At 46.5% G+C, this 65,427-nt stretch overlaps 1 protein-coding gene across 1 annotated transcript; it reads left to right on the forward strand.

Annotated features, from left to right (window-relative positions):
• The first annotated feature begins 25,687 nt into the window (after positions 1-25,687).
• On the forward strand, positions 25,688-55,542 carry LOC147747977 (verrucotoxin subunit beta-like). The gene is made up of 3 exons (XM_086957447.1): positions 25,688-25,787; positions 53,526-55,466; positions 55,499-55,542. The coding sequence occupies exons 1-3, from the start codon at positions 25,688-25,690 to the stop codon at positions 55,540-55,542; spliced, it is 2,085 nt and encodes a 694-aa protein (XP_086813573.1).
• Positions 55,543-65,427: the final 9,885 nt, after the last annotated feature.

Consider the following 65,427-nt stretch of genomic DNA (forward strand, 5'->3'; position numbering starts at 1 on the left):
CGTCTGGGATCAACCAATCTGCATAACGGAATTATCCACTTTTCCCTCAAAAATATGTAATTTGGACAAAAAAATAATGAATGCACAATGGATTCTGGGCTGGCTTTGCATGAAGGTCAGAGATCATCGATAAAAGCATTATAGCGCCACTTAGTACAAAACAATTTAGTACTTAAAGTCTTGTATTGAAACTGTAAACAAGTTTGCGTGCCAGTGGGGGGAACTATTTCATCGATATCGTCCTCATAGTGGGAAACAAATTTAAAATTAAGGAACTCATGGGTCAAACTACCCTCTGGTTTTAACGACTCCTGCTCAGCAATGTTTCCCAGAACATCACTTTAACCCTGGCCCTCAAAATAAAAGCCAGACTTTCTGGATTAGACCAGAAGCTTCCATCCCAAGCCTCCGCAGTAAATCGCTCAATTAACTAAACCATGGAATCGAGGTTACCTCCGAGAATTTCAAAAGACCAGATAGAGCCTCACGGTAGAAGGTAAGATGTTCAACAGACCACAGCTGATACCAGAACATTTTTAGTCTAGCTTATGGGCCAGTTGTCTATGGGCAAAATTCAAATAGCGAGGAGTCAGAGGGGTACTGAGAGGTAAGTCTAACAGAGATCTAAGAAAACGAATTTCTATACTAGACAAACAATTTGTATTACCAGTGCCCCAAAGTTCTTCTCCTTAAAGGGCTCCCCATAGGACCTTCATGTTATAAATTTCCAGATCTGTGGCCACTTGCCTAGACAGTGTATTTCTATGAATTTTACTAATGTGAGTGGTCTGCTGAGGGGGGCGTGGCTTGGGCGCCGATGGCGATGGTCGCCTGAGAGCTCGGCTCCGGGACTGAGCCTGGGATTATCCTGTAAATCGGAGGCCGTGGGGCACCCTAACCCCCGCAAACTGTTGATCGGCCCGACGGGGACCTGCCGGGGCACTTGGCGCAGTCCGAACGTGTGATGACCCGGCGGAAAATCGAAGTTTGTGGAACCGCGGAGTGCGACCCAACATGGCGCCCGGACTTCATTGTCCCCTTGGCCGGGACCATTAGACTGGAGGAGCATCGATAACAGCGGCGCACCCTCCACCCTTCCGTCTCCCTGTGATATGAGGGTCTGGATATCGGTCTGATTGGACTCTGGCAACGGGGATCGCACCTAGATGGTCAGATGCCCTCGCTATAGCGGATCCCGGCACGCGGACGCCTGGAGGCCCTGACCGTAGTGCCCATTCCCTCCACCGCACTTGGGTGCATCTCCTTGACCGACCCACTCCCATGGGAGGCACAACCCCTTGGCGCCACAAAGTATCCGGTGGAGTTGGTGACCCTCATTCCGGGACCTCATCAGCCAAACGGGCTTGCCCGAACTGGCGCCGATTGTCTCCGCCTCCTCCTCGGTGCCCTCAGACGACGTGGTGGTGGCGCGAGCCGAAGCTGAAGAGGTCCAACGGGCCCTGGAGACGGGGATCACCGGCACTCGACCCGAAGACCAGCAATCGGGAGAGACAGAGCCGACGCCCGCACTCGGTGGCGCCTGTCCCTGGATCAACACTGTGTGCCTCCGGCGACATGGGGAAACCTAGGGGAGCCAAGGGGACTACCCCAGCCGCCTCAGACTCGGAGGCCCCGGACAATGAGGAACGTGGAGACCCGGAGAGCTCTGGTGGTGTACCAATGCAGCAGCAATTTGACCGCGTCTTGGAGGCGATTGCGACCACACGCTCGGCACTCCAGCAGGACATTGCCCAGGTGGCGACGAGCCTAGGCCTCCTTAGAGCGGATCACGGCAAGCTTTCGGATAGGGTCAAGGAAGTGGAGAGCTCGGTGAAAACCTTGGAGCCGGCGCAGCGAACCTTGGCCGCAACTATGAAGGATGCCCTGTCCCGGATTACTGCCCTGGAGCAGCGAGCGGAAGATGCGGAAGGCCGTAACAGGCGAAACAACATTCGTGTGGTGGGCCTGCCGGAGAAGATTGAGGATGGCGATATGGTGGCATACTTGGAAGCCTGGCTCCGAGACACGGTGGCCCCGGAGGGTCTATCCTCCTTCTACACCCTGGAGCAAGCTCATAGAGTCCCAGCGAGGCCACCACAACAGGGACGTGCCCCGCGACCGGTGGTGGCACGGTTATTGCACTTTCGGGACAGAGACCTCATCCTCAATGCCGCCAGACATAATGGCCCATTCAAAGTGGCGAACAGCCAGGTGAACATCTTCCCGGATTACACCTATGAAACCCAACGCAGGCGGTTTTCATTTTTGGCGTTCAAGCGCGAGCTCCGGAGCGAGGGCATCCAGTACTCGCTCCTATTTCCTGCAAGGCTCCGCATCATTGTCGATGACAAGACTCAATTCTTTGATACCCCGGAGGATGTCTGTAACTGGCTTGAACTCTATAGAGCCGGGAAAGATGGCTTTAGCTCCTCATCTCAGCTGGCGGCGGAGCCGGAGCAGAGACGGCAGTCCAAGAGGATTCGGAGTCGCCGTGGCCGATCAGGCGGACCCTCAACTGCGGAGACATCGACGGAGCGGAAGGGAGTGCTGGAGGTGTTATCTGCGCTGTCTGGCTCACGAGACGGTACCATTGAAGAGGAAGTGGACCCTGGTGACGAGGGGGTACCGACGGACTCCGAGGAATCGGTGACTGACAGCGTCCACACGCCGGTGATCACACCGAAATCGGTGGAGGACCTTCTGGATGGACAGGGTTAACGGGGTGAGCTACATCCATTTGGGTGGGGGCCCGACACGGGGGTGGCGGGTGCCGACGATTGATGCTGACTCCCGGGGAAGGGGGGGTGGGGTGCCTTGCTTTTGCCCCGAGGGTTTCTGGTACAGTTTTGGGCTTACTTTGGTCCTGGTAGCCAGGGAATCGAGGGTCCACTGCCAACGCCCGGCCCGCACCTGGCCCTTAAGGCCTTCCTACGGTGGCGACCGCAGGATTAGTCGGGGACAGGGGGGTTTTTGGAGGGTATGGTTTGGATGGGAACTAGATGGTGCTATTTGGGTCCTGTTCTGGGGAGGGTGGATGGGGGTTTGGTTCGAACTGGGGTTGTTAAGTTTTGGTTGGGGAAAATGGCCGCCATCAGTGCTGGGTTGATTGATGCTCTTTCTTTGTTGGGACCCGGATGGGGAGACTTTGCACGAACGATATGGGACAATGGCTGATGTTGCTAATGTGAAATGCATCACTTGGAACGTGCGGGGGCTCCACACCATGTCTAGGCGTCACAAAGTCCACGCTTATTTAGTGCGTAGAGGGGTACAAATGGCGCTGCTGCAGGAGACCCATCTGAACAAGGCGGAAGGGGCGGCGCTACAGCGTAGGTGGAGGGGGCAGGTCTTTTGCACTTCGTACTCCGCGTATGCCAGAGGGGCGCTGATTTGGGTTAGAGCTGGGGTTCCCTTCCAGGTCACGAAAACAGTGATAGATCCAGAGGGGCGTTATGTGGCCATTTCGGGCACTTTGGGAGGGAGGGACCTAAACGTTTGCTGTGTGTACGCTCCCAATATAGACCAGATTGCCTTCCTTTCCAGGTTATCGGGCTCGTTGGCCCACTTCTTCTCCGGGCCCCTCCTGCTCGGCGGAGATTTCAATTCAGTAGTGGATGTGGAAACTGACCGCTCGCACCCGCCCCTCCCTGACTCTCCGGTTTGCCGTGTGGCTAAAGGTCGTAGGGACTGGCAGACACACTGGGGTCTAACGGATATTTGGAGGGCACAACACCCCGCAACTAGGGACTATTCCTACTTCTCGGGCCTACATGAGTTACACGTTAGACTGGACGGATTTCTTGGCTCGGCGGAACTGGTTTCAGCGGCGGTTCGATCTGAATATTTGGCCAGGACCATCTCAGATCATAACCCCCTCCTGCTGGACCTTCGTTGGTTTCCTGGGGTGCCTGCGGTGCCCACCTGGAAGTTACGTCCCGAGATCCTTGAGGACAGCGTTTTCAAAGCGGACCTAGGAGATAAGATCTCGGAGTACTTCGCGTCCAACGGGGGCACCGCGAGCTCGAGAGCGCTGGAATGGGACGCTTTTAAGGTGGTGGTGAGGGGATACTGTATTTCCAAGAAGGTCGGCATGAGGCGAATTATCCTTGCCGACTTAGACACAGCTGATCGGAAACTCCGCGAGTTGGAACTCCGCCGTCCCGGGCGCCCTGAACTACAGGAACGCACGGCGGAGGCGAAGGAGGCGGTAGCGGCGGAGGTCGAACGGCTGCTCTGTTTCGACTACAAGGCCTACACGGTTAGGTCCCTCGCAGAGGGGGATAGGTCGAGCGCGTTGCTGGCATGGCTTGCCAACCCTACGCGCCAGTCCTCATTGACGACGTCCATGCGCATGGCGGATGGGACTGTGGTACACACCCAGCCTGAGATTCTGAGCTGCTACCTACACTACTACGAACGTTTGTACCGCAGTCGCTCTGTCAGAGACCCTGACCTGCTTGATAATTATCTACGGCCCCTGGAGCTCCAAACAGTGGAGCAGGACGTGGCGAAGGCCCTGGGGTCCGACATAGAACTGGGAGAGATCCGCAGCGCCATTAAAAAGATGGCGAGGAATAAGACCCCGGGCCTAGACGGCCTTCCTGTGGAATTTTATGCAGCTTATGCTGATCTCCTAGCCCCAAGGTTATTAATAGTATATAGAGAGGCGAAGAGGCTTGGTCGGCTCCCAGGCTCGATGTGCGAGGCCTTAGTGGTTCCCCTCCTCAAGCCGGGAAGGGACTCGTCCGATCCGGGGTCTTACCGTCCCTTATCAATGTTGACGGTTGACTATAAAATATTGAGCAGCATCTTGGCTTCGAGGCTGCTGGGTCACATGAGCTCTCTGGTACATGAAGACCAGGCTGGATTCATCCCCAGGCGAAACACGACCATGAACATCCGCAGGTTGTTCCACTTGCTGGGAGAACCGCTCGTGGATGCCCCGTGCCCGGTAGTCCTATCGGTAGACTTAGAGAAGGCTTTTGACAGCCTGGAATGGGACTACCTGAGCACTGTGTTACGGAGGTTCGGCCTTGGCGAGGGCTTCATCAGGAGGACCACGGTCCTGTATGCCTCTGCATCGGCCAGGGTTCGGGCGGGCCCGCTGATTTCCTCACAATACCCGGTGGAGAGAGGCACGAGACAGGGTTGTTCGTTATCCCCGCTTCTCTTTGCGCTGGCGGTGGAGCCACTCGCGCTGCACCTCCGATCGGGAGCCCATTATAATGGCTTGTGGACACCTTCGGGCCCACACTACATTTCGCTGTATGCCGACGACCTGCTGCTCTTTCTTGAGGACCCGATTGTTGCCCTGCATGGAGCTGCGACGGCGCTCACGACGTTTGGGGAGGTTTTGGGCCTCCAGGTGAATTGGGCTAAGACCTGTCTTTTCCCGGTTCGCAAAGGCACCCCTAGCCCTGCTCTCAGTAGAGAGATTAGATGGGAACCTGACTGCTTTAAGTACCTGGGGGTGTACGTTTACCATGAACCATCTGACCTCCTGGATGGGAACATTGCCCGCGGCACTCGAGCACTACGGGGCAGTATGGACTTCTGGGCTACACTACCGCTCTCGGTGGCAGGGCGGATCGCTTTGCTCAAAATGGTGGCGCTTCCCCGGTTGCTGTATTATTTCCGGGCGCTACCGATCTGGGTCCCACCGGCCACGTTTAGACTATTACGATCAATGATGGTCGGATTCCTCTGGGGCTCGGGTCGCCGAAGGGTGGCCCTCAGGACCCTGATGAGGCCGAAAGCCGAGGGTGGGCTTGCGGTGCCGGACTTTGAAAAGTACTACTTAGCGGCGCAGCTCCAGACCTTCACCCAGGAGATCGCCCGGGAATTCCGGGGCCCAGAAGACAGGAGAGGTACGGGTATGGCCAGGCATGTTCTCTCCTTCATAGCGCTGCGACAACGTTTGGCCTTACAGGACTTGTCGCTAGAGGAGAAGACCATTCGCCTATGTTGGAACCGAGCTCACGCTCGGGGCCACCTGAGAATACCGTATGCGCCCGAAATACCTTTAGGGATGCTGACGGCCTTGCCCCATGGCGGTGATTGGTCACGGTTGGCAAACTGGGAGGACGCAGGCTTACAATTGGTAGGTGACCTCTACGAGGACGGGGCGCTCTTGCCCTTTCAGGAGCTCATTGATCGCTTCGAGGTTCCTCGCGGCGACTTTCTATTGCACTCGGCCTTGGTCCGAGCGATCCAGGCGCACTGGAAATACGGGCAAGAGGAACCCCCTATATCTCCGGTGTGCCAATACGTCATGATGTCTGCGGGTACGGTGAAGGCGGTCACTTGCCTCTACGGTAGACTGATCAATGAGGGGCTGGCTCCCCTCACTACTTTGAGAACCAGTTGGGAGGAGGACATAGGCAAGGAGATCCCGGAGACGACCTGGTCCCAACTGGTGCGGCGAGCCTGGAAGGGCACACGCCACGCCCGCTTTCAATTGGTCCACTACTACGTACTCCATAGGGCATATCTGACCCCGGCGAAAATCCAACGATATTTTGCTACGAGCTCAGCGGACTGCCCCAGATGCCCGGCGCCGGAGGCAGACCTCCTCCACATGTTGTGGTCTTGCCCGGGATTGTCCTCCTATTGGATGGAAGTGGGGAAGACCCTGGAGGAGGTGACAGGGAGATCCTTATCGGTTGATGCGGCAGTGGGACTCCTACACTGGTTCCCACATACCCCCAAAAACAAAATTGCCAGCAAATTCATCGATTTGGGGCTTCTCCTTGCTAAACGAGAGGTGACCAGGAACTGGAAGGTACGGGCTGGTCCGACAGGGAGCCGGTGGCACAGCGAACTCTTGAAGTGGGCAGCGGGGGAAAGCACGCTGAGATACCAGCTAGCTAGGAGACAGCATAACGAGAAGGCACAGGAGGCAGCGCTAGAATGGGAGACGTTAGTGCAGGCCCTCAGGGATTATTGCGCCCCCAGCGACTCCGAAAGTGAGGAAGCAGCTCGCCCCGAGTCCCGATAGACGATTGCACTTTACAGCTCTGTTGCTTTCCTCATGGGTCCTCTCACAGATCCTAATGCGGTTGTTACCGTGCACTGATGGCGGGGTTGGGTAGGGATTACTTTGGTTCATAGTGTTTTGAGGGTGGGGTTTTCTTTCTGGGTTTTGCAGGCTTGTTTGGAAAAGCAGATGACGGACAGTGGATCATCCGGACCAGCTTCGCCTTCCTGCTGAGCCCCCATTGAATTTTGCCGCCCGACCGTAGGGTTGTGGGCTGAATGGCTGTGTAAGGGTACATACTGCTGGGGGACGGAGGGTTGCATTTCATTGATTTTGTTTGATCTATAATGCTGGTCGAAAATGTAACGATTTACTGATTCCTGCAATAAAAATATATTTAAAAAAAAAAAGTGAGTGGTCTGCTGAGTTAGCAACAGTTTCACTTTCTCGATGTGGGGATCCCAGTGCATGTTAGGGGTCAGGTGGATATCCAGATAATAAAAAACATCTACTTGCTCCAGATAGCTGCTTCCTACAAGCACACGTCTTTTGGATGGTTTGGAAGTAACTCTTTTGAAAATCATATATTTTGTTTTGGCCTCATTTAATACCAGGCCCGCTCATCGCAAAACCGAGTGAAGACATTCAGGAGTTGTTGGAGGCCTTGCGGGGATTTGGAGATAAGAATGGTGTAGTCGGCAAAAAGAAGAGCAGGTGCTCTCCTTACGCCGATTTTGGGGACATCACACCCATCTCGATCTATGAAATCGACCACCCCATCGATAAAAAGAGTAAAAAGTGTGGGAGCTAACAAACAACCCTGTCTCACTCCATGTTGAATTGGGAATTTCTCCGTTACTTGATTGTTCTTCCCCCCACTTAACTTGAGCTGTGTTTGGTGAGTGCAATTGGATTAAAATATCTAAAAGATTTCCCATCTCTTTTAAAACTCTCCATAAACTTGCTCGGGGAACTAGATCAAACACAGACCGCAGATCAACAAAAGCCACATAAAGCTTCCCGCCCTTAATCGCAACTTCCTTCCAGTAAATACAGAGAAGGTGGAAGGCCTGATCCAAGTTGCTAGTTTTCATGTGAAAGCCCACTTGGTAGTCGCTCAAAGTTTGGGTCTCTAGGATCCAATCCTAGGATCTAGCCAAAGTCTGTTTACAGAAGATTTTCTGTAGGGAGTCAATGAGGCTTATGGGCCTATAGCTAGCCAGCTTAGCTCTATTCCCCTTCTTATAGATGGGTATTGATTCTGACAATTTCCACGAAAGGGGGACAGTCGCACCAGATGCGATGGTATTGGTAAGCAGATTTATATAAGAGCCCCAAAGGATTATGCCCTCTCTATACAAGTCATAAGGGATTCTATCGTGGCCAGGGGCATGGGCTGGAACACATGCTGCTTGGGTTTTTTTGATGGAAAAAAACAGAACTTTACCCACTCCAGTTGAGACCTCCCCCTGCTATTGCATGCTTCCTCAATTGCTGTGGTGCCTGATTCATAAAGTGACCTATAGTGAAATACCCACTCTTCTGGCTGAACAGTGAACTCCAGAGCAGACTTCCTCCCCTTCAGCCCGTGTGCTGCTTTACTCCAAAAAGTCTTAGGGTCTTTAGCTGTCAATGCCCTCTGTAGGGAGGACCACAGGGAACCTTCCCAGTTCTTCTTTGCTATCTCCATTACCTGCCTGTACTTGGCTCTACATGCCGCCACAGCTGGACGTACTTTCGATTTTACTGCACGTACAAGCGCCCCGTTCGCTTTCCTACAATCCTGATTGTACCAAGCAACCTGGGGATTAAACCTCATATTTTTTTTTGCACCTTGCGCGGTTTACATGTCCCTGATCTGATTCTAGAGTAACTCATGGCGGGTGCCCAAAATAGTCCCTACATCTTCTCCTTGCATGGACTTGTTAGTGCCCCCACAATACAACATACTGAGATTGGATAGACCGAAAAAGACAGGAGGCGGGATAGCATGCATCCACCGAACTGACATAGAAATTAAACAAATTCAATCAGATCCTATGGAATCCTGTGAATACCTAGGTATATAAGCGACAGACAATCAAAGATGCACCCTACATGCCCTGTACCATCCCCCAGGAAATAATGCGGCTTTCATAGACCAGTTAATGGAGATTATCACGGATAACTCTAACAATCAAGCTAACAACATATACCTGGGCGATTTCAACCTGCACTGGGAAGACAGGAAAGACAAACAGGTTAACGCGATTAAAGACTTTATGACAGAGCTAAATCTCACTCAAGCGTGTACACAAATAAACACACTCAAAGGGTGCAACACTAGACTGGATAATAGCAAGAAAAAAGAACATAGTGATCCACTCAATTGCACCATGCAACTGGTCGGATCACCATGTAATAATCTTCAAAATTCCAAAATTGGAAAGGAACAATCAGCCTGATTCATCATAGTGCCGTTTTGCGAGTTTGAAATAGCGAATCATAAGGAATCGCTATTTCAGACTCGCAAAACGGCATTCATGTAGGAATCGCGAAAACAAAAGCGATTCCTACATATTCCTTATTTGCGATTAGCAAATTGCTAATCGCAAATAAGGAATAACTCCCCATTCATTCCTATGGGCCAAAAGGCCCATAGGAATGAATGGGGAGTATTCCTTATTTGCGATTAGCAATTTGCTAATCGCATGTGTGTGTGCAACATGCAACTTAGAAAAATGCTTTTAAAAGCATTTTTCTAAGTTTTCGCTATTTACCACGAGGTTTGACCTCGCGGTAAATAGCGGGACGAAATTGCGAATTTGCAATTTTAAAATGGATAATGAATTGCATTTAAGGAATCTCAAATAGAGATTCCTTAAATGTATTTCATCGTAAAATAGCGAAATCGCTATTACCGATTTTTGCATTTGGGATGATGAATCCCAAATGCAAAAATAGAGCTCGCAAAGGGCCAGATTCTCAGACTCTGGCCCTTTGCGAGCCCATTTCGGCTTGATGAATCAGGCTGAATATCTCACAGCCCATCAAAAGCAAAAAGTGGACTCGCGACACAAAAGACTTGAACATCGAACGGTTAGTGGAAAATTGTGAGAAGGAGCTGAAGCCACCTAACAAATTGCGGAATGTGAATGAACTAACGGAGCACTACACGACGACAGTAATAAACATAGTTAACAACACCATGCCACTCAAACTGAAAAGAATCTCAGAAAAGGATAAAAACCCATGGTTTAATGGTACATTGAATGAGGGGGTGCAGTTGAAGCCGCCCGCTACTAACACGGGAACATTATCCGAGAGTTCGGACGGGGCATGGTCTAGGATGTGGATCGTGTTAGTTTCCTCAGAACCCCGCCCCACTCTATTATATACATTAAAAATCCTAATTTTCCAGCCACTGTAAGATATCGGCTCTAATGCTTATATATCTTGTGATTTGACGTGGACCAACTTAATTCTGGACACTAGTGCAGTTTGGACCCAGACTGCTAGACCTCCTGAGGGTCTACCCATCTCTTTCCTAGTGGCATTTCGGTCTGGACTTTTCCCATGAGGCACAGGGTCAAGACTGGTTTGCATATAGCTGTGTCTGAACTGGGGTGGCGAAGTGAGCTAAAGAACGATGATGGATTCAACCCAGATCTGTGATTGGGGGTGTCTGAAAAGTTTCAGCGCTCTGTCCATCATCTCCTTGTGTTTGCTTTGTTCGCCCTAAGTTGGCAGGGTATGCCCAGACGTGGGTCCCTTGCTCACTTTGCCAATGGATTCAAAGTAGCCAGGCTGATGAGGGCTGTTAGCCCTGAACCGGTCCCAGGATGCTTGTTTCTGGTCCAGGGAAGACATGGCTTGGCAGTTCGGTCTGGACTGTTCCCATGAGGCACAGGGTCAAGACTGATTTGCATATAGCTGGTTCTGTACTGGGGTGGCGAAGTGAGCTAAAGAACGATGATGGATTCATCCCAGATCTGAGACTGGGGTGTGAGTGTCTGAAAAGTTTCAGCGCTATGTCCATCATCTCCTAGTGTTTGCTTTATTCTCCCTAAGTTGGCTGGGTATGCCCAGACATGCGCCCCTTGCTCACTTTGCCACTGGATTCAAGCTAGCCTGGCTGATGAAGGCTGTTAGTCCGAAACCGGGTCCCAGGAGGCTTGTTTCCGGTCCAGGGAAGACATGGCTTGGCAGTTCAGCCTGGACTGTTCCCATGAGGCACAGGGTCAAGACTGATTTGCATATAGCTGTGTCTGAACTGGGCTGGCGAAGTGAGCTAAAGAACTATGATGGATTCAACCCAGATCTGTGACTGGGTGTGAGTGTCTGAAAAGTTTCAGCGCTCCGTCTATCATCTCTATGTGTTTGCTTTGTTCACCCTAAGTTGGCAGGGTATGCCCAGACGTGGGCCCCTTGCTCACTTTGCCACTGGATTCAAGCTAGCCTGGCTGATGAAACCGGTCCCAGGATGCTTGTTTTCGGTCCAGGGAAGACATGGCTTGGCAGTTCGGTCTGGACTGTTCCCATGAGGCACAGGGTCAAGACTGATTTGAATATAGCTGTGTCTAAACTGGGGTGGCAAAGTGAGCTAAAGAACGATGATGGATTCAACCCGGATCTGTGACTGTGGGTGAGTGTCTGAAAAGTTTCTGTGCTCCGTCCATCATCTCCTTGTGTTTGCTTTGTTCGCACTAAGTTAGCAGCGTATGCCCAGACGTGGGTCCCTTGCTCACTTTGTCACTGGATTCAAGCTTGCCTGGCTGATGAGTGCTGTTAGCCCGAAACCAGTGCCAGGATGCTTATTTCCGGTCCAGGGAAGACATGGCTTGGCAATTCAGTCTGCATGTAGCTGTGTCTGAACTGGTGTGGTGAAGTGAGCTAAAGAACAATAATGGATTCAACCCAGATCTGTGACTGGGGGTGAGTGTCTGAAAAGTTTCAGTGCTCCGTCCATCATCTCCTTGTGTTTGCTTTGTTCGCCCTAAGTTGGCAGCGTATGCCCAGACGTGGGTCCGTTGCTCCCTTTGCCACTGCATTCAAGCTAGCCTGGCTGATAAGTGCTGTTAGCCCGAAACCGGTCCAAGGATGCTTGTTTCCGGTCCAGGGAAGGCATGGCTTGGCAGTTCGGTCTGGACTGTTCCCATGAGGCACATGGTCAAGACTGATATGCATATAGCTGTGTCTGAACTGGGGTGGCGAAGTGAGCTAAAGAACGATGATGGATTCAACCTAGATCTGTGACTGGGGCGAGAGTCTGAAAAGTTTCAGCGCTCCGTCCATCATCATCTATCGTCGCCTGACTTGGAATATCCCAAACACCTGTCTTCACTTCCCTTTGTGACAGTGAAAGGAAATGCTGTGGGGGCCTCTGTTGAAACAACCTTCTCGCAATTTACCCTATCTGTTAAACTAGCAACCTCAGGGACACCACCACATCACTCTAAAACACCACCACATCACTCTAATACATCACCACACCACCACATCACTCAGCCCAACCACATCATCACTCAGCAGCACAACAGCACTGTCCTTGCTTGCTACCAACAAGCATTGCCATAGCCAATAGGACTCGCATTAGGAAAGTGTAAGCTATTGGCTTTGTGAATAACAATGCTTTTAATTTATATATTTTCAAAGCCAACACATATTAAAAAAAATTGTCATTTACAATACCAATAGCTCACACTTTCCTAATGCGAGACCTATTGCATTGCAAATGCTTGTTTTGCTAGTGGCGGTACAGAGGAAGTGGCCATTGAGACCCCACAATTCTTATTAGTACTTGATGGACTACCTGGCAGGGAGGGTGGGAGAGGTATCCCAGAGTGGACTATTTTGTGGCATTTGGTCAATATCGTCTCCATCCTATCCATTGTCTCATGGCAAACAGCACCAGAGGCCGCCTTTTTGGGATGGTCCATACCCTGAGCCCTATCCTGGCTCTTTCTCTTACCCATTTCTCGGTGTGCCCTCTGTATAGCCCTAGAAAATTATGACCTTAAAGAACACACAACCACCCACTCTGGGCCGGCACACAAAATAAGTAAGTCCCAATGTCCTCAACTTGGTAAGTTTTGTAGCTGGGAAGTGCAAAGGAAGTCTGAAAACGAGAACAGTCTCAAAGAAGCCAGCGCCAACAGCTATTTCAGTACCTTTCTTCAGCAGGGGACAGTCCAGAGAACTCTATAGCTGCTTGCAGGGGGAGAAAGAGACCAGATCCAACAACTTACTGGCGCTTACGGGCGCAGGACCGGCCCGCCGTTGGCCCGGGTGGGCTGCCGCAGGTGTTTGACGGCGCTTAAAAGCACTATGCTGGCCCATCCCTCCTGGGAGCAAAGGCTACTGGGGCTTGAAGTCCACCAGAGCAGCAGGCAAAACAGCTCTGATTTTGGCGTCCCCATCTTAAGCTTTACTTTCAAAGAATTTCTTTACATCTTGTTCTCATAGGATCTAGCCAACACATGTTTCTTCCAGACTCTTACAAGGCTGAAATCCTACACGTGATTGCTTTGGCTGTGTCAATGACAACTCATTTTACATATACCATCTATCACCTAGGTTGTTTATTTTATCACATAACACAAACGTGTGCGGTATTTATACCAACACAGTTTTAAAGAAATTGAGCATTGTAAATGCCAGAACAACATTTCAGGATCGTAGCAGAGATAACTGGTAAGGCAGAGTGGTAAAATCGGAGCCAATCAGAACATATTGACAGCTCCATCCTCACCACCACTATGTTGAAGTGGAGTTAAAAAAACAGTGCCTCTTCTACACTGTGTCTGCTCACATATTTTCGTTTGAGTGGCAGAACACACTTTCATTTGACCACCTACACCATCATGCATCAGTGCTGTAGACACTAATATTCATCTGTGGCTGCAGGCAGTAACGATTATTAATGGCTGTAGGGTGTAATGAACATCAGTGTCAAGCCATAGCTAAACATATACACAACAGCATTATTGAGCTTTAGTTGGAGCCAGCATTAGTTGTAAACACCCTCTTGGCTTTGAACAAGAGTACTGTGCACACGTCTGAGTGTAGTGGGGTTTAGTGTAAAAACCACATTTCTAACTCAATGATCTTGTAAAAATAATGAAGGTTGACATCTCAAGTTTTTTTCCGTAGATGGATTTATAAGTCAATCCAGATCAGTACAGAGTAAAATAAACCAGCAGACATGTGTTTCGTCACAACGTGTTACAATTGTGACTCTTCAGGGCTGTTGGTTATAATTTAGGGGCAAATAAATCAACACACCAGTGATAATGCAAACCCGGTTGTGGTCAAAGGAGTGAGCGATCCAGGTTAAAGATCAGGAGTTATAAACTCAACATCTCTGCACGTCTCCAGGTCAAGAGACACGATTGTAATGGACGAGTGCGTCCGTTATGGTGGTGGATTTGTGCTGTAGTTGCAGCGTGTCTCGCAATCCGTTCTGTTGTTCCGGGTATGGACTTTTTTTTCCGTAGATGGATTTATAAGTCAATCCAGATCAGTACAGAGTGAAATAAACCAGCCAACACGTGTTTCGTCACAACATGTTACAATTGCGACTCTTCAGGGCTGGCAAGGACACAAAATAAACAAGTAAAATAAAATAAAAGAAACAGACGCTAAATTAACTTCGTTGTGTAAAATAAAAATAAAAGGAGAGAAAAAACGCGCAACAGGAGTGATCGCAAAGGAAACACCCTGCTGAAAGTGGAAACCCTATTGTGCAAAGGTGCACCGTAGTAGTGACTTCCTAATGCATAGAAACCCAAAATTGTGCAAAGGGTGTTGTAATCATTGAAGGTAAGTAAACTTTGGTGGAAGCGCAACGGTATTCAGCCATCTAAGAGAAGATAAAAAATCATAGTTCCGCACTAGAACAGCACGCTCGAAACAATCGGTGCTCCGTTTGATGAAGGTTTAAAGTATCTGCGCCTAAGAGAAGACCAAACTATACACAATATGTCATGCTAGCAGACCAAATTTGTTTGAGTCGTAACACATGTATGTTAAAGTTCAAGATTGAAGGTAAATCTAGATTAAGCCATCTGAAGTTGCGGTGCATGGCCACGTTTATGTCTAGATAACATGCTCTCAAGTTCTTGCACAAAAATTGACTAAAATTCAATAGGAAACCTCCAAGTGAAAAAACATTCTAAATGAGCTTAAGGTCTCATTTTAAGTCCTCCAAATAGAGCTATCCCAACGCTTTTACAAGAGAGAGAATTTACATGCAATGCCTCCTATAGAGACCAAAAAACAACAAAATAGAGCGTAAAGTCATATATAGCCAGGGTGTTTGCTGTCGATGAAAATGAATCTATTTGGAAAACCTGCATCATATGACTTAGTGTGAAATCAAAAAAAGGTTAATATGAGAGAACGATAGAAAAGATAAAGAGAGAAAGAGACCGCCATGAACTTGTTAGATAAGTGTTATCCCCCAGGCACAATTCTCATGAATCCGAAGTTCGGAAAACCATGGTGGGTATGTCGCGGCCAAAGCCATAGTATGTACGAAGAGAAAAGGGTACTCCGGGACTCGTATGAAATGAGTCTAAAACACGCCAACTAAGTGTTAATTAAAAAAAATCATTGAGGTTAAGGATTTACCTGTTGGTTATAATATGGCAGCAAATACATTTGGGGGAATGCAAGAAAAATTGGGTCCCTTTCAGAATGGCTCTACGAGTTGCTAAAATTGACTGACACGATAAATGTAAATTAGAAGAAAGGCTGTGAGCGCTTACCAACACACCGGTGTTAATTCCAACCCAGTTTTGGTCAAAGGAGTGAGCGATCCAGGTTAAAGATCGGGAGATATAAACTCAACATCTCCGCACGTCTCCAGGTCAAGAGACACGATTGTAATGGACGGGTGCGTCCGTTATGGTGGTGGATTTGTGCTGTAGTTGCAGCGCGTCTCGCTATCTGTTCTGTTGTTCGGGGTATGGAGCACTGGAGCACCTTACTAGCAGACAAGACACTAAGTGAATGCGTAACTACCCGACCACAGATCACATTACGTAAAGGCAGGACACTGAGGAACAGACTTAGCCTAACGGTTCCACGCTCCAGCTCTATACTATCGTGGCTCACCGCACATAACAATTGGCTTTCACAAAGTGGTGGCTGTGGGGTCCTTAAATGGGCTCTCAATGGCACCAAAGAATTTAAGGACTGGAAAGGACACAAGTACAACATTTCCGGCAACATCAATTGCAACACCAAATATGTTGTGTACATACTGCAATGCACTTGCAAGAAATATTATGTGGGCAGCACTATCAGGGCTCTGAAGGAACGCATCATGGAACATGTCAGGGCCGTGCGCAATGGTGATGCCAGATACCCTATGTCTTCTCACATAGCCTCATGTGCAACACAAGGACCCAACAAGACTCTGGCCTTCTTTGGAATGGATGTCTCCAACCCTAGCGTTAGAGGTGGCAATCGAGAATTGAGTCTCCCCTGACCTGTTTGCACCGTGTACTGATAAGCCTCAGTTAAGACTCTTATACGTACGAGCTAGAGCGTCATCACTTCCTGTGAATAATCTAAACCCCTCACCGATACAGTACCCTCTTGGCTTGGTCCTAGGATTTTAAGACATTTTGTGACACCCTGCATTCCCTAAGGGCAGAGAAGGGGTATTTACTAGCTGCCCAGTTTTCTCAAGGGTAGGGAGATGGGTCATCTTGCCAATTAAATGTAAGTACGTGTTTGCAGAGGTGCTTAATGCCTCAGAGGTGCTATAGTCATCATTTCAAACAGGGCAATGAGGATGAAAGAACACCGGAATAGTGAGGGGGCAGGTGCACTGGTGTCCCATTCCCATTTGCAATCATATCACCAGGCCTGCCGTCATCTGTCGACAACCTCCTTTACCCCCACAGAAATGGTCTTCAAGGAGGCCGGGGACAGATGACAGCCTTATTTGTGCCTTGTTCTCAGTCAACTGCCTCTTTAACCTTTTTTTTTTTACTTCGTGGCAGAAATCCTTTTGTGGGGTTTCTCAATACCATGACAACTCTGAACATGTGTGGTTTACTTGCTTTTATGAGTTGTAACACAAACTGGGACACAATAAGTGTTGTTTCGTAGTCTATTATTTGTGTAGATGTTCTTGTAGTCGTACTCCATATGGATCTTTCCAATTAACAAGTAGCTCTTATGCTACCAGGGCTCTTTTATCCAGTGTGTGATCTTTACGCAGAGGAGGTCAAGAGGAAGATTTCTAATATCTCTTTCCTCTTTGGAATCTTACAAAGTTACAATGGATTGTGATTGTATATAAAAGGAGAATGGTAACCATTAACTGTAGATCACGGTTTATGGGTACTTGTTCTTCCCTATATACTCACTAGAGTTTCTGTTTGCCGGAAATGAGAACGATCCAACATACATCCTATGGTTACCACTTGCATGAAATTAGATGATTAGATGGAGTGGCAGTTAACTGTCTGTCCTGCTGCGTTCCACTGAGGATCATGCCAGATTGTCTTATATAAAGAAGTAGCAAGTCAACCCCATTCCAGTAGTCTTTGTTTAAGCCTCTGACTAGCGTGAGGAAGTGTTGTCCAACCCTGTAAAATCCTATAGTCCTCACCTGCATTGCAACTGTCATGGTAAACAGTCTAAAGCTGACTTCTGTTGAGGTCAGTTTCTTTGTCCTCCCACTTCCTAAAGGAAAGCGGGTCCAGTTCCCTTCCATAAAGTCCACTGCTGCGCTTGCGTCTGGGGGAACCATCTCACTTCATTCAGGTGTACCAGCAAATGTACAGACAAAAGCATCCCATGGTTTGGCAGCGGAGTCCAAGTAAGAGATTGTCTAGCATATGACCGGTCTCTTGTGTGATGTATGTCATCTTTTATGTAGAGAAGGGACACATCAACCCCCCTACCCACCAAGTAGAGCCACCCTACGTCCACAAGGGCCGACATTTACAGGGGGAGAGAATAGGGAACTGGAGCAGTGGGGAGTTCCGTCACAGGCCTACAAGGAAGTGAGAGGAATACAACACAGCATGTTCACCACTTCACACCCATCCACACCGCTGGCCAAGCCATTGAGGGTAAAGAACATCAATGCTGGGATGGATGCACACCATTTGTCTATGGGGATATGGTATCTTCCTTTAGGCCAGGATAGTTCATTCTATTACAGTACCCCTTTTCCGAATTTTCATAAGAAAAAAATACCAGGGCAGCTCATAGACACAGTGCCATGTTAACCAAGCAGTGGGGCTGCTGTCACCTTTCCCATTTCACCCTCATTTTTGGATTTGACTGAGGGTAGCTTCATCTGCATGTTGCTGTGAACATTGCATGCAATACTACACAGATTAAGCTTTGGATCAGCCACTTGCTCCTGAATGGATTGCTTTCTTGTGTCTTAGATTCCTTCTCTTTATAGGAAGGCTTCCTCCCTTATTCTTGTGTTTGTCCCATTCGTGTAGTATTTCTTTTTTGTCCCTATCCGCTGTTGTCTTGGAACTATTATTCTTTTTTTTGTTGTTTGTTTATTACTTTAGTCCTCCGTGAAAGTGCATGTCCTCTGTTTTTCTGTACATAGAGAAGGATCACATTCTTTCCCTTGCTCCTCCAACCTCCTCCAACCTGCCACTCTCCCCTAACCTCACTCCAAGTGTCCCTCACCAAGCACCCTCTGTGACTCAATGTGACTCTCACTCTATGTGCTACTGTGCCTGGCTCTCCTCTTCCCTGGCTCTCTCGCACCGTCCCTGGCTTTTTCTCTTGCCCAGCCCTTCTCCTGCCACCCTTTCCTCAATTCCACTCTCACCACCTTTCTCCTGCCACCCTTCTCACACTTTACACAGGCCTCTGCTACTGGCTTTGACAAATCCAGATGCTTTTAAAAATCACTGGCATTCAAGTCAAAAACTTGATTGTGTTTTTTTCATACCATAAAAGTACAGTGAATTACTTCGGTTACATGACAAGGGTAGGTTTTAGGAAGGGTATGTGTCACAGTCAGAAGCAAATCAGGCAAAATCCATACAAGATAACAAACATCATTAAAAAGTTAAAATACATAGATATAAAAAACTTTTTTCTTAAAAATTTGATATAATTACAATTCTAAAATCCTAAGTACAAAAAAGATTTAATCACCTGGTCACATACGGCAGTAGGAAGGGAAAATACTATACTTGCTCTAGTCATGGAATCAATTAGGGGTTGGGCACTATAGTCCTAAAAGGTAGCAGCACCATCCCAACTGAAGACATACACCATTATACAAGATTTCTACGAATAAGCCACATGGCAAATAGGAACGTTGTTATTGCAACCACGTATAAGGGATTGGAATCAGTTCTTAGAATCCTGAGGAAGTCTAAGTGATTCCTAATTCCTAGGTTCCTGCACAGTTGTATTAACCATTTCCACCTTGGCAGATTGTAAGCCCCGCAGAAAAGGACTATGTGCGCGACTGTTTCCTCCATTTCAGAACATCCAGGGCAAAGTCGTTTTGGTACTCCAGCCCACTTGTTGGTAAATGAAAAAAAAGGTAGAGTACCATATCTGAATTGGAGGAAGAGTTTTGGGGCTAATAATGGCTGAATAGGATCCAAAACATTTTCAAATTCATAGTGGCACTTGAAGTCAAGGAATTCAGATGTGAGACTTGATGTTGGGGATAACCTTAGGGCTTCTGTCATTCTGTACTCCCTAACCACAGCTTCCAATGAGGATTTTGATGTCGTTAAGCATGCATCCTCCGGATTGGACCAGAGGTTTTCCATGCCTATCGCACAAAAGGAGTTCTTAACAAAGGATAACCATGGAATGCTGCCAGCCCCCAACAATTTCATTACCCCTTTCATTTCCTCCCTATAGCACCCCAACTCAGGAGTGCTCCACAACCTCCGCCAGTATAACAACAGTCTAATTGCTGCCACATCGGATATAGGGAGAATATTAAGGTCCATCCTGAGGGAAACTAAGGGTGTTGATTTTGGGAGTGTCAAAATTTGCCGGATGAAATTATTGTCCGTTAGAGCTAAGGAATTACAGGACCTGTGACCCCATAGTTCTGCCCCGTATAGCGATGCAGCCCTTGCCTGGACCTTGTAGATTTCCAGAGGAGGGGCTATCGCTGGCATTAGCAAAGCCAAACCTGGCAACCAGTCTGTTTGAAAGTCTATTTATTATGCTTTCAAGGTGGCTGCCACGCTCCATGATGCTCTTTGGTGACCATCTTTAACTGATTCAAAATAATGTTTCCATACATTCAAATGGCTGACACATTGTGTGACATGATGTAACACAGTGACCATCTTAACTCAACATAACAGCCATCATGAAAGCATTAATTATATTTTGTACTTTCAAGATGGCCGTCATGTTGGATCACACAGCGTGGCAGCCATCTTGAAAATATAACAAATACATTTTTTTAGATAGCCGGCAAAGCCAATAGCAGCGAGCAAAAAATCTAGATCATTTTGCTTTGCCAGAGCTTATTGGAGGGTGGCAGGTCTGGGTCAGGTGGTAGCAGCCTCGGCACCCAGTTTGCAATTGTGAACCTTGGCACCATGGAACAGGGACACATGGGCCATAAAGCTGCCAATTTTATCAATCTGCAAAGAGTTCTATAAGGCTTCTTTCAAACCATATAACCACATTTTATGCTTCTTCAAATTTCAATACTGCCACTTGGATATTATGTTTCTAACTTGGTGTTGGACTTTTGTACTCCCAAGGAAAGCTCTACATTCACTTCCTTCAGGTACTTACTCTCCAGAATAACATACGCATGGGCTTATGACATTCCTTCTGATCAAAAACCATCACTTTTCACTTGACAATGTTTCTTTTTAGATCCTTTGATTTGCAGTGGACCTTCAATTGAGTTTGTAATGTCACTGGAGTGAGTTCAAGGAGCATAGAATCAACTGCTTAAAATAGAAAAGGCACATCAGTATCTTGGAAACAATCAATAGAGGTAGCCATATACTTCTTTTGGAGATCATTTTTATCAACGGTAAAATGGGCCAGCAGCCAGCCTACATCTTTGTTTGACCATATTTTTCGTAATGTTTTAACATAGCTTCCATGTATTACTAAAATAAAAGCATATAAAAAGTCATGCTAAAGTTCCTGAAAATTCATTTTATTTACTGTACATATTTGTGTACCTTACTGTGTTAAAAGAAATATTTGGTCAGTTGTGTGCATGGATTTCCAATATCCCACTATAGGCAGAGACATATTTTATTTCTTGATCTGCATCATCAGTTCGTTTAAGATTAGTAAACGCTAGACTTGAAATCTACACAGTTCAAAGTGACTGGCATGTATTATCTGGCATCTTGAGTTGGCCCTTCTTGTAGATAAGTAGTACTATTTTCCATGATTTGAGAGAAACCATGCAAGCTGTAACATGGGCAATGAAGCACATCTAAAAAATTGTGAACCGTCAAATTCGCAGTTAGAAAACGTTGGACCAGATGTACTAATATACTGGTTGCAAAACCTGGTTATAGTTGTGACCAGTGTGGAATTTTACAAGCCTAGCTATGTACTAATAGGTCGGTTTGCAAAATTTGTTTTATAAAACGTTTGCACGAGAATAAGCAGTGTTTGCCTGGATGCATATGAATAGGAATCACTATTTGAAAGAAATTCCTACAACACGCTTTATCAAAACAGCAGTTTGGTTATCCATTTGTAAAACCCATTTTAGGAATCAATAAAACTTTACTGATTCTTAAAATGGGCTTTGTACATGGCCTGAAAAGTGTAACTCCAAATAAGATTGTTTGCAAATGCTACAAACATTTAGTAATCTGAACCTGTTTCTAGACTGTCCTTATTTGAACCTGGGGCTGACTATACCAGAAAATTAGATTGATCTTCTGGCCCACATTGTCCCGGATCTAGCTAGTTCAGGACAAACATTCAGGGAGGCTAGCTGTTTTCACGACTAGGCAGTGCAATGGGCATTCTTTCTCTATACAGAGGCAAAGGCTTTCTAAAGAAGGGGATTCATATAAACACAAGAATACCTTCAAGCTTGGGGGGAAACAGGACAGGAGCAGGTTTGAACAGGAAGTCTTCAGGATAAACTATCAAGGTAACACAAGTACAAACAGGAAGGTAAAAGTAGGGAAACACAAGCCGAACTATCATAGCTGATAGTTTGTCTTCTCCTTGGTAGTGATCTCTCTGTGAAATTGAACAAGATCTTAGAAGAAGACAAAGAGTAGATTAATATCACAGAGTACATGGAGACATCCAGCAGCTCCAATGGAGAAGGAATGCAGGGTGGTTGTCTGTGCCAAAAGCACAAGCCTTAGAATCTAACTGGTTCCCTTAGAAGCAATGACAATCAGGATTTAATATAAACACACAAGAAGACAAAGGAGAAGAGTAGAAGGAACACAGGAACTCAGTTCTGAGAAACTGAGCTGGAATAAGGATACAGTGACTGTAATACACAATATTGAGTGTATATAGGAATTCTGCACACTAACTAGGACAGGACATTACATTGAAATCAGAACAGGAACACCGAAATACAAGAGAAGGAATCTTTATAGACAAGACAGGTCTGGATGTATGCAGACAGGATCTAGGGTCAAGGCAAACAGGGAAACAAAGAGACAGGTTAACAAGAGCCTGGCAAAAGAGACAAATTACCAGTCAGCACAGAAACCTAGAATGAAACAACAATGAATACTAAAAGCAAAGGCAAGAATGGAATATAGCTGGAGGATCACACAGAGAGCAAGGAGACACAGCAGTGAGGTCAGTTGTGAGCCGCTGCGCTCAGCGCTCACTAGGCTGAAATGGCTGGTGGCTCAGGGGAGGAGCAAAGGTGCAGGGAGAGGACAAGGTGCTAGGAATCAAGGAACTACCAATGAAGGGAAGGCAAAACTGGGACTTGGAAAGGGGAAGACCAGATAAACCAGCAGACACAAGACAGGACACAGGCAAGCCAGGTACAGAGTACAGGTCGGAGCCAAGGGATTGAAAAGTCCAGAATGCAGATGTAAAGAGGCCAGAAAGGTCATGGATTCAGGAATTAAGGTCGAGAATAGAATACTACCACCAGGACATGATTGGGGCAGAGTTTGGAGACAGAGAGGATTACAGGGACCTTGATGCAGCAGGACGGTAATGTTGAAGACAGGACTACAATAAGAATTGAATCTGACAAGGCAAGATGTACAAGTGTATAGCATCATAGTCAGGGATAAAGGCAGGACTCAAGAAGGGCTTCGTGAGCACCACCTAGTAGCCAGATGGTAAAATCCTTACGCACATACATAAGTGGAGTACTGATTTGCAGTCAGTGCATATTATTATGTGAATCTAGAAAAGTTCAAGCTGCTTGAGGAAAAAGTTACTTAACAGTTCTTTAGAATTCTTGGGGCCAGATGTATGAAGTATTTTTGCATGCGCAAACGTGTTTGCGACCGTTTCTGCATGCAAAAATACCTTAGGGCCATGTACAAACCCTAATTAGCAAGCCGCAATTTATTTGTAACTCGCTAATTAGGTTTTGTGGCTCGCTATTAGGAAGGGGCTTTTCAAGTGCGTTCCTTCGTAATAGCGATTCTGATCCCTATGTATGACTGTTTTGCGATCGCAATTTACCACCTACTTCAAGTAGGTGGTAAAGCATTCCTAAACCGGAATGGGTCCCCAGTGAACCCTTTCCACTTTCGGAATGAATGGGAAGATATTTTTTTAAGGGAAGGGAGTGGTCCCAGGGACCACTGCCTGCCCTTAAAAAATTTTACAAAAACTTTTTTTTTTGTTAACTGCATCCCATTTTTCTCTATAGGAAACCGGCTGCATTAAAAAAAATTGCTTTATTTAAATGCAGTCCCAGACATGGAGGTCTCCTGAGCCCGGCAGGCCACCATCCCTGGGAGGGCGAGCCATTCCTAATGGAGTCGCAAATTGCGAGTGGCTCATTATTATTCATGAGCCTTGCAGTTTGCGACCCCAATGGGAATCGCTAACAGTGTCTCTGACACTGTTGTACATTGCTTTTGCGACTCGCAATTTTTCGCAATTTGCGAGTTGCAAAAGCAAATGTTCGTACATCTGGCTCTAGATGTGCAGCTCATACCACTAGCTACTTGGTTAAGAGAAACATTAGAACATTTTTCAATCACAGCTTTACCCCAGACTACTTTATTATGTCACTAGGGAAAATAGATTGTGGATTTATTGTGTATTTTTGTTTCAGTCAAGTGCCCCATTACGCTGCCGATGGGACGTGCCTCCATCCGGCATCATGTCGGAAACGGTACCGCCGTAAAAGAGGTCAGCGGTTCAACGTCCTAAATTAGGATGCGACCACCTTCACGACAGTTGTAAGGTGTATCTTTCCTATTGCGGCTTGTGCTGCGGGCAGCAGCACAAGCTGCAATAGGAAATATACACTTTTTAAACATCCTTGCAGTGTGTGGCAGGCACATTGTGGTGCCTGCCACATGATGTATGGAGGATTAGGGTGGCACCACAGGTGCCCCTCAGGCCTCACAGCAGAGGCCGTGGGGAATGGGGGCCCTTCTAGGGGCCCCCACAGTCCGTTTCCGACAGCTTTTCAATGGCGGTCGGACAGCCATAGAAAGGCTGTCAGAAACCTGTATCGTAATCCCTGCATGGGTGCCTGAGCAAGCATCGTCTCCATTTTGGGGATTACTGTCCGCCCTCCCCCCGACAGGCTCCTTGAGCCTGTTGGAGGCAGAGCGGATTCCCCCCGCAGGCATCAGTTGGACCGCCTGTCTCATAATGCAGCAGTCGGATAAGCTGTCAGATGGCCTTCCGCCCGACATCGTAATGGGGCCCAATGTAATTAGAAGTTATACTGACGGTACTGGTGATACCAAAAAAAAAAAACAAGATGCTCTTTTGAGCTCCTCCACTAGTTAGCAGTCTGAATCACAGAATAATGTCCAGCATGTGAATGTAGAAAACCCTAAAGCTTTAAAACTACTGTTACAGGTAAGGTATTTGTAGGTCTGGTGTTAGCCTAGACTTTTTGATTTTATTAAAGTGATTTGTATCATTTAATTGCTTGTAGGTGCTTCAGCCACCACTCTTCATCCGCTAGCCTGTTATTGTGTCACTCATGCTTTTATTCCACCCACTACAGCTTAAAAAATGGGGCAGTGGGTCAATCCGCTTCAGCCATTGGCTAACTTCACTGTGGCTGGTGCATTCTGTCCTTTCACCAGGAGCATCTCAACACATATATTATTCCCCAGAATGCCAGAGACTGCTATGGCAGTGTACATTTTGAGCCGAACGGTTTTTGCTTTTAGCCACTGTTTCATCTTAGATTGACAAGGGCCTGCAGCTTCCCCAACCCTAAAGTTTTGCAACAACCATGATAAAACAACAAAACCAAATGTCTGGCAAAGCATGGCAGATCTATTGGCTTTGTTAATGCTTGTCTTTTTGTGGTTCTGCAGAGTCTCTAATGACTGACAAGGTTCAGTTCAGGTTCAGCAGAGCCCTTATTGACAGCCACACTGTCTATATTGTGTGATTCTGAATCTGCAGGCCTTATGTGTCTGCCACACTCACAGAAACGGATGAATCTTGTTTCCAGGTACTCCACAGGCTTGGTGGTAATCGGTCATTCTTAATGCATGATTTATTTCCCTCACACTATCATTAATATATGTTCATGTCATTTTCAGGATTTTAGCGAGATCTGTTGAAATAATGGCAGCTGAAAACTCTTCAATTATTAAATTAGCAACTCTGGGTCGACCTCTTCAACTTGGGATGCTGTATGACTGCCGCAATGATTCCTTGATTCCAGGTAGAAATTAACACTATGTTCTGTGAATTGAAATTCTGTAAATAGCCCTAACTCTTCTTCCTACACGCAGTGCTCCCCAATGTCCTTTAATTTTGTCAGAAATCTAAACTATTTATTTCTCTTAATTAGTCACATTTCTAGCTGTCCTCTATGAATTATTCAGAAGGTGTTTAAACTAGGCCTAGGCAAAATTTTGCTATGCCAACATACTCTTGCGTAATTTTGGCAATTGCACATTACACTTGTTACTCGAAATTCCTAAAATTGTACTATCACGCCACATCGTGTATTTACGTGCCGTTCTCAGCAAAAATTTAGTGCAGAGGAACAACACGAACAACCAGAATGCAAGCAGCTGCTGTTTGCAGTACTTTTGTTTTTTTCCCTATTTTATAGCGTGAAGTGAGTGAGTCCAAACTGGACTTAGGGCCGTATTCTGCAATAAAATATAGCGCCAAATGGTAGTTTTGCTTTTTGAGTAATTGTTCCAAAACTTTACGTAATTACGTTAAAGCAAATTTCACACAGCCCTAGTTAACACATTGACTAATGAATGAGGCACTTGTGAAGTGTATGGGCCCGATTCACAAAGGCAATCTGAGACAAAAGTTTAACTTTACGACTTTTGGTATTCACAGAGATCATTTATGAGTTGTATCTTTACGTTCGCAGTCAGGCCGGAGTCTCCGCACCCTGGCCCTACTCTCCTGGTAGTGCTGGCAAGCGCTCCCACCCCAGGCCAATACATTAAGTCTTGTCTGGGTAGTGGTCACACCACACTGTGGCAGAAAACCTATTGTTTAGTTGTCTGTGCTCAAGCTCAGCACAGCAGCAGCAGGGCAGAATCGTGTCTTTGGTCGGAAGCAGCACTGACTTGCTGTTAGGCCCTAAAAGGCGGATACCGGAAACACAGGGGGGCACCCTAGAGGAACCCCCACCAGTACATGGGATTCTACATTCAACACTGGAATCGGTGTTGGGGTAGGATTCCAACATGTTTCATACCAAACATGACCGGTTTCAGTGCAACCAATATATAGTTAGACACCTCATACTTGACTTGATGTGCACTATATGTATTAAATAGCTCACCACACTCACAAAGCCTGGAGAATCAACTCTGTGGGTTGTAGAGGGGCCCTGATCATGCAGGGGCATACACCCCACTTGTAACCAAGTACCCTGCCCTCAGGACTGCCATAGGGGTGACTTATAGGTTTTAAGTGCAGTGATCTCAGACATAAGGTAACTTATATCGGTTTAGGTGGTGCTAGCACCAACTTACACCGGCTGCAATGGCAGGCCTGTAGTCACAGTTGGAGCGGTCTCTCATGGGTGCCATAATACATGCTGCAGCTCGTGGGAGATCCCCGGTGTACCTATGCCCTGGGTATCTTAGTACCATATACTTGGGACTTATATGGGTTCACCAGTAGCCAATTGGGAAGGTGCCAAAGTATTTACAATTTTCAAATTTAGGGAGGAAGCACAGTGACTGGGTCATGATTAGCAGGATCCCAGTCAGACTAGTCAGAAAACAGAATAACAACAGCAAAAAGTGGGGCTAACCATGAAAGCAGATCCTACTTTCCTACAGTATGGAACTCAAACAAAGATTGCACAATCTGTTCTCCGGGGTTAACCCACTCCAAGCTTTTGTAACATATTTTAATGGCAGAATGTTGAGGTGCCGGGTTTTTAGAGACCCGGTGGTGCCAGGGGATCACACCCGAAGACCTCTAGGTTCTCCCTGTTCTGGACTTACAGAAACACAGAGTCTTCTAGGTGAAGTCAATGATCGAGTTTTATTGGCTGCAACCAAGTAACATGCGTCCTAGAAGTACTACAACACGGGCCGTAAGTTCTCAGGAGACTGTTCGTTTTTACAGAACCAGACTTCTCCTTATATACACAAATAACAGCTGCAGGCAAGAATTCTTAAGTTTACGATATGGCAATACAAATATTTCCACAATAATACAAAGAGCGAAGTCATGCTGGTCAGCACATATTTCAGATGTCCAGTTAGTGATGGATTACTCCGCCAGATCCAGAACTCCCATCAGATATCGATGAAATGCCAATAAGGTTGAGCACCCTCCCATCATAAACGGGTCATAAACAAGAATCATGGACAGGTGTGTGTGTATGGGAAAACAGGGTCTGTATGCAGTGAAGGGTTTATGACATGTTGTGCCTTGATGATATCTGGCTCGGCTACTGGGTGAGGAGTTGCCCAAACAGGCTTGGCTGGAGGCAGTGGAGTCAGCTCGGCCAGGTCATGGGGAAGTCAGCTACGGTGGACGTGTCCTTTCAGATCAAAACTCGGCCTTAATCAATTGATTATATGAGGGCAAGTCATAAGATGGATGCCGTTCACAAAATGGCGTCTGAGGGTTCGAGACGGAAACCACGATTTAAGGGTGTCAGCATCACTCGATCGTGACGCAAATGCATAGGGACGATGTCCTAATTATTACCGGTCCGTCGATACCAAATTCGTCATGTTACGACGACATTTGTGACACGAGTGTGCGGACCCCGAGGCTGGTGAAACGAAAGGGTCCAAAATTGCAGTACCACAGACCCTCCTTTTGCCCTCATATAAGGCAATAACTCTAATCTGAATCCAGATCTGTATTGACGAATTCGTGGAGATGCTGTTGGAGCATCATTTTGTTGCTCAGTTCGTCCCTCGATACAGGCTTCCTTACACTTGAAGTGGCGCAGAGGCCACATATTGCAGGAGCGCACTGCACAAACAGGCAGAACATAAACAGAACGGCTAAAATCATACCAATGAAGATCAGAGTTTTCCAACCCCAGGCAGAGATCAGTTCCCAGAACCACCCTAGCAGAGACCAATCCCCTTTCTCCATGTTAAGGGAATCAGAGATTTTGTGTAGTTTGGAGATGGCCTGGTACACTATCGGAGCATTTTCGGGGATGAAAATGCAGCAACTAGATTGGATCACTCTACATACACCACCACGGTCTGCAAGGATGACATCTAGGGCAACCCTGTTCTGAAGGGTCATAAGTCGATCCGACTGAAGCTCTGCTGTCAGGTTGCTAAGGGCACCGGCCGTTTCAGTCACAGCGGACTCAACTATCCTCGTTAATTGTCGAATGTTCCTGCTGTTCACCATAGGCCCCCAAAATGGCAGAAAACCCTTTGGAAGTCTCCAAATTCTTGACCCGCAGTGTCGTCTTGACTCACGACACCCCTAACTGTCCTTGTCCGATGGTAATCTGCCCCGGCCGTGTAGGTGGGTGGCAGCAGAAATGAGATGAAGCATGTGCCCGAGAAGTCGGCAGGCAACCAAGTGTATGCCTTGTCGTGGCAGATGAAGTATGTACCCTTAGCCGCCAGGAATGGAGGGGAAGTTCGGGGAGGCAAACACGTATGTTTCCGTGCATATGCTCTTCCCCAACTGTGCTTCGGGATCCCTGCCAATACCTTGCAGACATAAGTGACCACGGTGGGGTACTACCCAGACTGAGGATGATTTCTTTGATTTCTGGCTCTCACTTAATGAAATCCCATACTTGGTGATGTTCCACCTACTGTATGGGGTAAACTCATCTTTGGGAGTGGCTCTGATCGTGTCAATATCTCTACTCATGTTCTTGATTCCTGCTATTAGTGCCTTGTTGTTCGAGTTCTCCCCCCGAACGTATGGTTCAAGGGAAAACAGGAACATGGTCTGGAAAGCCCACAAAGAACCGTAATAACTGAAGGGCAGGACGAAGTAAGGGATACCCTTATCGGTTGTGTGCGGCAGGAGTCCACATACCCAACAGTTCGTGTTGTTCATAACAGATTGGTGCTTTTGTAGGAGTAGGACAAATGAATTATTTACAAATTTGAGTCTTCTGGCAGACTCGTGTTCAGGTAGGGGATGGAAGGAGTGTGTGGAAATGGTAGGAGAAGGTGTGAGCGGAGTGTGGTATATGAATGGAACTCGAAAGATAGATAGAGCATAGCCAGTTAAAAACATTATTATACTACACAACATTGAGATGCTCAACACTAGAAAACGTCTCTTTGCCATTATAGTGCATATTTTCTTTTCAAAATTCATACGTCTAGCAGGTCTCTCAACCCCTGGAAACTCCATCCTCTGGTTGCTGCCCGCGGTGGGGGGTTGCTTCTGCCAAGATGTGCGCTCTGTCCAGTCCGGGGTGATTCCCTCAGACTGACCAGAACCGTTGACCTAGGCGTCCCCGGCTGCACTCCTCGGACCTCAACCGCGGCCTTAGCAGCAGAACCGGATGGCGGTTCGAAAATCAAAAATGAGCTAGTTCCCTGGGCGAGAGAGCTGTGGAATCAAAAATAGTTCATGGGAAAAGGGAAGATCGCACTAGTTCGAGTATGTCAGTTCTTTGGTCTTGACCTTAGATTATATCGTTCTTTTCCAGGCACGGTGTGATCTTCAAACAGTGTTTCAGGTTTTGTAGTGTCCAACTGCATCGACAGGGGCACAGATCCTTGCAGAATGCAATCGTTCTCGTTGTTGGTACCAGTTCCTTTTAATCGTGCATCGCTGAAGGGGACAAAACGTGGTACGACTTCAGTCTCGGAGTCAGCGACTCCTTGCTGGACCCATCGGTCGTATGGAAGGGGCAACGGGACCCTTTTGCAATGGGCACCGTGCACCCAATGTTTCTTGCCGTGGACACGTACTGCAGAGCGGGTCGACAGCAAAACCTGGAAAGGTCCGGTCCAGCGAGGCTCCTCGTTCTTCACTCGTCTGAAGTTGCGAATCCGGATCCAAGAGCCAGGTTCGATAGCATGGCCTGGATCGTCAGATGCCGGTGGAGAGGAGCTGTGGACCTGTTGATGTAAAGCATGCAGTTTAGTCGTCAAGCCGTGCAGGTAATTAAACAGTGCAGGGTACTCTATCTCACTGAGCTTTCTAGGCCTCGGTACTCCCCATATATTTGCGGGGCGCCCGAACACGATCTCGTGTGGGCTAAGTCCCAGTCGAGAATGGACAATCATCCTGGTAGACAGGAGTGCTAAAGGCAGGGCGTCTGGCCACTTGAGACCTGTGCTAGCTTGGATCTTGGCCAGTTTCAATTTAAGCGTGCCATTATAGCACTCTACCAATCCTGCCGATTGGGGGTGGTTTGCAGCGTGGAACTTCAGGCGGATGCCTAGACACTCACACACTCTCTTCATCACTCGTCCCACGAATTCACTTCCGTTATCACTCCAGACAATCCTAGGCATGCCAAATCTAGGGAAGAATTCTTTAACGAGGGCTTTGGCAGTTGACAAGGCAGTGTTGTCCTTAAGGGGTACGCTTCTACCCATCTAGAGAAGGCGCAAACAACAACAAGTACATATTTCAGGTTGTTGCACCTGAGGTTCCGTGACGATTGTAAGTGGTGTTTTTAACTCGCACGAATATGGTCGAGTCTAGTATCTATGAACCGCAAATGACGAGTTGTGTAAGTGTGCGCAGTTTCGCTGTGCTAACTTAAACCGTTCGTTTGTTATGTGGGTTTGTCATCTGTACCCACGGGTTCCATCTTAGATACGGCATCCATTTTGTCTCTTGCCCTCAAGTAGCCAGCGAACGGACGCTGTCCGCTTCGCGACCCTGGGACTCCCAAGATATGGCGGAAGACGCATGTTCTTTGTAAGTGTCTTTATGACGAGGGGGATGCTACTGTAAGGCAGATGGCGCCGCTCGAGGCTCATCTTGCCGCACGGGCTTATTGTCTCAGTCGTGCATCTCATTAGGCACGTCCCTTTGATGCCTGTATCTCGTGCTTCTTGACACTCCCCTTTTACACCCTTTTCGATCTCCCTACTGTCTCCGTCTTCCTCTGCACCTGTCTTCGTTCTTATTTCGATCTACTTTACTGCTGATTGGAATTTGCTAATGGTGGGAAGATGGGTTTTTACAGTTGGGAATCGCCAAATGTTTCCGCACTTATGTTCCGGATCTTGTGTGTTTCAAAGTGATCTAAGCGACCCCTCTGAGAGCGACTTGTGGGAACCAGGTTGTAAACTATTGTGTATCATGTTATCCTATGGGTAAAAACTGTATAAAAGGAGCGATCCACAAATACAATTTGAAGCAGTCTCCCCGAACTACACTCGATGTACTTCCTGTGACTTCTGTGTTCCCTGCAGTAAATAAACCTTGACTCTTTGACGCCGAAGGAAGTGTCCCGTGTCTCTGTGACTTGTACGCCGGAGCAGGTTACCCACGAAGGTTTCAGGTGTTGTGCCCTGGCACCGCTGGGTCCAAAGAACCCAGTCCTTCAGTTGGCGCCCAACGTGGGGCTGCATCAGTGGTACCGGTCCAAGCCCGACGATCGTGAGGAACTTCGTGTGAAATCTCCGAGGGAAGGTGCACCCCGCTTCATCGATCCTGTTGTCGAAATAAGTGGCCCGAAGACTTTTCCCGCGAAGATTCCCGCCTCCTAACGGCTGCGACGGACTGCTGCCCTGACTGTAGACCTGTTTTGGCGCCTGGCGTAGACCTTGGTATAGCGAGACGATTGACGGGCCTTCCTGAGGACGCCATTGATCTTTGAGTTAAGTATTTGTGGGTCGCTCCCAGAGTTCTTGGTTGTAGACACTTTAGCGAGTGTCTTTGTTGTAAACACTTTAGCGAGTGTTTTTGTTGTAGACACTTTAGCGGGTGTCTTTGTTGTACACGCTGTGTGAGTGTTTTTGTCGGTGACACTTTGCTAGCGTACTTTGTTGTTGTTGTATTTGTTTGACGACTGCAGCCGCCAAAGACCGAGGGTTTAGTTCTTTGCTGGGACTTGGTAAATCCCGAAATCCCGTAACCCTTGAAGTTTGTGAAACTCGGCTAGTGTGCAAGATGCCTGGTCGCAGTACTTTGTTCAGTTGCTTTAGACCTTGTGGTGCGGATTCCCTGCTGGAGGACTCGTGTCCGATACCTCCGGTTGGAACTCCTACATATGACTTATATAGCAAACATGGGCTAGGCCCGATTGCTTTTAACGATTATTGGATCAAATATACAAAGAAAGACGGCGATCTTCGTTGGCCACCTCACGGTAGCTTCGAAGCGTCGATCTTAGATAATTTGGAAATAAAGTTGTTCGAACGTAAATCAAGGCCGGCCATGTTTGATGCCTTTCGGTTCTGGCGCAAAGAAGCCCGACAGAAAGAGATCAGACAAAATAAACGTAGTCAGCGAGATACTGTTGCTACTATAGTGAAGAAAGCTGAGCAGTTTCAGCGTGATAAGGAGGATAAGGATAGGGAAGTGTTTGAGAGATTACAGCGTATGTCCATAGACAAATGCTATCCTGTTTTGCCTACGGAGTCGGATAAGAAGGAAGAGGCAGTTGAGGATTCTTTAATGTCCTATCTTATGAAGTCGCCACCTCCGTACGTACAGGGTACCGCAGCTCCTGTGGTCCCTGCCGTACCTGTTCTTCCACCTGTAATTCCTCCACCAGTTCCTCAACCTGCACCTGCTCTTCCGACTGTTCCTGCTCTTTTGCCTATTTCTATTCCTACTGCTCCTCCGCTCCCACATACTCCTGTTCCCGCTACTGCTCACGCTACTGCTCCTGTGTTGTTAACCCCTGTTGCTGCTAACGTCTCTACTCCTTCTCTTGTTAGTCCTGTGTCTTACTCTTCTCCCTCTACTCGTAATCGTGATTCTCCCCTTGCGACAAACTTCTTTCAGTCGCTCGGACCTGTTTTTGGGTCTGCAGGTTCTGATGGTCCACAGAGACGTAGCCAGCTTCCTGGTAATAGAGAACGTGTTGCGCTATACAATATGGCGATGGGTTGGATGATAAACCCTGTTAGAAATCCACCTCGTGTTGTCCTCGAAACGTTTGATCAATTCAACATACCTACTCAGAGATATGTGTTTGATGAAATGTGCAAGTTCTTACATGATCAGATAGCGGCCAATGCGCCTGACGAGGTGCTGACCGCCCTGTCTGAACTCCGGCTTCAGTTCGCAACTGGACTGATAGTCGACACTAATGTCCGACGTGCTATTGAGCGGTTGCTATCTCTTCGTCCCGCTCCTATTCCTCATGCATTGTTCGTTGAGGACATTGAACAACGAGATGGGTCTGGCCAATATCCTATGCGTGAAGTTCCGCCAGTTTGGGTACCCGCTGATAATACTAATGCTAATGCTCCAATACCAGCACATTTCCAGAGAGTGTGGATACACCTCCCTTGGAAACGATCGGAAGTGCTTCAGGTGAAACAAACTTTGCCCGATCCTCGCAAGAATCCTGCTGGGTATTATAAGGAATTATCGCAGCTCGTAGACGCTACGATAATGAATCTGGCCGATATCGACATGTTGTTTGGCAATGTCGTACCGCAACCGGTATGGGCCAAGATTCGTCACCAAGATCACGCAAATGAATTAGGTGGTGATTGGGCTGCCATTACAGCGGCAGACGCTGGACAAGTGGCTGCTACTAAACCCGATCAGTTGATTGAACTTCTTCCCCAGCGAATCATTACATTAATGAAAACGCTTATGCCAGCTATGAGGGTAAATTGGGACAAGTTGTCAGCCTGTAAGCAGAAGAAAGATGAGAGTGTTTCAGACTTCTTTACGAGGTTCGAGGAAACATTCGTCGATCATAGTGGGCAGGATATGGGTACTGAGGGTGGACAGAGGTTGTTTGTGGATAAATTCGTATCGAACTTATTACCCGACTTGAGCCATAAATTGAAAAATTCAGAAAGTTCATGGGCCGTTTCTACCTCAGCTCAGATATTGGCTACGGCACAATATTACGAAAATAGAGAAAAAGAGGAAAATGACCGTGCCGATAAAAAGACGAAAGAGCTGAAAACTAAAGTGTTGTTACAACAAGCATATCCGCCGCGTTCTAATCAGAATGCGCCTCAGCAGAATAGATCGCAGTCGCAATCGAATCAATCGCAGCCGCGTAATGATTCATCTTTTCAGAGATCTCCATTAGGGTACAATCAATGTGCTTATTGTAGACAGGAGGGACACATTAAATTCAATTGTCCTGCTTTAAATGACCGTAGTGGTGGTAATTCGTCTAGAGGAGGTCGTGGTGGTGCACAGCACGCATCACGTGGTAGAGGTCGTGGTGCTCAGAATGATCGCTCTGACCATTCATCAAATTCTAATAACTGTTTCGATCAACGTGGATCATCGCAAGGACGATCTGCGCAGTACAATGTAGACGATTATTACGTCGATCAGGGACCTGACGATAGTAATTACTAGGACAGCCAAAGACAAGGAGATGGAGTGGTATCAGTTCCGGTTGATCAGAGAGGGCCTTACGTCGCAGTTGCTACATCGGGCGTCGTTGAGCCTTTTCTGTTGGACACTGGTGCAGCGAAAAGTTCTATCATGCATTCGAAACTCCCTGGCGCACCTTTGTCTGGCTTAACAAATGTTTCCGTTGGATTCTCTGGCGCCCCCGTTAGCAATCCAGTTTCGCGCCCTTTGCCCCTTAAAATTGGGCCACGTGAGCTCGAAGCTCCATTGATTTTGTCTACTGGTTGTGGCGAAAATCTTTTGGGTCTGGATTTGCTTAAACGCTTGTATGCGACTTTGTATTGTTCTCCTGCGGGTGTAAAGCTTACGTTAGGAGAGAGGGTAGTCTCTCCCATGTACTTGTCCCTCGATAAGCTTCCACCGGAATTGAGTTCTCTTCCTGCATCTTTGTGGGCGACGGGTCCAAATGACGTGGGCCTACTTGATATCTCCCCTTATGTTGTTCAGTTGAAATCGAATGTGCGATTGCCACGTATTCCCCAATATCGTATCTCCCTTGATGGTGAACGAGCTTTGTTAGCGATCATCTATGATTTGATCGAGAAAGATGTCATTGAAGAAACTCGGGGAAACGTGTGCAATAGTCCTGTACTGCCCATTCTTAAACGTACTGATCCTACCAAACCGCCTGTTTATCGTTTTGTTATCGATTTACGGGAGGTAAATAAAATTGTGGTTCCTCAATTCCCTGTTGTGCCTGACATTACGGCGCTACTGACTCTGATTCCAGCTACAGCTTCATGGTTTTCGGTGATTGATTTGAAAAATGCGTTTTTCAGCATCCCGATTGCCGAAGAGAGCAGGGACCTTTTCGGTTTCTCTCTTGGTGGACGTAGCTTCCGGTTCAAACGCGCTCCTCAGGGCTACTGTGAAAGTCCATCGATTTACAGTCAAGCTTTGAAGGGTCAACTAGATGCGTTTAGGTTGCCGGTTGGTGCGGCTTTAATCCAATACGTCGACGACTTATTGGTGGCTGCTGATACTCAGGACATTTGCAAAATTGCTACAGTGTCGTTGCTGCAACATCTCTGTGAGTTAAACCACAAGGTGTCACCTTCTAAACTCCAATATTGTTGTCAAGAAGTAACCTACCTAGGTCACTTATTGTCAAAGGAGGGAAGGAGATTGACCCCTGAGAGAATTGCAGCGATTGCGCGCATGGCGGTGCCACAAACCCAAAGAGATGTGCGTGCCTTTCTAGGTATCACATCGTACTGCAGGCAGTGGATTCCTAATTTTTCATTGCTGGCGAAACCATTGGTGGCTCTTACGTGCAAGGATGTTTCGACTCCTTTACCATGGACGGAAGAATGTCAGAAAAGTTTTTCTGAATTACGTGATTCATTGTGTTCGGCTCCTGTGTTAGGTACCCCTGATTACAGTAAACCGTTCACGTTATATGTTCACGAGAGGGAAGGTTGTGCTTTAAGCGTCTTAACGCAACCTTTTGGTGGTAAGCAACGTCCATGTGCATATTTTTCCTCGACCTTAGACCCAGTAGCTAGAGCATTGCCGAGTTGTTTGAGAGCAACTGCGGCAGCTGCGGTCTCCATCCGACAATCAGCAGGATTGGTCATGGATAATATGCTTACGGTGATGGTTCCGCATGCAGTCGATACTCTTTTGAACCGTACGAAAACTCAGCACTTGACGAGTGCGAGGTTATCTGGGTACGAATTGACGCTCTTGGCAAGCCACATTCAGATAAAACGTTGTAATGTCCTAAATCCGGCAACTTTGTTACCAATTAGTGCAGAGTCAGATGCAGTAACAGAACATGACTGTTACTTGCGGACAGAGGAGGAAACAAAAGGTCGTGTGGACCTTAAAAACACCCCATTGGAAGACCCGGATGGCATCCTGTATGTGGATGGGTCATGTTTTAAATTGCCGAATGGTGATGTGACTACTGCTTATGCTGTGGTGACATTGAATACTGTTGTTGAGACTGCGAGATTGAGTCAGAATTCTGCCCAAGCTGCAGAGCTGATCGCTCTTACTAGAGCATGTGTATTAGCAAAAGGTAAACGTGTGAATGTGTACACCGATAGTCAGTATGCTTTCGGTGTAGCGCATAGTTTCGGACGATTGTGGCGAGAACGTGGTTTCTTGACGTCACATGGCACGAAAATACAGCATGGCCAGCTTGTGAACGATCTTTTGGATGCATTGACTTTGCCTGCTCAAGTTGCAATTGTTAAATGTAGTGCGCATCGTAAAGTGACGGATGATGTTGGTCGTGGTAATGCGTTTGCAGATGAGATTGCTAAGGAGACTGCCCGGAACCTTAGCACTCGAATGTATGTGACGAATTCGGTTAGGTGGCCTACAGAATCAAGTATGTGTGAGAATACTATAGAGAGTGTGAAAGCAATTCAGAATGAGGCCACCGACACTGAAAAGATGAAGTGGAAAGAAAGTACGGGAAGGTTGGATGTGAATGGTTGCTGGATTGATTTGTCAGATCAGAAAAGATGGATGTTGCCTGATGCGTATGTACTGGCCGTTGTGCAAATGGCACATGGGTTAGCACATATTAGCGCGAAAGGTATTTGCAAGTTGTTGGCTGATGTGTGGAAGAATGATGGAATTACTAAGTGTGCTGAACGTTTGGTGAAGAATTGTATGGTGTGTATAATGTACAATCCTGGCAAAGGAACCCCAACTCCCCCTGGCAGTTTTGCTCCTCCTTTGTATCCCTTTGAGGTGATCCAATTGGACTTCATCCATATGGAGCGATGCAATAACCTGAAATACGTTTTGGTTGTGGTTTGCGCATTCTCCCGATGGATCGAGGCCTATCCCCTCAAAAACAATACTGCTTTGTCTACTGCGAAAATCCTACTGAAGGAATACTTTCCTCGGTATGGAATGCCTAGAGTCGTGTGGTCAGATAACGGAAGTGAGTTTGTTGGAAGTGTGATGAAGAGTGTGTGTAAGGGCCTTGGAATAAATCAGAAATTCCATAGCGCCAATCATCCCCAGTCAGCTGGATTGGTTGAAGGGTACAATGGCACCCTTAAACTAAAATTAGCGAAGATTCAAGCTACGACTGGACTTTCGTGGCCTGATGCTTTGCCGTTAGCATTACTGTCAACTAGGGCGACTGTACACTCCCGAATAGGGCTTAGTCCCTATGAAATAGTGTTCGGCCGTCCTGCGAATGTGTGGGGGGTTCCTAGGCCAGGAATATTCTCTGATCTTGAGTTTCCGATGTTGATTGATTACTTACATGACTTGACTGCTAAACTGAGGTTAATTCATCAACAGGTTTACGACGCCTTGCCGACGCAGACGGAGGGTCCAGGCCACCGGCTCCAGCCCGGAGATTGGGTGGTTACCCGAAATTTTTCACGCAAAAACAATCTGGACCCCCGTTTCACCGGACCTTACCAGGTGCTCCTGGCCACGAGGACTGCCGTTCGTCTTGAGGGGCGGAAAAATTGGGTACATGCTACCCATTGTAAGCGAGTCCCTATTCCTTTGTCGGCAGACCCGTGGGTAAGGAAAGGCATTGCGTCAACAGAAACAGAAACATTGCCGGCGTTTGTACCTTTTAGCGACGCACAGCTTGTTGGAGAACCCTCAGCGCAGCAGAAAGCCACTGTTGAACATTTGTCAGCAAGAGACTCAAGACCAGACCAACGAACTGATCAGCAGGACGCTGTCTCTTCGACAGATCCTTTGTTCGACGTGCAGACACGTCCCGGGAAACATCGATATTCTTTGCGTTCTCATACTAAGGACAAATAAAATTGTTTTCTTGCTTTGCTAAAAACTGATAACTGCAATATCCTCGTTTCCCCTGATCAACTTTGAACATTTCGTATGATTGAAAATTGTTTGTACGTGTATTAAGATTTTTGTATCTTTTTCCTTCCACAGCTGATTTTTGTGCTAAATAAAATACATATTGTGTATTGAGGGCCGTAGGGCCGCACGCGTACTTCCTTCTGGACAGTAGGTCTTGACACTAGGTTAAAGACCGTCGGTTCCTAGGAACTCCTGGGGATTGACTATTGCTGCACAGAACGAAGTGCGTCAAGAAACGTTGCGGACGGTCGTAGGGAAATGGCATTTTCAAAGCTGAACGATTTGGAAGGAGCTCAGGCATATAGAGTCAAGCTGCAGAAACTTAGTCGTACGAAATGTTTTGTATCCCAGTTGTTTGTTTTGTTTTTAACTGCTTCTGCATTTTTGGCGGGTGGGGTGTATTACACTATATCTTACTTCTTACTTCCTACCCCTACTCCTACTCCTTACCCTAACATTACTTCTACTGCTTCTCCTCATTCCTTTTATATGTTACCAGAACACGAACAGGCTAGACGTGTAGAATTCCGCAACAATTCCTTTATCCAGCTCCTCCATCAGCATCAGTTAGTGGTTAACACTACTAATTGTTGGGTGTGTGGGTTGATGCCACATACTACGGGTAAGGGAATTCCATATCTGGTGTTACCGTATAGTTCCCAAGGGTCAGCTCGAGCATTCCAAACAATGCTTCGAAGCGCACTAGGTTTCCACCCCTCTCCAGAACGTTCCCCCAAACCGGGTCCTACCTCGTGGCAGTGGGTGGTATCGATGATAATACAGGATTTGGAAGATGAGATCTATGATGCTTTTCTCATCCCTAAGGCAGAGGTACAAGCCTATAGGGCACCGGATAGAGGGGAATATAGTACGTTCACTAATGAAAAGCAGCTTAAAAGCTCGCCTCCAATATGGGTCGTACCCCACACTGGTAATCTTTGTCTTGTGGGTCGTGGTTCGCAAGCCTCACTTGGAGTAAGTGCTTGCACTGAAAGTTACGTTCTGTCAATGTCCCCGATCCCTGTGCTTCTGGCTGCCAAGGGTACGTACTTCATCTGTCATGATCGTGCATATACATGGTTGCCCGCAGACTTCATGGGCTCATGTTTTGTTGCAAATCTGTTGCCTCCGACGTTTACTGTAGATGCCGATTATCATAAGACTAGAGTTGTACGAGGCGTAATTAGCGAAGAGGATACTGCCGGTCAAGAGGCAGGAGACTTTTTCAAGGGTTTCCTCCCGTTTTGGGGACCTATGGTTAATAGTAGGAACCTGAGACATTTGACTCGAGTGGTAGAATCGACAGCTAACATTACTGCCAGTGCCCTTGGTAATATCACCACAGAACTTCAGGCGGAGAGACTTATGACATTACAAAACCGTATGGTTTTAGATGTTGTCTTAGCAGATCGCGGTGGGGTATGTAAAGTGATCCATTCGAGCTGCTGCATTTTCATTCCAGATAATGCTCCTACTGTCTATCAAGCCATCTCGAAGTTGCACAAGATCTCCGAATCCATACACGTGGATGTAGGGGATTGGACGCTACTCGGTTGGTTTTGGGGCCTGATGTCGACTTGGGGTTGGAAGATTCTGACGATCATCGGGGTTGTGGTAGTGTTCCTGTTCACGTGTTGCCTTTGTGTGCAGTGTGGTCCTGCCTTATGTGGCCTCTGTGCTACAACGTGTATGAGACAACCATCTGTTACCAAGGGGACTCGGTTGGACAGAGCTATGCTACAACGACATCTTGATGGTCTGATGAATATCAAATATGATTCCGACTAGTGCTTGCCTACATGAGGGCAAAAGGAGCGTCTGAGGTTCCGTGACGATTGTAAGTGGTGTTTTTAACTCGCACGAATATGGTCGAGTCTAGTATCTATGAACCGCAAATGACGAGTTGTGTAAGTGTGCGCAGTTTCGCTGTGCTAACTTAAACCGTTCGTTTGTTATGTGGGTTTGTCATCTGTACCCACGGGTTCCATCTTAGATACGGCATCCATTTTGTCTCTTGCCCTCAAGTAGCCAGCGAACGGACGCTGTCCGCTTCGCGACCCTGGGACTCCCAAGATATGGCGGAAGACGCATGTTCTTTGTAAGTGTCTTTATGACGAGGGGGATGCTACTGTAAGGCAGATGGCGCCGCTCGAGGCTCATCTTGCCGCACGGGCTTATTGTCTCAGTCGTGCATCTCATTAGGCACGTCCCTTTGATGCCTGTATCTCGTGCTTCTTGACACTCCCCTTTTACACCCTTTTCGATCTCCCTACTGTCTCCGTCTTCCTCTGCACCTGTCTTCGTTCTTATTTCGATCTACTTTACTGCTGATTGGAATTTGCTAATGGTGGGAAGATGGGTTTTTACAGTTGGGAATCGCCAAATGTTTCCGCACTTATGTTCCGGATCTTGTGTGTTTCAAAGTGATCTAAGCGACCCCTCTGAGAGCGACTTGTGGGAACCAGGTTGTAAACTATTGTGTATCATGTTATCCTATGGGTAAAAACTGTATAAAAGGAGCGATCCACAAATACAATTTGAAGCAGTCTCCCCGAACTACACTCGATGTACTTCCTGTGACTTCTGTGTTCCCTGCAGTAAATAAACCTTGACTCTTTGACGCCGAAGGAAGTGTCCCGTGTCTCTGTGACTTGTACGCCGGAGCAGGTTACCCACGAAGGTTTCAGGTGTTGTGCCCTGGCACCGCTGGGTCCAAAGAACCCAGTCCTTCACACCTCTCCATGTGGATGAAATCGAGCTGCAAGACCTCGAACGGATACGTTGGAGGTGCAAAGTGACCAGCTGGGGTCGGGGTTCCTCTACCAGGATTGTGTTTCAAACACACCATACAGTTTCTGACCAGATTCTCTGCACATTTTGGGATACCACTATTCTGCCATACTGGGGCCAACAGCTTACATATTCCTTTTACGCTAATGTGTGCCATTCCATGGGCCATTGTCACCACTGCGAGAACATAAGCGTCCGGTAACAACCATCGTTGGTGTTCTGACAGTTCGACCCAACAACCATTCGCGTCTAATCTACCCTTGCTTTCTCTCCATTCATTCACCTCTTTCTCAGTCGCGTCAGCTTGTATAGATTTCACGCTTTCGATGGTGTCCTCACACATACCCACATCAGGGGTCCATCTAGCAGGACCTACAACATACATCCGACTCATTGTGTTCCTTGCAGTCTCTTTCGCGACCTCGTCGGCAAATGCATTCCCTCGACCAACATCATCTCGGATCTTTCTATGCGCGCTACACTTCACGATCGCAACCTGTAGGGGCAAAGTCAGTGACTCGAGAAGGTCGTGTACTAGCTGTCCATGTTGAATCTTTGCACCATGCGACGTCAGGAACCCACGTTCACACCACAATCTTCCAAAACTGTGGGCTACGCCAAAGGCGTACTGACTATCAGTGTACACATTTACTCGTTTTCCTTTCGCCAACACACATGCTCTTGTGAGTGCGACTAACTCCGCTGCTTGTGCAGAATTCTGGGGGATGCGAGCTGTCTCTACAATCGTGTGTAATGTTGTCACGGCATATGCTGCAGTCGTATCACCATTCGGCAACTTGAAACATGAACCATCAACCCATAAATTATCATTACATTCAGGGAGAGGAGTGTCCTGCAAATCTACTCTCCCTTTTGTCTCTTCTTCTGTCCTAAAACAGCAATCATGTTTGTCGACCTCATCTGTCTCTGCTGGAATGGGTAATAATGTAGCAGGGTTGAGTGTATCACACCTCTTTATGTGAATGTGACTTGCTAACAGGGTCAATTCATAGCTGGACAGTCGAGCACTAGTTAGGTGCTGTGTTTTTGTCCTGTTCAGTAGGATATCTACTGCATGCGGGACCATAACGGTCAGAGTATTATTCATGACTAACCCAGCGGACTGTCGAATACAGACAGCTGCTGCGGCAGTGGCCCTCAAGCAACTCGGTAATGCTTTAGCTACGGGATCTAGAGTCGCGGAGAAATACGCGCATGGGCGTTGTTTGTCCCCAAAGTGCTGCGTCAAGACTGATAATGCGCAACCTCCTTCTCGTGGACGTATAATGTAAACGGCTTGCTGTAGTCGGGGTTGCCCAATACAGGAGCCGAACATAATGCATCACGCAACTCATGGAAACTCGCCTGACAATCTTCAGACCAAGGCAAAGGATTGGGTGTGTCCTTACGCATTAATGCCAGCAAAGGTTTGGCCAACAGTGAGAAGTTCGGTATCCATTGCCTACAGTACGATGTAATGCCCAAGAAGGCACGCACTTCTCTTTGTGTCCTTGGGGCACTCAGTTCTGCAATTGCCTGTATTCTTTCTGGGGTCAGTCTCCTTCCCTCCTTCGATAAGATGTGACCTAAGGAGGTTACTTCTTGTCGGCAAAATTGTAATTTGGAAAGCGAGACCTTGTGCTTCATGTCACATAAATGACGCAACAACGACAACGTGGCTTGCTTGCATATTTCTTCAGTATCTGCAGCGATCAGTAGATCGTCTACATACTGGATTAGAGTCGCGCCACCAGGTAGAACAATCGTGTCTAGTTGTGTTTTCAGGGCTTGACTGAATATTGATGGGCTCTCACAGTAGCCTTGAGGAGCGCGTTTAAAGTGGAAGCTTCGTCCTCCTAAATTGAAGCCGAAGATATCTCTGCTCTCCTCGGCAATCGGGATGCTGAAGAAAGCATTCTTCAGGTCAATCACCGAAAACCAATTGGCTGAGGCTGGAACCATTGTCAATAAGGCAGTAATGTCGGGAACGACTGGAAACTGCGGTACAACGATCTTATTCACTTCCCTTAGATCGATCACAAATCGGTACACAGGGGGCTGTGAAGGATCGGTACGCTTTAAGACAGGTAAAACCGGACTGTTACAAATGTTGCCTGTAGTTTCTTCGATGACATCTTTCGCAATCAGATCATAGACGATCGCTAACAAAGCCTTTTCACATTCGTTTGATATTCGATATTGGGGAATACGTGGCAACCTAACATTAGCTTTTAATGTTATGACATACGGTGCTATCTCTAAATGACCCACATCGTTAGAACCGCTTGCCCAAAGTACATCTGGAAGAGATGACAACTCAGTCGGAATTCTTTCTCTTGACAAATACATCGGGGAAATCACTTTCTTACCAAGCGTAAGTTGTACTCCCGAAGGAGAACAGTACAAGGTCGCATATAGTCTCTTCAGTAAATCCAAGCCTAACAAATTTTCGCCACAACCTGTGGTAAGAATGAGGGGTGCTTCTAATTCGCATGGGCCAACAGAAAGGGGCATGGGGCTGGAGATCGGGTTTCTAACAGGGGCGCCAGAAAAACCTACTGAAACATTCATTTTGCCAGACAAAGGTGCGCCAGGACGTTTTGAGTGCATAATCGTACTTTTTGTAGCACCAGTATCCAGCAGAAATGGCTCTGACACTCCGGATGTGATCACCTCAACGTAAGGTCCATTCTGGTCTACTGGAACTGAAACAACTCCCTCTCTTTGTCCATGGCTGTCCTAGCAATTATTACCCTCATTCTCGTTTTCTGCGTAATAGTCATCAGCATAGTACTGAGCTGTCCTGGAAGACGCATTATGCTGTTGGTCAAAGCTATTCATGGAATTTTGAGGAGGAAAAGAAGTGGTGTTCTGGGAGAAATTTCCATGGCCCCTACCTCTAGGAACCTGTTGAACACCTCTACCTCTTCCACCGGAAACACCATTTAAGCGTTGCGCAAGAGCTTGACAATTACTTTTGAAATGACCCTCTTCTTTGCAATAGGCACATTGATTCGGGCCATACGGAGAACGCTGATGGGAAAACTCGTTCCCTTGCGCGTTTCTTGAATACTGCTGTGGCTGTTGATAATTGGGCTGACTAGCCGTGCGAGGCGGATAGGCTTGCTGGAGAAGAACTTTAGTTTTTAACTCTTTAGTCTTCTTCTCTGTCTTATCTAGCTCGTCTTTGCGCCTATTTTCATAGTACTGGGCTGTGGCTAAAATATGTGCTGACGTGGAGACAGCTCAAGCACTCTCTGAATCTTTCAATTTATTGCACAGTTCGGGAAGCAGATTATGTACAAATTTGTCTACAAACAATCTTTGACCACCCTCGGTAGCCATGTCCTGACCACTATGATCAGTGAAAGTCTCCTCAAATCTCGTGAAAAAGTCGGACACATTCTCATCTTTCTTCTGTTTGCATGCGGATAGCTTGTCCCAATTTACTCGCAATTCAGGCATTAACGTTTTCATGTACGCAATAATCCTACCAGGAAGTTCTGCTATTAAAGGCTCGGGTTTAGAACCACCAATTTGTCTAGCGTCAGTAGCGGTAATATTAGCCCATGAATCACCTAGTTCTTGATCATGATCTGCATGACGAATTTTACTCCATAAAGGATGCGGAACAACATTCCCAAACAACATGTCTATGTCTGCTAAATTCATTATACATGAGCTGGCAGTTTGTGATAACTCCTTGTAATACCCTGCGGGATTTTTACGCGGATCGGGTAATGTCTGTTTGAGTGCTAGAACTTCAGATCTTTTCCAGGGGACATGTACCCATACTCGCTGGAAATGCGGTGGAACAGGTGGTTGTGCATTCGCATCACCTTCCCTCCATACTGGAGGAACCTCTCTCATGGGGTACTGTCGCGCCTTTTTCCTATCTGACACATCATCTTCATACAATGATCTCGAAACGTTTCCCTTACTCCTGTAAGATAACAATACATCTATGGCTTTTTCGACATGGGAACCTACAATCATACCCTTATAAAACCTAGCACGCATACGAAATAACTCATTCATTTTGCGTTTGGGATCGTTTGTCTCCAAATCGTCACAAAGATATACACACATCTCCTCAAAGACGTATCTTTGAGTGGGCGCATCCCATTGACTGAAAACTTCCATAACAGACTGAACATCATATTTAGCAGTGCCAGTAACCCATTTGCGTGCTAACTCATTTAGTACTTCTCTTTCCTCGTAATCAGGCAGTTGACTACGCAATTGTCTACGTTCTGTTTTAGGGGTCGTTTTGGGCGACCCGAAGAAAGGTGATAATAGACCAGTGACAGTACTTGTCACTCTCTGTCTGACAGAAGGAGAAGCTTGCGGCGAAGCAGATGCGCCAGAAAAGACAGGCTGATGTAAAGAGGAAGTCGAGGCAACAGCAGAGGAAGTCGAGGCAGTAGCAGACGTAGTATCATAGTGGATAGTTGGAGCAGTAGGCAAAGTCATGGAAGTAGAAGGAGTATGTAGCAAAGGCGGCGGCCCTTGAGAGGGCTGCGCCGGAGAAGTAGGAACCAGCTGAAGAGGAGCTGGTGCTTGTGCAAGAGCTGTTTTTCGTGCGCTAGGGCGTGGTATAACAATACGTCTCGGGGGTCCCACAACACTCGATGTATATGGCGGTGGTGAATTCAATAAATGGGACATTAACGGATCTTTCTCTGATGTTCCCTTTGAACCTTGTCCCTCATGTGGTAACATCGGGTAGCATTTATCTATTGCTAGTTTCTTGCTTCTGAGCATTTGTTCACTTTCCTGCTCTTCCTCATTATCCCTGTATGCGATGGCAGCTTGTACCATCGACATACCTCTTTTGTTTTTCTTCGCTAGTTTCATTTCTTTCTGTTTGGCTTCTTTGCGCCATAAGCGAAAAGAGTCAAACATCGCCGGCCGGGCTTTCTTCTTGAACAATTTGACCTCGAGGTTGTCTAATATTTCTGAGTCAAAACTACCATGTTGGGGCCATTTTAAAACACCATCCTTGCGGGTGTATTTTATCCATACCTCATTATACGTGATAGGACCTACTCCGGGCTTTATGTATAACTCATATGTTGGAGTTCCAATCGGAGGAACCGGACACGAATCCTCTAATCGGGAGTCCTTACTACAACCAAGACAAAACAAGTTTCCAAGTCTGCTAAGACCAGGCATCTTTGCTCACTAGTCTAGCTTCAAACTTCAAGGGATTATCTAATTATGATATTTTCGTGAATACACGAATCCCTCGGTTTTGGTGCTTGCAAGTACCAATATTCAAACCGTATCTCTGGGATACCAAACTAAGAACCAAGAACCAATACAAATCGTATCTCTAGGATACCAAAGCTAAGAACCAAACTAAGGACTAGACTAAGAACTGGGAGACGCTCCACTTATACTTAACTGAATATTGAAGATCGGTGAGGTCACTAGAAGACTCGTCTATCGTTTCGCTCTACCAAGGATCACTGGGTCCAAAACAGGGCGATAGTCAGGGCAGCAGTCCTTCGTAGCCGTCGGGACGCGGGGAACCTCGCAGCAAAGACCTTCGGAACCACGTCGACATGCAGGGGTCGCTGAAGTGGCTGGCCGTCCTCCGGAATTTTCAGACGAAGCTCCTCACGAACATCTGGCTTGGACCGTCACCGCTTGATATCGCCTCGAGTTGGGCGCCAACTGAGGTGCCGGGTTTTTAGAGACCCGGTGGTGCCAGGTGATCACACCCGAAGACCTCTAGGTTCTCCCTGTTCTGGACTTACAGAAACACAGAGTCTTCTAGGTGAAGTCAATGATCGAGTTTTATTGGCTGCAACCAAGTAACATGCGTCCTAGAAGTACGACAACACGGGCCGTAAGTTCTCAGGAGACTGTTCGTTTTTACAGAACCAGACTTCTCCTTATATACACAAATAACAGCTGCAGGCAAGAATTCTTAAGTTTACGATATGGCAATACAAATATTTCCACAATAATACAAAGAGCAAAGTCATGCTGGTCAGCACATATTTCAGATGTCCAGTTAGTGATGGATTACTCCGCCAGATCCAGAACTCCCATCAGATATCGATGAAATGCCAATAAGGTCGAGCACCCTCCCATCATAAACGGGTCATAAACAAGAATCATGGACAGGTGTGTGTGTATGGGAAAACAGGGTCTGTATGCAGTGAAGGGTTTATGACATGTTGTGCCTTGATGATATCTGGCTCGGCTACTGAGTGAGGAGTTGCCCAAACAGGCTTGGCTGGAGGCAGTGGAGTCAGCTCGGCCAGGTCATGGGGAAGTCAGCTACGGTGGACGTGTCCTTTCAGATCAAAACCCGGCCTTAATCAATTGATTATATGAGGGCAAGTCATAAGATGGATGCCGTTCACAAAATGGCGTCTGAGGGTTCGAGACGGAAACCACGATTTAAGGGTGTCAGCATCACTCGATCGTGACGCAAATGCATAGGGACGATGTCCTAATTATTACCGGTCCGTCGATACCAAATTCGTCATGTTACGACGACATTTGTGACACGAGTGTGCGGACCCCGAGGCTGGTGAAACGAAAGGGTCCAAAATTGCAGTACCACAATGTTCATGTAAATATGAAGAACAAACGGTGAATGCCATGCTCCAAATTCAACTGTGCATTAAAGTTGAGGCAGTGCTTAGGTGCAAGAAGACATTATTACCGCCGTCTTCTTTTTCCCTACACATCATCAATTCTTGTTCCATTGAACTGCGTCTAATACTGTGTTTTTAAAAGTTCTTCTTAAGTGCAAACAATGACATTGCCTTGAGCTCTGAGCAACTCAACTTAAAGTGCTTGATTACAATTATTAAACAAAGTACTGGCCTTCATGTGTTGACCTACGCTTCTGAACCGAGTAGGCCTCTAGAGAAATCCTCTTTAATAACCAATAGCCTGTGACCCTAACAAATGGTGGCAGCCAGTCCCCTAACATATGCACCCAGTAGACCCATTTCAAGATAGGAGTGCCTCGATTGCAGCAAGTGCTTTTAAGGTGCACATTTTACAAAATATTATCCCCTCCATTTTATTTTTAAAATTCCAGTGTTTCACATGAATAACTTCTATGGCATAAAGGAAAGTTGGGGAGATCATTGCACTATACACAGAAATTAAATGGGTAAAAAGTCTTCGACTTAAAACCTCATAAAGCGCCAAGAGTGCGTTTGCAAGTGCTAGTGTTTACCAGAGATGTGAGAAATGTGTTCCTTTGCGGAGAGGTTAGCATAAAACACCTTTCCTAAATACAGATAAGTATTAACACTTTCAAATTCATCGCTTCCTAAAAAACCTTTATAATTCGCAATTTTCAGCGCCCCTTGGTTCTAAAAGACATCAATTTACTCTTATTGACATTAATTTTCAAATAATGACTGTCTGCATACTTATTTAGACATTCCAGTTGTTTCTGCAAACCCTTATGGATCAGATAAAAAATCACAATGTCATCTACTTGGGCCACATGTACGTAGGTTTTATCTGGTTGCACGTTTGTGACCGGAAAAATGTATTTTCCTATGTACAAAACCCATTTTGGGATTTAGTAACCCATTACCGAATCGCAAGGGTATGTATGAATGTTTTGCGATCGCAATGTGGTTGCAAAATATTTGCATTTTATCACCAACTTCAAGTTGGTGGTAAATCATTCGCAAATGAGAAGGGGAAGGGGTACCCTTTGTGAATGCATGTGAAAAAGTTTTTCCACGGACCACTGCCTACTCTTAAAAAAGGAAACTGAAATGTGTCCTTTTTCTTTTTGAATTGCATCCCATTTTCCTTTAAGGAAAAGAGGCTGCACTTTAAACAAGCATTTGCAATGCAATTGGTCTCACCTTTGGGACCTTATATGTATTTAGCCATGCAACACAGCACATTAGCACGGGAGCTGGAACATCTACTGTTCTTTAACATGGAGAGAAAGTAAACACCAAACTGCGTGACACACCAGGTATGGGAACACATGAAGAGAAATATTGCCTTTCAGTGGGAAATGGTATAGTGCAAAGCTCTGTTTTTAATATAAAATCAGGGCCTTCGGGGTTCATATCACTGAAAATACAAGTTTTGAAAAAAATATTATTGTCTACGGGTGCTTGTGGAAGACAATTAATATGGACTATCTAGAGAATGCTAAAGTGATTCTGGTATTTTACTGACCTCTGCTGGACCTTTTCTATCAAGACAGTTAAATAGAGGCAGTTGAACAGAAAAAAAGTCCCTAAGCGAAAGTAGACAAGTCCTAGGGCTGATCTCCAGAGCCCACAAAGTACATACACATATAAGTGTATACTAAAGTGTATAAGTATGTACTAAAGTATATACCAGAGGTCTTAAATGCTCGACCTAAAAATAAATGCTGCTTTATTTAAAAGCAAACATGGTGGTCTGCTTTCCCCAGCAGGCCCCATTTTAGCGATTCCCAATGGGTCGCAAATTGCGACCGACCTCATAAATATTAATGAGGTAGATCAATTGCGACCCTATTAGGAATCGCTAAATGTGTCTAAGACACATTAGTACATCGATGTTCGCAATTTCCCAATAGCAAATCACTAAAAATCGCTATTAGGAACTCTAAAAATTTTACCTACGTACATGTGACCAATTGAGACTATATTGCGATGACCTAAGTTCAGAGCATCCCCTACTGATTTAACAACTACAGCAACCATCCCATCACCCTCTACTTCCCAAACACCATCTACACCTAGCACATTTACCCTTACTCCTCCCTCCCAAACGACCACCATTCCTCCTAAGCCAAATGAACCACCGCACTTCCCAAATAATTCATTGAGGTACCTGGATTCCACCTGCTCGAGATGTGAAACAAACCCTTTTTGGGGGAAATGTTATTACTATGCACCATGGACCTAAGTGGCAAGATTTGTAGCTGTGATGCCATCTCCCACTACTGTGGTTTGCTTGATTTGTATTTGAAATTTCTTTAAAAAGACAATTTTATTTATGACTATGGTTTTGAGAGAAGTATCTCATTTATCAATAAAAATAATTTCTTTTCACCGTGTTATGTTTTATGTTGAACACATATGCAAGGTGCAAATATAATTGCTTTTAATACAGGGACAGTTTGTACATACTAATTGTTCTAGGTTATTAACATTAAAGTGATATCGCCTTTCAACAACATTGAAATCTTATGGCAACTTAAATTTACATGAGACATCTAATGTTTAGATTAAATTAAGGTTACATATATTTGTCAGGACTTGGATTAATGCTTGAGGGGGATAGCCAATCTACCCAAGCAACAATCACTATGCTTGAAAGGGTGAACAACAAAAGTCTATAAATCTTTTAGACTTGGTATCATTTTTATTCTGCAAATTCAATTTAGCATTTCTAAACTGCAGAGGCTTAAATGACAGGCCAAAGGCATTTTTAAAAGGGTCACTTAAGTGCTGCAAGCCCATAAGTATCATTTAATATACACACCAAGGGTACATGAGTGCCACTTTACTTGGAACTTATCAGTACATGAAATGTGCCAATTATGTGTAAACCAAAGGAGTATTCAAATCTCTTTTGTCATGGCTAGCATTGGTAAAGAGGCTAGAGTCCTAATAAGAAACATAAAGATGTTCAGATAACAGGAAGGATGAAGGTCAATATTGTAGGGGGTGTTGAGAGTTTCAGGGCAAGGTGCAACAGGTATTAGAAGTATAATAAATAGCAAAGTGACCTATAAGATATGATGATTGAATTAGTGACATTTTAACATATGTAATAGGGATTAAAAACTGCAGTATAAGGTCACTATGACATACATATATGCGTATACGGATCTTTAACCTATGTTTAAGTACTTGTATTTAGGTTTATAATCATTTAAAGGTCAACTCTACATTGAATATTTGGTGTGCGCTTCTCTCATGACGACAGAAGCTTACACCACATTTACAATGGACATTATTGCATCTATGATGAACATGTGTATAAATATGTATAAACAACTTATTTGCCATTTTCAAGGGTACATGACACATTTACATATGTATCACACATTATATTAGTAAATAATGATAGTTGTTGTTAGTGCAAGATTCTGAAAAATCAAGAGACTACGGGACAAATCGGAATGGGTAAGTTAAATGGAAACAAGTTAAAAAAAATTAGCTTTAAGTACACATACCTTCTAATATGGTGGTGACCTGGTGGATAACCGTCCATATCGAGCAGCAAGTAAGTGATATCCTGTAACATAAGGTGCATGGCGAAAAGTTGAACTGTAAAGGTAGGTAAGGTTAGCTTAGCCCTTTTATAGGTTTGAATCCACCAGGTCAGGCGTGGAGGTTTAACCGCCATGTTTATGTTGACTGTAAGCAACACCGGATTTGGGCGGGCAGAGTTGTAGCTAAAACGTCTTTGTCAGCAGCTTTTCGGGGCAGAGTTGTAGCTAAAAGGTCTTTGTCAGCAGCTTTTCGGCTGCTGCTCTCATTGATGGAGGAGTTTGCATGCGATAGTTATAGCGGGGGTTTGAAGGAATTTTGTCTGTCATACCACCAACATATAAATCAGGTGGGCAAAGAATACAGACGGTGGACGGATGCACTGTCAATTTTTGAAGGTTTAGATGCCTTCTCCAAAATGGAACCCAGGCCTTTATCCAGGGTAGAAACTCTGAAACAGTATGCAATGTTAGTTAGGAAGTTATTTATACTGGTCAGAAAATTTCTTATTTGACAGATTCTTCACTGACAATACGAAAACAAAATCTGTGTAATACCCACTCAGCCACAGAACTGATTCCAAACCTGTTTAAATATTTAGGGCCATAAGTTCAAACATTTTTGCCTGTCGCAAACAGGTCGATTCACAGAATCAGCCCGTTTGCAAACACAAAAGGCATTTTGACATGTACTAAACACAAATAGTGATTCAGTAACCAGATCCCAATTTGGGTTTGCGATTCGGTGTTCGGAAGGGGCATGTTTAGGGCGCTCCTTCTTAATACCGAATTGCCTTGGTATGTATGAATGTTTTGCAATCGAAATGCGGTCACAAAACTTTCGCATTTTTCCACCAAATTCCATTTTGTGGTAACCCATTCGCAAACAGGAAGGGGTCCCCAAGGGACCCCTTCCCCTTTGTGAATGTTTGTAAAAGCACATTTTAAGAGCAGGCAGTGGTCCCACAGACCACTGCCTACTCTTAAAAAAATAAAAAGAAAACTTTTCATTTTTGTTTTTGAAACGCATCCCATTTTCCTTTAAGGAAAACAGGCTGCATTTCAGAAAAAAAGGTTGCTTTATTTTGAATCAATCACAGACAAGGTGGTCTGCTGACCTCCATTAATGACCTACCTCATTAATATTCATGAGGTGGGTTTATGTGCGACCCCCTGGGAATTGCAAATGAAACTTTAAAGAATTTTATACATTTCAATTAGCGATTTCCTAATTGCGATTCATAGGCAATTAGGAACTCGCTACTTCAAAGTGGCTCTGGAGGGCAAAAGTCCAGGAGGTACTGGTCTCTGGAGTGGGCAGTGGCTGACTATTGTGTCAGTGCAGGTGAAGTCTAAATTATTGGTTTGGGCTTACTGCTAGTTTCATTCTTATGATCAATTGTCCGATTGTTTAGTATTGTGAAAAAATAAAGCCATTTAAAACTGACTCCTCCATGCAACCTCACTCCTCCTACCTCTTTCTACTCAGAATTCATTCTTAGACAGATTTTATTAAATAATTGCTTTAAAATCCCAATTGATAGAATTGTGACAATGCAAGATGCAGAAATGGAAAATCTAGAATTTTTGATCTTTAACATCAACTCATTTTCCTTGTTGTTTCAGGTGTTACTCTATGGGATATGGAGACCATCCAGCAAGATGTGCATGTAACCCAGCAGCCCAAAACAGAATTTAAAATCATCACCTCTGACACCATTGAAGAAAAAGCTTCCGCCCTCAATCTCTCCACCTCTCTAAAAGCAAGTTTCCTCGGGGGGATGGTGGAAGTGGGAGGAGCGGCAAACTATTTAAAGGAGTTAAAAACTTCCAAGCGCCAGGTGAGAGTGACCCTAAAGTATTCAGCAACTACTCGGTTTGAAGAATTGACCATGAAGCACTTAGGACCCCAAAATATCTCCTATCCTGGAATATACGACCAGGATATGGCAACTCATGTGGTCACCGCTGTGCTGTATGGGGCGCAAGCATTCTTTGTGTTCGATCGAGAAGTGTCCTCATCTGAGCGCATTCAGGATGTGCTTGGGGAGTTACAAACAGCTGTAAAAAAGATCCCAATGTTTGGCCTTGAAGAGGAAGGAACGGGTGCCATGACGGAATGGAGAAAGCATAAAATTGAAAGTTTAAGCTGCACGTTTTTTGGGGATTTTGCCATAAAAAACAATCCTTCAACTTACGAAGAGGCCCTCGTCATCTACAAAAGCCTCCCGTCACTCCTAGGTGAAAAGGAGGGCGAGAATGTTATACCCTTAAAGGTTTGGTTGTATCCGTTGAGGAAGCTAGACTCCAGAGCTTCAGCGCTCATATGCAGTGTCAGCTCAGTGCTGATTGAAAGTTTCCAAGATGCCATGGAGGAACTCACTGATGTTAACATGCAGTGCAATGACATGTTGACCCAGCCAGCTGCCTTACACTTCCCTGATGTTAAGAATCGGATCCAAAAATTTAAGAACCTCTGTAAGCAGTACGGAATGGTATTTCAAGCAGACCTTGCTAGAGTCCTACCAGCCGTTCGTGGGGGTGGGGAAGAGGAACGTGCCCTGGTGGCCATTTTAACTGCTAAAGAAAAATCCCCATTTGGTACCATCCAGCTTTCTGAATTTATGCAGTCAAAGCAGAGTGAAGTCAGCTTCGTGAGCAGCTACATTAACTTGCTGACTGAGTCCAAGGCAGTAAATGTTGTAGACTCCCAGGTGGAAATACACCAAGTTCTCCGTGACCCCAAAGTGCAGATTGTAGTCTCATTTACCTTCACTTCCTTGAAGGAAGATGAGCCTTATTTGTCAGATCTAAATTCCTGGCTTCATCTACATTATATGACGGAAACCTCCAGTCCATCCTCTGCGAGCCCCGATTTGAGGCCCAAAGCGTCCATAATGTGGTTCAGTGATGCGGATCTCATTCATAAAACGAGGGTCTGCGTGAGCGAGTTCATCGAGTTTGGACGTGGAAATGCCCGGAATAATAAGATTAAATTTATTGTATCCTCTGTTGCAGATCCCAATAATCCAGGGACTTCTATTTACTTGTATGAAGAAGGGGTTCTAAAAAGTACAGCATTCCATCCCCCATGCCCAGACACCCCTGAGATAAGTCGAATATCTCATGACAGTGTGCGGCTAACCTGTGCACTGGGGCCTGTTGGGACTATCCCCATATTGGCCTATAAGGCTGAATATAGATCCATGAATGAAGACAGTTGGAGCGGCGTGGAAGAATATGAAACTAGCAACATTCTCACTGTTACAGGTCTACGCCCTAACACTCTGTACCAGTTTAGGCAATCTGACGTGACTGCACGATGGGTCACTTTACCAAGTGATCCTACCTGCATGATAAAGATGCTTCCATGCAGCCCACCCGAGAAGGTAACCGGCCAGCGCAAGGGACTCAGATCTATTCACCTCACCTGGCAGGAGCCTGGTATGATTGGTGCTGGGGCAAGAATAAGTGACTACAAGATTGAATTTAAAGAAGACTCTAAAGATTCAGAGACTTGGATGGAAACATTGACTGGAAAGAAAGCAGAAATATGCACTATTCAGGGACTCAATGCAGATTCAGCCTACAGATTCCGAGTGTCTGCAGTCTGTGGCACCGCTGGAAGCAGCCTTCCGAGTGAGGAGTATGTCTTTTCTGAAGAGGAGGGTAAGCAATTGTACTGAACCACATTCTCTTCCTAAGACCCAAGTATGCAATTTACTTTGTAGACAGACTTAGCCATATTGCACTACCCAGGGCATAATCCAGAATTTTTACATGAAGGGCCAGATTTACTAAGATTTGACACAACGCAATGCAGCAAGACACCTAGCTGCGCTGTGTCAAATGGAGATGACAGAAATGCACCATATTTACTAACGTTGGGTGCATTGCTGCTCTCTCAGCACTGCCTCACTTGTGGCTGCCAAGCGTCAATGCATACACCATTGCGCCATTGTGCAAGGGTGCCTGCATTACAGCCAGGATTGTTTTTGTGAAAGAAGGGACACCTTCTTGCACAAAAATAATCCTCAGAGGCATTGTTCTCTTTCAAAGTGTTCTGCAGAACGCAGCACACTTAGAAAGAGAAAATACTGCTCGTAGCCAGAAATATATTTTATGGGGGACATGGCCCTCGGCTATGACCAAACATTAAAGCTGCCCTCTGTAGGTCCATTATTCCCCAAATACTAGTTGTACCCCTAAATATCGACCCCCCAGAATATCGTGGTACAAGAATATCGATGACAGAATATTGAAAGGTAAGTATATAATGGGAAGTATATATTTACTATTCCTAACTCTGCATACCTTGAAGATATATGTATCGTTTAGGTACATATATGTGGAGGTGGGTATAGAAAAAACAATATTACCTGTCTGCATTTTAGATTTGTTGTTCTGTCCTTGATATTCTGTATTTTAAGAGACAATGGTCCCTATCCCGTAAGTATAGGCAATGTTAAACCGAACAACATCATTCTTTGCAATCAAAAAAGGGAAATAATTTATTTGAAAAGCAATCAAAAACATTAATTCAACGAAGGGCAGTGGGTTGAAAATGGGGTTGAAATCACCAGATTTCCAGACCTCAGGCATTCAATTACTAATGCAGTGACTTGGTAACATTTACTTATTTACAGTAATCGCATTTATGAAATACATCTTGTGCTCTACATAAATCAAGCCAAAATCAATTGGAGTCATGACATAGTGTCGACGACGTTTCAATTCCCACTACCATAGGGGATCATCACAAGGACGGAAAAACTATGCCTGAGAAAGGGGGGGGGGAAAAAGAAGCAGAAGAGAATAAATGGGGTAAGAAGAAGGCTCGGTGAAAGGGAAAGTACAATAAGTGCAGCGTTTGCAATTTTCCTGTGCGAAAAAAGATGACTGAGTACAAAGAAAATATATCTATACATATAACCGTGATGATGTGTATAGTGCTCAGTGGATACTCTGAAAGGACCGTGTACGATGCAGGGCAGTGGTCGAAGGTGAGGCGAGAAGCACTGGTGTAGGAAAACCTTAGAGAGAAACAGGTAGATTCATCATCGGCCCGTTTTGCGAGTCTGTAATAGGGATTATTAAGGAATCGCTATTACAGACTCGCAAAACGGGAATCATGTACAAATCGCAATTTTGTTTGCGATTCCTACATCTTCCTTATTTGCGATTAGCTAATTGCTAATCGCAAATAAGGAATAACTCCCCATTCATTCCTATGGGCATAAAGGCCCATAGGAATGAATGGGAAGACATATCCATGTGCGAATCGCTATTAGCGATTCGCATTCTGAGTTTGCGATTTCAAGGGTGCAGGGGTGTCCAAAGGACACCCTGTTGCACCCCTGAAATTATATTAGACGCTGGTGTTACGCACACACTTGTCCCAAGGACATGTGTGTGTGTAACATACAACTTAGAAAAGTGCACTTAAGTGCATTTTTCTAAGTTTCCGCTATTTACCACGAGGTTTGACTTTGCGGTAAATAGCGGGCCGAAATTGCGAAATCGCAATTTTTAAATGTTTCATGAATTGCATTTAAGGAATCTCAAATAGAGATTCCTTAAATGCAATTCCTCGCAAATTTGCGATTTCTATAATAGCGATTTTCGCATTTGGGATGATGAATCCCAAATACAAAAATTGCGCTCGCAAAGGGCCAGATTCTCAGAATCTGGCCCTTTGCGAGCCGATTTTCCGTTCATGAATCTGGCCGAAAGGTACTTACGGTTGTAATTAACGCCAGCGTGGTGGATAGGGGCCGAGTCCATGTGTCTATCCTATCACAGACTAATCAATAAGGGAGACAATGAGCCTGAAATTTAAATAACATGAAGATAAGATATGTGCATAAATGTAGTGAACAAAGATCCGTGAGTATAAGAACCACTCAAAGTGCATAGGCCATTTAGTGAAGGCGGGGGCCATGAGTAGAAAAATCAGGCGTCTTGCCGGTAACGGCAGTGGTGCAGTAATGGCAGAGTCCTGGGAAAAAAAGTCCAAGACTTAAAAGTTAAGAAAAAGGGCAGGCTGCTGTGAAACAGTGAGTGCAAGTAGAGGTGCTTACCTTCATGTGAAGAGAATGTGGTCTGCTGAGATCGGTTGCGGTCAGGGAGCCAAAAGGGCGATGCGTACCCTGGTGAACGCACGCTAATGCAGCGTTGCGTGAATTAGTGAATGCGCATGCGTGTTAAGGGTAGGAGTGTCCAGAGTAAAAGAAGGCGCCATGATGGAAAGGTAAACGGAGTAGTGTGCATGCAGGTAAAAGGACAGATAAAGGGGATATTGCAAAGGAGGTACCAGCCACGCAATAATACCAGCAGGACATAATAGTGAAGTACATTCGCAAAAATAGTTGAATGCAGTGATACAAGATAATTCTATTACAATGCGCATTTTTTAAGACAACCAAAAATCATACAACAAGGCATACGATTACACGTTGCCCTTTTGGCTCCCTGACCATAACTGATCTTGACAGGAGTGGCCTTTCCCTTAACTCCCACATCCTGCAAGCGTTGAACCATCCGCATTGGAGAGATGGTATTGAATGCTGCTGACAGATTAAGCATAATCAGCACCGCTGTTCCACCCTGATCTACCTGCATGCGGATATAATCAGTGGCAGCAATGAGGGCAGACTCAATGCTGTGACCATTTTGAGACTGGTCTAAGATCTCATGGGATTCAAGATTCACAGAACCTCCAAAGAAAAGGACAACTTTGCCTAGAAGCTAAATTCAAGCAATTCAAACAAATCAGAACATTGTGCTCCATGCTCCATCCTTGCATCACTGATCATCATTCCACCTTACCATAAGAAATCCGTAAGAGGCACTGCTTTCTCAGAACAAGCCGCCAAGCTCTGAAACTCACTACCAGCCTGCATTAGAAGCATCCAGGAGCATATACACTTCAGAGGACAGTTAAAAACATGACAATTACACACTGTAGCTCAATCTTTAGCTTACAATCCACAAGCTGAGAACAACCCTACCAGGAAACTACTTTTGATAAGCAAGTAAGTTAAGAAAGGCTCACCTATGCTTTGCCTGGGTATTATATACTTATGCAAGGTAATTCATAACATTTGTGGCCCACATTAAAACTAATGCGCTAAGATCCAGCGGTCAGCAGCCAACTGTAACTCACACCTCTTACATTCAATTGCAACATATTTGCTGCGAAGGTTGTCCATCACCAGTACTGTGCAGCCAATAAACCACCCATCACTAAATGAACAGACATGGAATAAATGAAGAGATCTGTCACATACCACCGGTCAATCAGAGGACTTTAATCCAGTCCATGACTGCAGGTCCTAAATATACACTATGGCCACTTCTTTCATCTCACAATGACTTTCAGATATGAGATGATAGTTATAATGCACATCCCAGCAGATCGCTCCACTTCTATCTCCCTCCCACAATGCCAGCTCTGATCAAGAACTATACACTTGGGGCAGATTTAGTAAGATTTTGTGTTATGGTTGCCTCAATTATGTGGTACAGCGCTGAAGCAAAATCATTTTTGGAATTTACGAAGCTGTGCAAAGCTGCTTTGCTTGGTTTAGTAAATACAGAGTAACGTAAGGCAGTGCATAGCTCTGGCTAGAGTTAACTTGCATTGGGAAGGCATTCCATGAGTGGAGTATGGTCATTTCCATGAATCCACCCATAGATTTGCAGTATCAGATTTACTAAAGCTAGCAACCTTGTACATGTGGCGAAATGCTACTCCTTCCCCAGAAAGGCATAAATAGGAGAAATAGCTTTAATTCTCCTCTTTACTTCCTCTTTCTATGAGTGCTGTATTGTGCAGCACATATAGAAAGAGGAATTTGCCTCTAAGGATTGTTTTGTGCAGAAAGGTGCCCCTTCCTGCTCAGAATAAGTCGTGCCCTTAATGCAGGCAACCTTACACCATGGCGCAAGGGTGCCAACGTTGGCACACGGCAGCACAAAGTGTGCCACCAGTAGGAGACAGCAGGAATGTGCTCTATCACTGTAAATATGACACATTTCTGCTGCTACCCTTTCACACAGTGCATCACAGCAAGTTGCCTTGCTGTGTTGAGTTGTGTGAAATGTAAGTACCTGTTGTAATACTTTATTCGATAAGAATTTATCATAAAAGTAGGCACATTTCCAATCGTAAAACAAACCATAAAAATCATATGTCCAATTTTAACAACCAATAAATACGATAAAAAGACATATGTACAATAAAAAGAAGAACCCAGAGGGCCTAAAATGCTGCGGCAATGTAATCGTGTACAACTAATCAGTTTAGACTGCAGTTGTCAAGCTCATTGTGTTCTTCAACAGCTTTGTATGTGTCTGCCAGGCCTTTCCCAGGTACTTTGCAACCCCACATACAATAGTCAGAGATGTTGTATCTGTTGTAAGGATGCGTAGGGCCATTCTATACTGTCTGATTCCCAACTCTTTACATACTGGTTTCAGCCATCTACTTCTGATCCCCCTATAAGCTTTACAGGCAAACAAAAAGTGTGGTAAAGACTCGCTAGGGCATGAGCAACCTGGACAGGTAGCTTGATGGGACCGTGACTTTTTCCAACTCTCAGTGAATTCATTTAGTGGGAGTGTCCCATACCTCAACTTTAAAAAGAGCGATCTATCTCTTGGGATTTGAATAAATCTAAGAAAGGTTCAAGCTTCCCAACAGGTTTGTGCACTAGAAATTGGTCAGTTAGAGACCTCCACTCAGAGCCGTGTAATTCCTCAGCCTGCACCCACTCCCAGTAGATTTTCTTAAAGATTTGTTTGGGTGGGGGGGATTGGGACATCCACGATTCGCCCAACCCCAGGTTTATGACTAACTGTCTCAATTTGTTCAGCCACATGATCTTCTTTGAGCTATTCAAACTGTTAAGTTCATCAAACACTGCTGCATAGTTTGCCAATTCGGGTGTCCTTCTCAGGCGCACCCAAAATAATAATGGGCGAAGGCGAACTATGTCTTTGATTGAGCGTTTACCCATTTTGTGGAGAAAGGGCTTTAAGGGGGTTGAAAGTGGGAGGGAAACTAGATCTCTCAAGAACTTGTTCTCGGCTCTGACCAAGTCTGTGGTATTCTCGAACCCCCACAATTCTGAGCCATAAACTGCAGAGGCCAGTGCCTTCCCTTCATATACCACTAGAGCCGGGGCTATTGGTCTACTAATGGAGATCCGCTGGTCTCTTAAGATTGCCCCGACACTCTTTTGTGGTTAAGAAGCATTTTCGCCACATGGGAGTCCCATTTCATTCGAGGTTGTTGACCCTGACTTCCAAGTAATCAAATGCCTCCACCACCTCTAACAGGGACCCATTAAGGGTAATATTAATCCTCCTTGATTTTTTAGACAGTGACAATACCATTAATTTTGTTTTGGAGGTATTGATGGTTAGACTCCGTTCTTCACAGAACAAGCTAAACCTGTCTAGCAGTTTCTGGAGACCCGAGGGAGTTTTGGACATCAGGAGGGTGTCATCTGCGAAGAGGAGGGTAGGTGTTTTCTCCCCCGTCAGGCCTGGGGCGTCGGCTGGGTCCTCTCTCAAATGGTCTACCACCCCATTAACAAAGAGAGAGAACAAAGTCGAGGTCATCACACAACCCTAGGGGACCCGCCTATTCACAGGTATCCTCCCTGTCAGTTGTCCCTGACTCCCCCATCTGATTTTGGCATAGTTACCCTCGTGAAGTCTCTTGATAAACTCGAGGAGATATCGTGGAAAGCCCATATCCTGTAGCACCTTCCAAAGCTTGTCACGGGACACCAGGTTGAAGGCGGTTTTCAAATCTATAAAGGCCAGATATAAACTGCCTTTCGCGATGGACACAGATTTCCAGTATACCGCAAAGAATCTGAAAACCTGGTCCATCGTACCCACCTTCTGCCTGAAACCCGCCTGGAAGTGTGTCAAAATATTCCCTTGGTCCAGCCAGGACCCTATTCTAGAGACAATGACCCTTCCCGCTACCTTCTGGACCACATCGATTAAACTAATCGTCCTGTAGTTGGCAGGATCCTCTCTAACTCCTTTCTTATATATAGTTACAACTTCAGCTCCCTTCCACGACTCGGGGACAGATTGACCCTGTGCAATCAGATTCATTAGAAGGGCAATGAAGTTGGCCCACAGCGTAGGGTCGTGTAGGAGTAAATCACCCGGCATGCCATCCGGACCTGCGGCCTTGCCCGGGGCTATGTTCTTAATAGCCGGTTGTACCTCTTGGATTGTGAAGGGTTCTGCTGGTACAAAATTCTCTAAGCCTAGTTCTATTTGGGCACCTTCCATTTGTTCAGATTCTACCTCACCGCAGTACAGTTTTAAGAAATGGGAATGCCATTGGTGCTCAGTTATGTGGTGTGGGGCGGGCTCTGCTCCCCTTCTATTAAGTTTATTTATCAACTCCCAAAATCAGGTTGAATCCTTTAAGTGGGCCGCAATTGTGAGCTCCTGCCAATGTTGTTCCTCCCAGTCCCGCTTTGCTAGTTCTAAGGAGTTATTATACTCCTTTCTGGCCACCCTTACAGCTGCAGAATCTTTTTTACGGAGGGCTACAGTTATGGCCTTTCTCTTTTTTCTACACAAGGCCGTGTACCATAGGTTACCACATTTAACTACTTTGCTTTTATGCCCTCTGGACTCCCTAGCGATAAAAAAGGAACCCAGTTTCGCGATTAAGCTCCTGTAGAATTCGCTCAATTGGAAACCTTGCTCGTTACTCTGAGCGGTGTTGAGCAATGAGAGTACTATGCTCTTCGATTCTACTAACTCTCTAATACTGGTGAGTACGTCCTCCTGACATGCAATCTTATACCATTTTAATCTGCGATTGCAGTTAGATGAGACAACCTGTTTTGTTGTTAATAATGGGGCATTATTTCAGGGGGCGTGGCCAGGCGCCGATGAAGATGGCCGCCTAGGACCCGAGCTCCGTCGGGACCGCTGCTGTCCCCTTGCAATCCGTCAGCAAATCGGGGCCAGGGCGCTTTCCCATCGGCGCCCCGGCTCCCTGTGGTGTGGCGCTACCGATCCGCGCTTGGAGCGGAGTCTGAGGACCCAGCGGGGGCGGATCGCTGCTTTCTCCTGTGCTGCGGCGGGCCCGGGGACGCGGCCTGGAGCCCTGAGGCCGGGAGTGGCCGAAATAGAGGCCCCGGCTTGCGGCCTACCGCCGGAGACTGGGCCGGAGTGAGGCCGGCTCTCCTGTTTGCGGGGCCCGAATTGGCGGCGGACCGCGCCGCTGCCTGCAGCCTGGTGGGCCTGTGAGGAGCGATCCGGAGGGGGTCACGCGGGCCACTGGGGGCGCTGCCTGAGATCCGGCTGGCACCAATTAACGGCTACGGGTGAGTGCCGGGCCTAAAGGTGGGAGACAGCGAACAGCGACATTCAGCCATGCAGACACCCCTGACACAGGAGGGGGGCCCGGAGAGCAGTATCTGGCGGCGCGGCCGGTGTTGGTGGCGAAGTGACCGGAGTGGCAGAGCGAGACGCCGTAGGCCTGGTTCCGCTGGAGCGCCCCGGAGGGGCGGGACCCTGAGACGTGGGCCGGACGTGCTGGGCCCCGGAGGCGGTGGCGCCAAAGGAGACACAAGAGCCTGCGAAGGTCGTGGAATTAGCGGAGGCGCTGCTGACACCCGGGCGCGGCGGAGTGCGCTGGTACCCCTGGGGGCCTGCCCCCGGGAGGGGAGACGCTCTGGTCATCTTGCCGGCTTTGGCGGGCCGGGCCGGTTGGTGACAGGGTGGAGACGTCCCTTGGCGGGCTGAGGCCTAGAGGTGCGGTACACACATAAACGTGCTGTGGCTGAGTTGGCCCGCCACGCGGAGTGGACACACTGATCCGGCGTAGGGGTGACGATAGAGCAGAAAACCACAACCAACGTCCCGCAGGCCGGCGGCCCAGAGGTTTGGCAGCGGGGGCGCCGCTGTCCGCCATGCGACCCAAGGGGGGAGTGTCCACCCAGACTAACAAACGTGATAAATATGCGGTGCCGCTGGGTCAGGTACAGTCTGGAGCGACAGCGGGAGGCACGACGGACCAAGCAGAGCCATCCTTAACTTCCATAATGGCCGCGATCCAGACGCTGGGCACCAACCTCGAGACAAAAAGGGATAAGATCTCCATTGAGGTGAACCTACTACACACAGACCTAGGCAATACCACGGAGAGGTCCAAAACTAACGCGACGGACATCAAAGCATTGCAGACCTCGGAAAAACGGCTCGAAGGTCGGATCAACGAGCTCGTCCACCAGCACCGCCAAATGGCCCTGCGGCTTGAGGACCAGGAAGGGAGGGCCCGAAGGAGTAACATCTGCGTGGTAGGTGTGCCGGAAGGAACGGAGGGGCAAAGTGTGGAGCTGTTTCTGGAGGACTTAATCCTCCATCACCTGAAGCCAAAAAAACTCTCCAAGATCTTTACAATTGAATGAGCACAACGCGCTCCGGTCCCTAAACCCAAGCCAGGGGCTCCGCCTAGAACGATAATCGCCAAAATATTGAACTATACGGATCGCAATGCCATCCTTCAGGTGGCGAGACAACAGTGCGACCTGCAATATGAGGGGGCCACCATCCGATTCTTTCCCGACTTCACACTATAGGTCCAGCAAGAACGGCGCTCCTTCCTGGGAGTAAAGGCGGCGCTCCGAGACCGGGGCATCAAATATATGATGTTCTTCCCTGCGAAGCTAAAGATTATTCTGAGAGGCAAGTCCATGTTCTTCACCTCACTGGCGGCGGTCCAGGAATGGCTTGATACGGCGGCGCCGACGACACAGGCAGGACAAGATCGTGACAAGTGGAGGGAGACCATGGTCCCTTCCCCCGGGTCTGCTGCGGAGAGGTCGGAAGGAGATGAGCGGAGCCAAAGGTCATGGCGTTCTAGATCGACTAGTCCCTGCTGCAGGATGAGGACTTAGAATGTGGGACCATGCCTTCCTGAACTGTAACGTATAATGCATGTGTGTTGGTTATATTTTTGGGTTACCAGTGTGGGGTGGCCGAACCGTCCGCCAAGTGATTCCAAGACTATGTGACTCATTTTCGGGCGCTCCACGTAAACAAGGGACTCCTAGCCTGGGGGCAGCACAGGTACGGCGGCTCACGGTCTCCCTAACAGAGTTTCCTCAGGGGGGGAGGTTCCCTCACTCCGGGGTTGGGGCTGGGCGAAAGTCTCAAGAAAATGGAAGGGTCGCAGGCTTACTCTGGTTTCCACTTATGTCCCGCCAGGCCTTCAGTCACAGGCATACTCGGACCTCGGTAAACTCGTCCTCTCCCTCCCGGAGGGTCAACTTTTCATAGGTGGGGACTTTAACTTGGTAGTTTCAGGGATGCTCGATAGACATCCGCCCAGGGAGACACCCCGGGGACAGAGATGGTTGGGAGACTTCCTGGAGACATTTGGCCTCACAGATGTCTGGCGCCTGGCGCACCCTACTGACACACAGTACACTTTCTTTTCGGGGCCCCACCACTCTTTCTCCCGCCTTGATCACATTCT

This window comes from Lissotriton vulgaris, chromosome 1_1, assembly GCF_964263255.1.
Source record: "Lissotriton vulgaris chromosome 1_1, aLisVul1.2, whole genome shotgun sequence".
In the NCBI taxonomy this organism is placed as follows: Eukaryota; Metazoa; Chordata; class Amphibia; order Caudata; family Salamandridae; genus Lissotriton; species Lissotriton vulgaris.

What these genes read in the sequence shown, in the direction of transcription:
- LOC147747977 (XM_086957447.1), top strand. Translation starts at nt 25,688, where the DNA reads ATGGCAGCTGAAAACTCTTCAATTATTAAATTAGCAACTCTGGGTCGA. An exon ending in CAATGATTCCTTGATTCCAG is followed by an intron (nt 25,788 to 53,525) that starts GTAGAAATTAAC and finishes TTGTTGTTTCAG; the next exon opens with GTGTTACTCTATGGGATATG. An exon ending in AGAAATATGCACTATTCAGG is followed by an intron (nt 55,467 to 55,498) that starts GACTCAATGCAG and finishes TACAGATTCCGA; the next exon opens with GTGTCTGCAGTCTGTGGCAC.